This window comes from Onychomys torridus, chromosome 4 (genome assembly GCF_903995425.1).
Source record: "Onychomys torridus chromosome 4, mOncTor1.1, whole genome shotgun sequence".
NCBI lineage: Eukaryota > Metazoa > Chordata > Mammalia > Rodentia > Cricetidae > Onychomys > Onychomys torridus.
In genome coordinates this window covers 85,585,571-85,657,659 of record NC_050446.1, presented here as the reverse complement: position 1 = coordinate 85,657,659, position 72,089 = coordinate 85,585,571, and the positions used below count along the sequence as shown (strand labels likewise).

Genomic DNA, 72,089 nt, shown 5'->3' with positions numbered 1-72,089 from the left:
GCGCCTTTGACAAGTCCCCTGAAGACCTTTTCCAGACTGTGACCAAAATGAAGACATAGGAGAGGAGAAGCAGGAAGAAGGTTCCCATGCTCATGAAGCCACTGTTGGCAGCAACAACAAACTCAAACTTGTCTCCATCAGTGCATGCGAGTTGTATGATCCGAGGGAAGTCACAGTAAAAGCTGTCTACTTTGTTAGGCCCACAAAAAGGCAGGTTTATCACAAAAGAGAACTGGGACAGGGCATGGATCACACCAGTGACCCAGCCCGAGATTACAAAGGAAATGCATATTTTAGGGCTCATGATGCTCAGGTAGTGCAGAGGCTTACAGATGGCTGTGTACCTGTCAAATGCCATGGCTATGAGCAGCACCATCTCCACTCCTCCCATAATGTGAATAAAACAGATCTGAGTCATGCAGCTGTGAAAAGAAATTACTTTGCGTTCTTTCAGAAGATCTGAGATCATCTTGGGAACAGTGGTGGAGGAAACCCACACATCATTCAAAGACAGGTTGGCTAACAGGAAGTACATAGGAGAATGTAAGTGAGAGTCAGCAATTACTAAAATGACAATGAAGAGATTTCCCAGAATGATTCCTAAGTAGAGCATAGAGAATGTAATCATGAGAAAAACTTTAGTTTCCCAAGAACTAGAGAGTCCTAGAAGCACAAATTCAGAAACCATGGAGTTATTTAGTTGATCCATTGGCATGAGCACTTTCAAATCACTTGATGTTAGAAAATGATGAAAAATTGTAGCTAATGCTACAATTGGATATTTTCCACTTATGGAGATCCTTTATTCTCTGAATTTCAAATCAAGAGAAAAAACTCTGAGTTGGATAGCAAAAGAATAAATAAATGTAAAATAATGAAGTTATGAGGATTGGACACCTAAAGAAATAGAAACATAAATATGGTAGAAGGAGACAAATGGGGTTCCTCTTTTTAATTCTAGGACCAGACATTTGTTATAGTAGATTTGCCTTGCAGTATATCTAAATATGTTCTCTGAACTCTTTCCTAGATATTTTCAATGTCTAATTATTTCAAATGTCAGAGAACATTCATATAGTATGCTCTTGGACTATTTTGCAAATTATTCTTTTGTGAATTTGTTTCACTGGTGAAATGGAGATTTAGGCTCAAAATTATTTTTAAACACATTTCATCTGTATTTGTTTTTATAAAATTATTATCATATTTTGGTTGACATGCATTAGTTATATTCATTTGTGGGTACATTGTGTTTTGAATACATGCAGGTGATGTACACATGTATTAGATATACCTTTTCAGCCTTTTCTACCCACCCACATTCCCATTTCCCAAACTACTATTGGTCAATCCCTATTCTACAGTCATGTTGTTTGTTAATATTTTCCATCATGACAAGAACTTGGACATGTCTCTGTCTCTGACATCTCCTTTAACACCATGCCTTGCACTTTATCCACTGTGCTGCAAATGACATGATTCCTTTCTTTGTCTGGCTAATGTTGAATTCTATGTTGGATTTTTCAACACGCAAGCTACTATAAATAGTACAGTCATAAGTATGGAAAGCATGTATCTCTTTGGTATGCTGAATTTATATCCTTAAGATACAACTCATGGTAAAACAGTGGATAAATATGGCAACTCTATTATAGCTTTTTGAGAAACTTCTATGACTCCATATAATTGCTACATGAACATTCTCATCAAAAGTGCATAAAACTGAACTTTTACCCTACTTTTGATAAACATTAGTTTCTTTTTGGTTTTAGTGGTAGCTTTTCTAATATATGATACTGTGGTTTTATTGTAGTTTTGATTTGTCTTTCTCTTGTGGCTTACAATAAGCACAGAATTTTAAATATTTATTTTCTTTTTTATGAGTATGAGATTTTTGCCTGCATATCTATATGGGCACCATGTATTTGCAACTCACATTGTGATCAGAAGAGGGCATTGAATCCTCTGGGACTGGAGTTACTACAGTCTTTGGGCTACTTTGTGAATGCTGGGAATTAAATGTGTGTTCTCTGTAAAAACTTTTTTTACATTGGACCATCTCTCCATCCTCAATAGTGAATATTTTTCTGTAGACCATTTGGGCATCTATATTTATTTTCTTCAGACATGACATTCATTCTCATTGTCCACTGGCTTTTGAATTGGTTTGCTTCTTTTGTTCGGGGAGGATTTAGCATTTCGATTTTCTTAAATCTTACAGATGAATGTTCATATCATTCTATTGTTTGTCTTTCTGTTTGGCTATTTTTGTCCTATATAAGCTTTTCATTTACCTCTCTTTCATCAGTTTTTCTTTCACTGCAGAGAAGTTTTGGAATCTTATCTAAAGGTAAGCCTGTACCAATGGCATAAATTGTATGACTGTTTTCTTGTAGTTTATTTTTATAATTCACGACCTACATGTGTATGTTTTGCTTTTTCTATACAACTTATTGTGGAGGTTACCCACTAACATTGAGATGATTTTTTAAAACATTTAACTCATAACAGTTTTGTCATGGCTCTGCTTAAACATCGACATTCAGTGGCTATAAAAGTAAACAAGTTATTAGTTTAAAAATTATGTCAATACATAGCGTTTATTATGTACTTCCCTAATTGCCATAGGTACCATGTTACTTGAGAGAATCTCTATTCTGGATATTCTATCCTATAGCAATCAGTTTTCACTTATTATTTTACTGTATTTCTCTACAGGATTCAGTCCTGATTTTATTAATTTGTTTTTGTATATTTCTTTCTTTCTTTCTTTCTTTCTTTTTTTTTTTTTTTTTTTGAGACAGGGTTTCTCAGTGTAGCTTTGCGCCATTCCTGGAACTTGCTTTGTAGACCAGGCTGGCCTTGAACTCATAGAGATCCACCTGCCTCTGCCTCCTGAGTGCTGGGATTAAAGGCGTGTGCTACCACCACCCAGCTTGTTTTTGTATATTTCTAAGCCTTTGGCTTTTTGTCTTCATGAAGTTCTTATTACCACTTGATTTTTATCCTGTTATGATCTCCAACTCCAGTTTCCAAAGTATTGCTGCCTTATCTCACATAAGGAACATGAGGTCTGCTTTTTTTTTAACATGTAGTGATATTTCTATTTTTCATTGAAAATTGGGCATGTAATGTCAAGTCAGCATCTTTCCTGAAAGTCATTTCCTCTCAATAGGGAAAAAGACCTTTATATGAACAAAGTGTTACTTTGCTCATAGTCTTATTTGTGTAGTTAGTGCTTTTGCTATTAAGAATGCAGCAGCTATGATGCATAGAGTCCATGTCTTACATGCAGCACAGTGGAAACTTGAACAGTCCCAGCACTCAGTGTGCATGTTGAACAACTTCACCAAAGCCATCAGTTCTTTGTGGAGATTTCTTCTAGTGATGTGTGAAAATGAAACTCTACTCTTTATGATTTGTTACAAACAGAGCTTTCTGTTGATGGCAACTAAATGCATTCTGACATTTTCTTGATCAGTTTTCTCTAAAGTTGCCTACAACATTTCTCCATACTTTTTATTTTGTATAGTGATGGGCTCTCCTATGGTAACCCTTAATATTTGGCATAACTCATGCACATTAAGTCCTGTTTAGTTTTTCAGCACCATGATACTTAGTTTAGTTAGTAGCTGTTAAATTAGAGTTAGTTTTGGATCCCAGAGTAAAATGTCCAAAGTTAAATATGGTATACTCATTAACAAGTCTTTTTTCAGCTTCAAGTTAATCTGAAAACATGAACTTATTTTCATATAGTTCTACCAAATCTGTTAATATATATCTTCACCTTTCCCCAAGACACATAAAACAGTCATACCACAGATTTCTGCTCTTGACATACACTTTCCAGCTTCACAGGTTTTACTACCAAGCAATTTCAACTGTTTGCTTTGTGTACCTACTGTTGCTGCTTTTGGTTTCCTGTCTTCATATTTTCCCACGTTGAAAATGAAAAGTGATTGCTTTATTTCCCCCTATGTTCTGATTATTTGTAATGTGTTTCCAATTAACATCAAATAGCACTGCTTAGCTCTCCTACTGAAAGTCTTGATGAATTAAGTCCTAGAGCATATCACATAGAACCCTGAAAAGACATAAGCACAATGTGATTTAAGATATTACTTCAATAAATTTTATTGACTGTTCAACTCATTCATTTATTGTAATTATTTTTTCAGATCACAAATTGAGCACAAAGCTTTGAACAAGTTATGCAAGGGTTCTAACATTGCTGGACCCCAGCTCAACCACAACTCACTAATGAGTTAGTTTGCTAAACAATTGCTACTATATAAATCCAAATATTGATTATTTATAAAATATTATAACAGGATTACTATACTTTAATCCAATAACTTCAGATTATACATGAAATATTAAAGATTAATAAAAGGAAGGAAACCTGCAAACACTATGGTCCAATAATATCTGGTAAGTAGAGATGACTTAATCCAGCAATAATGTTTGGAAGAAAGTAACAAAGAAAGAATCATTTGAAGATCATAGATGTGTTTGCCTCAAGAAATTTAAGTCAAATAAAGAAAAATATTTAGTCTATCATTATCACTTAAAAACACATACGGTGGCGGCGGCTACAAAGCTAGTTCCAGGACAGGCTCCAAAGCTACAGAGAAACCCTGTCCCGAAAAACAAACAAAACAAAACAAAAAACCAAAAACCAAAAAACACATACAATATAATTAAAATATAATAAAAGGATGACATTTATGAAAACAAATGACAATTCATGCATTTACTTGAAAAATACAAACTTCTGAAATATATTTAAATAATGAACAAAATGTGAGATCCAACCATGCCTATGGGTAAAATGACTGAAAGTCATAGAGTAATAATTACTTCATAAAAAGAATGCAACCACTACACATGTGTATAACATGCTCTGAAAAGGCCCCATGTAGTCTTATCAGAAGATTCAGTTTGCTATTTGAGCCATAGATTTCACAAAGTTATATAAATTATGCTGTGATCAATTAAACTAAAAGTAAAATGACAAGTGGAATGAACACAATAAAAGTTAGATAGTTATGAGTTCATTTAAATATGCTAAGTGATTTATTACAAATATGTTGGAACAAGAATGAGTAATAAAACTCATAGCTTTTGCTGGTTGCTATAAATGCAGGCCAATACAGAGATTGTGGATTTGTGATGATCTTATTAAATGTCTTATCAAAAAGTGTTTGGGTGACTAGAAGTCTCTAAATGATTACATTCTACAGAAGAGACATAGACTAACATTAAGATTTATTTATTTATTGTCCCCACCCCCAATTAAGATTTATATGTGTGTGTGTGTGTGTGTGTGTGTGTGTGTGTGTGTGTCTGTGTGTCTGTGCGTCTGTGTGTTTGAATGTGTGTATGATAAATGTGTGCAGATATGCAGAGAAGCTAGAAAAGGTCATTGAATACATATTCTGATCCTCTTCAAGGGCAGGATGTATTCTTAACCACTGAGTCATCTTTCCAACTCTATAAATTATTTTTAAAATTTAGGTTAAGATTTCTCTTTAAGGTCAAAAGTTTCAGAAACCAGTTCCAGCTTGTCCTATGATACTTCCTGAGACTATGATAACCCTGTGGCTGATGTGGACTGAAATGCTTCTCACCTTCAGTGACGGGAGCATGAGTCACAGTGACTCTACAGGGCAAAGGGATCATTGGAAAATAAACCTTTTTAACTCTGACCCTGCCGTGCTATTTCATGTATCTATATTTAAAGGAAACAAGATGGCAAAAGTTAGAATGGATTTCTTTTACATTATTTTACATTACTATACATTTGTGAAAGTATAAAGTAATTGGAAATAGACTTGTTACCCAAGAAAACGGGAAGGTCAAATGGAATTTATTATATAAAGTAGGTTTGTACATTGTTAAATATATAGTAATTAGAAAGAAGTTTCATTTGTGGAATTACAGAGTGAGCTTAATATTGTATTCTGGGAGGGAAATATAAGCTACCTTTTCCCTTATTATTATTTTATTAAGCAATAAGTTCTATGTTTATTTTAAAGCTCAGGTAAGCTTTAAAAAGCTTAAATATATTATCTATTAATCTCAGTGGGTACTAGATAAAATAGTCTCGATACTTTAACTTGTTCTTTTCAAAATTTCTTTCCCTATTTATTTAAGTAAACATCTTTTTTTTTCCCACCATGGTAGATGTTAAATCTTGCTTTGCTCATTCATATTAGTAGAAAGTGGCAGACCTATAATATACAGTAATGATTGTCTGGCTTCTTGTAGAAACTTTGACTTCAAGAAAATTAAGTCATAAAGATGACAGAAGACTCATCATCCTGGAGGTGAACACATACAGACACAGACACAGACACACACACACACACACACACACACACACACACACACACGCACAATTAACAGAAGTTGAACAGAGGTTCACATTATTATTAAAAACACTTCAACTATTTTTGTCATCAGAGTGGAATGTATGTTACCCTGTTGATGTTAACAGTTGAGCACATCTGAATTCACTACTTTGCTTAAGAGCTAAAAGAGGGAAAAATTGAAATTATTTAGAAAATATCAGGATCAAAGGATCTTGCATTCCATTTGAAAGCTATTGCACTCCAAGTTAATTTCATAGGCCCTTATAAGAATATAGGACTCCTCTCTCTCTCTCTCTCTCTCTCTCTCTCTCTCTCTCTCTCTCTCTCTCTTCCCGTGTGTGTGTGTGTGTGTGTGTGTGTGTGTGTGTGTGTGTGTGTTTGAAACTGCAACAAATTAGTCCCCAAACTACTCACTGGAAAGAAAAATCTATAATGTTTGTGGTTGGGACCCACATGCAGATCCATATTTAGGAGTATAAAAATGCCATAGGGAAAAATTCTGAATTAGCTGATTAGATGGAAATGATATCCCTAAGTCAAAAAGTTTGTCATGCACTTACCTAAAGAAATTACCTATGAAACCAGTTTTGTCTTGGCTAATGACATAATTTTAGCTTGTGCCTTTGCCTCGAGATGATGTTGAGCTCATTTTCTACACTGACCAACTTTAATGGGAATTTTTTCTCAGTGTAGAATGCAGTATAGTAATTCTTCTTTGTGGAAAATCATTGCAGCTCTGTGCTTTAAATAGAACCCCAACTTGGGGAGGCCTTATTTAGCACTTTCCTGGGGGAATCTCTTAGCCACCTCCTTTCTCTGAGTTTAGCCCTCAAGTGACTGATGCTTTATCAAACTTAGATTTGAGTTAGGCTAGTAAAATTCAATAAATAATGTTATTTAAAAGCAAAATAATGAGGATGGTTAAACATGTGTCTGTGAAAAGAGAACAACACTGTTTTCTCTATGTATAGTTTTTCAAATTGAACTAAAATGTGAATTACAATCCTAGGTGGCTGTCACGAGTTAAATAGAGATGGACAGAGACACCCAGGGTGGCACTGGCAGGCTACCACTGTGTGTGTAACTTAAGCACCTCTTTGACTTTCTGTTTCTTGTGATTCAGGTGAACAAGTAGGTATCATTGTTCTCTGTATTTTATTCTTTAGCATTCTGGAAATTTGATTATGCAAATTCTATGCATATCATTAATTGAGGAAAAGATAATGGAAGAATAATTTATCATGTACAATAAAGAAATTGTACATGCAGCATAATTTAGGATAAACACAACTTACTAGAAGGATTTTAGCAGTTATTGAAATGCCTTCTAATTGTGTCTACCCTTTTCCAATATTATTGATTGTAGGAGCAATATGACATAACCTGTTATGTTTCAACCTGATGCTGTTCCCATGCAGAAGTGAACATAGAATGGCCAACACAGTGTCAAAGAGAATATAGTCTGAGAACTAACAATATAAGAATTTAAGTTGTAATTGAGAAAAAGTGATACGACTTTCTCATTTAAACTTTAGAATATGTTTATCCCATGGAGCAGACATTAAATCTAGGCATAATGTAGTTGGTTACTCCCAGACCAGCCATGACACTATTGTACTAATGGGCACATCTTGGCTGTCAAATTAAAAAATATATATATATATATATATATATATATATATATATATTTACTTATATTTTTATGTGTATGTAAGTGTGTCTTTGTGCACATGACAGCACTTACTCAGGCCAAAAGAAGCAATAGGATACTTTGAGCTGTAGTTACATAAAGCTATGACCCACTTGATGCTGGGAATTGAATCCCAGTTATCTATAAGAGTAGCAAGCTCTCTTTACCACTGAACCATCTCTCTAGCCCCCAGACAAGCCAATTTTAAAAATCAGAGTAAAGATAAATTAAATACACCTAGTAAACATTTAAAAAAAGTTAAAACTTTGAAAGGATTTTTGAATTTTAAAAAATGTAGAAGCAGATGTCATGGAGAAGGGAAAATATTCAAGCTCTGGCTTGCCACATAAGATTAATATGGCCATCTGCCTTCATCTTATTGTAGCTTGTGGTGGAGGTATGGGTCAGGGAAAGTTAATACAGAAACCCATAGTTGGCAAATGTGCTATGAAGAAGTGATTGTAGATGCTCAATCCTATATGTAACATACACATATCCCTCTCCAAATATCAGGGAGCAGTGCAGAAGAGGGGGCAGAAAGAATTAAGTCAGAGGATTGGGAGGTGTGCAACAAACAGACATCTTCTGAACATGACACAGCTCTTACACTCATGAACTCACTGCAGTTGTGGTTATTTGCATAAGAACTGCACAGGACTGGGGCCACCAGCATCAAATATTGTGGAAGTGGCCTCACAGAGAGACTATTGGAGGCTAGTGGTTTCTGGAGGAGGGGATGTAATCTTCTTTAGTGTGTGGATTATAAAGCATTAAGGATTAGATCTGAGGTACCAACAATGCATCAGTGTTGTTTTAAGGAAAGAAATAAAAGTATTTCATTTTAGAGTTATTTAAACAAATTCTCTATTGTATGTTCTCTGAGTTTTCAGTCCTCTGTCTGTCATTTGAGTCTGATTCTGTGCCCGCATAAAAGCTTTCTTGTAGCATGTTTGTCCCTGTATCTTTGTGTCTGCCCCGTGTGTGTGTGTGTGTGTATGTGTAGTGTGTAGTGTGTGTGTGTGTGTGTGTGTATGTGTGTGTGTGTGTTTTATGATCTGTGTTTGATGTTATTGTCATATATAACAAAAGACTTTGCTGTCTATTTATGAACAGCATAGAAACCATCACATGGCGAAGGAATGGAATAGTTTACAGTATTTTTTAATAGAGTTTTACAAGGGATTAAATCACTGGCTCCAACTGATCACAACTCACCCAGAAAACAAAAATCATTGATTATCAACCAATAACCATAAATGGTTGCTTTCAGCCTTTATTGTTGATTTTTTGGAAGTTACTTTCCACTTCTGTATTTGTTGCTTTCAGCAAGTGATACACATATCTGGGCCAGGGGCTTAGAAAAACACACAATTTGAGACTGCGGCTTAGGTTGTAAAAGTTGTTTACATGGAAGGCCAAGGTGAATAAGGATGATTATCACAATTTTCTCTTAAATCCAGATTAAACAGTTTGAGTACACAGTAGATTAGAGGTCACACATTAAGTGACTTCAAGGTGCATTATGAACTTAGGCTGTTAAGTCCAGAAAATTCTCCAATTTCTTAGAAAATAAGATGTTTTCAGAATTTATTCAACACTGCATTTCTTTCAAACTGATAGCACAATGTAAGAAAAATGTACTAACCATACTGAATCAGCAGATAAAGTGAACATACTTTGCTGAGCAGAATATAAATGTTATGAGATACAAATTTCTTTTTTCCTCAAGAATGATAGGAAGATATCAACTTATAAAAGCAGCTTTTCAAATATAGATTATGGATGGAAATCTATTAATTTCTTTTTAGCTTCTCTATGGATAATAAAAGAATAGTCAGCACAAAATGAATAATCAACTCCAATTAAGTATGCCTTTATTGTCAGTTAATTTGAAATAAACTGTCCAATAGTTTTAAACTGTTGAATAAAGGAACATAAATTGCCTCAACATAGCAGTCTTCAGCTATGCTTATAGGAGAGTAGTCAAAGATGCATTTCGTGCTTCTGTAGATTAGGACATTTTCCTCAGATTGAGTAGCTGAGTAATCATTCTCCTCATTGCCAGCTTCATGTCTTTATTCCTCAGTGTGTAAATTGCAGGGTTCAGGATGGGTGTAATCAGGAAGTCCAGAATGGCAAGAAATTTATCCACTGGGAAAGTAGGAGATGGCCACATGTACACAATGATGCATGGTCCAAAGAACAAAACCACCACAGAGATGTGAGCAGAAAGTGTAGAGAGGGCCTTGGACAAATCACCTGACGAATGTTTCCTTACCGTGAGAAGAATAGCAATGTAGGAGATAATTAATAAGAAGAAGGTGCCTACGGAAATAAACCCACTATTGGCAGTAACCAGGAACTGCATTTTGTGGGGCTCTGTGCAGGCCAGTTTGATAAACTGAGGAAGATCACAGTAAAAACTATCTATCTTATTAGGACCACAAAATCTCAAATGGACAACAAAAGCTAACTGGGCCACTGAATGCAGGAACCCAATAATCCAAGCACCAGAAAGAAGCAAAAGGCAAGTCCGTGGGCTCATGATGGTCAGGTAGTGGAGGGGCTTGCATATGGCGACATATCTGTCCCATGCCATAGCTATCAGCAACACCATCTCAGATCCCCCTAAAACATGAAGGACAAATATCTGGAAGACACAGCCCTGGAATGAGATGGTATTGTGCCCAGAGTACAGGTCAGAAATCATTTTGGGAACAGTTAAAGTAGAAAGACATAAGTCAATGAATGAGAGGTTTCCCAAAAGAAAGTACATAGGGGAATGTAAATGTGGGTCAAAGGCCACTGTAAGCACAACAAGGGTGTTTCCCAGCAAAATGGCTACATAAAGCACCATAGAGAAGGCAAGGAAGAAATGTTGTATTGGTCTAGATGTTGACAGTCCCAGAAACACAAATCCAGACACCTCTGTGTAATTTGTTTTAAGCATTTACTCTTTTTGCTGTTCCCTAAGGGACAGGAAACCAAGGGGCTTTAAAAAGAATGTGCTATCAATATATAGTTTAAAAAAACAATTCAGAGTACTTTCTGACTGAATTAAATCCAAATACGTTTTTTTTTTTTTTTCGAGACAGGGTTTCTCTGTGTAGCTTTGTGCCTTTCCTGGAACTCACTTGGTAGTCCAGGCTGGCCTCTAACTCACAAGAGATCCGCCTGGCTCTGCCTCCCGAGTGCTGGGATTAAAGGCATGTGCCACCACCGCCCGTACAAATATGTTTTTATTATCACTAGAAAGCATTTTGAAAATTCCTTAAATCATTTTTCTGTCCAAAAAATAGTCGATAGTTATCTGCCAGGAACTAGGTCAAATTCATGTAAGAAATGGACTGTTAGTTCCTCGGGAGCTAGGTAAATCACAACGTCTACTCTTACAATACATGTATGGAAGAGAACATTGTAGTATCCCAGCTATGTGACTCATCACAGTGTTGTTCACTCACTGATAACAGCCTTGTTACTACTCAAGAGAATGTGGGGAACTCTAATCTTCGGAACTGGTTCACATAAAGAGTCCAAGATAGGTAGACAAATAGGTGAGAAGAGTAGTGATGGAGATCAGAACGGAGGGCAGGCTAGACATAATCTTGGCTCTATGATTATAATTTTATTTCTCACTGAAACCCATAATGAGCTTGTGGAGTTTACTAAGCAGTAGCTTGATCATAATTACTACTTTTCAAATGGTCAAAAATAGAAAGGAGGACTCCAAGTAATCTGCTGTAGAACAAGTGGAGAAATATAGTGTTAGGGAGCTGATGAATTATTCACACCAAGCTGTAACAAATGAAACTTGCAAACCTAATTTGCTTCCCATCATGAATTTTAGTTGACCCCAAATAATCATTCAGGTATGAAACAGAAATAGGGCTGCAGCGATGACTCACTGAGCAAGATGCTTGCTGTGCAAGCAGGATGACCTAAGTTTAGATACCCAGCACCTGCTTGAAAGTTGAGTGTGGTGGTACATGCTCGTATCAGTGCAGGGAGAAGCTGATCCTGGGGGTACCAGCCTCCAGTTCAGCTGGAACAGTAAGCTCCAGTTTCAGTGAGTTTGCATGTGTCAGAGTAATAGATAAATGACTATCCTATATCTGCATTCCCCACTTTACAGATACCAGCAAGGTCTCCTCCAGCCTCTGCATTACTGTCATTTTCCTGTCATTGCTCTACTTTATGCCTGGCCCCCTGCATTAAGATGCTCTAAGAATGAATTGAGGCAGTCAGGATGGACACACTGTTCATTATAGACAGCTAGTAAGTACCATAACCAAAGGGAAGCACTGCAGACGTGATGTGAGGAGGCCCTGCCATGTGGACACAGGTGGAAATTTCTATGGTAAACACCAGGTGAAATATAGCAAGACTGAGCAAGGATACAAGGAAAATCACTGAAGCGAATGGGAAGAGATATTTTGTATAGAACCTATAAACAATACTCTAAAGGAATTAAATGCCATTTACAAATTTAAAATACTCATATTCTGGAGTACAAAATATATACATGAGCAATTTGTTTTAATTGTGTGGATGAATCAAATATTCTATTAAACCACAGAGGTTTCAGTTTACAAAAAGAAGCCCTAACAAAGTTTGCAAATAGTTGTGTTTTTCTTTTCTCCTTTGTTTTTATTTTCTAAATATTTAAATTTTTCTTACTGACAATATTGTCTTCATATGTATAAAAATATAGTTATCATTCATTCTGAATATATATATACTCATAAGATTGTCAACATATTACCAAAAAGGTGTCTACTTGGAAAAATAGTGCCATTTGTATAGGGAGCTCATAACAAAATCAACACATATAACAAACAAATCAAACAGCTTTTACATCCATCATTAGTCATTCTCTTCCTGTTTTGCCAATCAATATGGGAAGAATAGGAGAGATTTGGAAGGCCAGAAGAGATATATCAGCAAAAGATCCCCAATATTTTTAAGACTTCAAGATGAAATCTCATTTTGTGCATTGCATATGTATTATAAATTGACATTTAGTAGTTTTTAAAATGTAGGCATTATTACAAGAGTGAATGTTAAACATGTGGCAAATATATTCACACAGAGAATATAGTTTAAAAGTGTAAATAATGAAAGTATTAATCTCAGTATATACATACAAGGAAATAATATGAAACTTTAAAACTCACCTGAACAGTTCTACATATACAAGTCTAGAGGGACTTCTACTTAACTGAAAAACAAGAGAAAGTATAAAAATAATAATATGACTACCTGTAAACATGTTTGAATTTAAATATTCTTCAAGAAGAAACACCAAATAACACCCAAAATGGTGAGGGCTCAAAGGTGGGATTACATGTGGCTTTCACTTCTTAAGTTCTATATTCTTGTATTGTTTAAATGATCTAAAAGTATCTTGCATCAGTGTTAATCAAAAGTGGATTTGTAAATACAAAATACTAGGTTCAAGAAGAACAGACCTGTAAATTCAATGGAGCGATATCAGATTTATCCAAACTAGCATTTAAATTTATAATAAAGATTTAAAATGCAAGAAAATATATGCCACTTTACAAAGCGTATCCTCAATAACAGATTCATGGCAAACATAAAAACTCTCATTTACAAGCAGTCCATTGCTACTTACTTTAAAACAGATCAGCTATTTGACTGATGCTAAAGGAGAAGAGATGAGGGGGAGAGACACAGACAAAGAAAGGAAATGGTAGAAGGTAGAATAAAGCAAGACAACACTATAAAGGCTACAATGAAGGTAACTAAAATAAAACTTAAAGGCTTGGCATGTTGCTGCATTCACACTGACCTACCATTCTAAGACGAAGAACCAGGCTCAGGAACACAACAAGCAAAACAAGAGAATCAAAGATAGCACAAGAAGTGAGTATTTCCTGAGTCTCATACCTGCTCACTATTTGAAAACCCCAGCAGCCACTATGTTCAGAACATCTCTCTGGGAGGTGGTCAAGTCTTTAGAATCTATGTATTGGTACTTTATCTCCTTTAATCTGGACTTTGCAAGATTTTTTTTAAAACCTTTTAATTTGTTTCTAAGAAAATATCATCCAGGTCCTAAAATTGTTTTGAAAATCAAAATGAAACCTAGGGTTATATAGTTCAATGCAACTTCTGTATTTTCTTTGGGAAGCCCACCAGAATGGAAGCTTGTTTAGTGTTTAGTAACTTTAGTGTGCTATCAAAGTCTACTTACCCAGTATTCTCCAATACTAGAAAGTAGTATTTCCACTATTACTTTACCTGTTAAAAGTGTCTTTCTCTTGAACACTGTGTGTTTAATGCTTCTCACCAATGCTCCAGCTACCTATAACCTGACAACAGCAATTGGTGACCACCTGATGACTGGTGACCTAAGTCTCCAGGCCATTTACCATGGGAATTATACTTCAAAATCCCATGGCCCTAAAGAGTGAAATACTAGTTGTTTTAATAAGTATTTGTTGAGAAAGGAAAGGAGACCAAAGTATTTTTAAAGAAAAGCAACACTTGACATTTTATTGCATAGTATAATTTATATATGATTTTGACCAATATTGTTGAAAACCATGTAGCTACTAATTCACTATCATTAAATTATTTATGTTAACATACTAACTGTATAAAACAATGGAGTAAATAATGACATTTTCATATACACATACCTTACAATATTAAATTCCTTTATTAAGCTCTCTCATATATTTCTTCTATCTCCACCTTTCATATTCCTAATTTTCCCCTTTTTATTGTCATGTCATTATACCTAATCTCAAACGTCACAGACTTTGTGAGTCAGCTTTATGTTTACTGACATGATAGCCAATTCCACTAGAAATATATTCAAGGAGTATTCTAGGGAACATCCGACACCAAGTTTTAGGCTTATTTATGCAATTAGGTTTTCCATTTTAAAGTCATCAATATTAATTGATAATTATTTTTCATCTGTAACTATACATTTCATATATAGACAATGATTATCAAGGTAATACTACCTAATATTCAAACACAGTTGTCTCTTGACAGTTCATCTTCCTTTTATATCATTCTTTTAACATAAAAGTAAGAATTCATGCCTATTTTAATTTTAACTTTCTCAGCTGTTATAGATACATTTTTCTGTAATAGAATTATGAGATAAATGTGTAATGTTATTCTTTATTTTGTGAATAAACAAGATTGAAACTCATCTTCAAATGATTAGGGTAGGGCTCTTGTTTCTAGTGAAGAATTCAGTCCAATAGTATTTATTTGTTGGTTAATGCTAGGCTTACTGAATGCCAGAAATTCTGCTCAGCAAAAACATATGTGTAAGCAGAAAAAATGCTGCCTATCTTTAGTCACAAATGTTAATTAATATGTATTATAAACACCATAATGTTTATTGTTCCCACTTTACTACTTTGTAGCCTAAATAACACCTAACCTGGGTGGTTTAAAATTAATATTTAGTTTATTAATCATGACATTGTTTTGAATCAAAATGTATTTTTACCTAGTATTAAGTGAAGCAAAAGGAAATGATGAGCATACTTAAAGGATAATTACACATCTGTTCTTAGACAAAAATGACAGGAATCAGTAGTCAAGAAATCATTTTGAAAAATACTTTTTAAATCCAAACTGATTTGAGTATGATGAGATAATGTACCTAATATAGTCTCATTATCTTTTATAAGTTTTTGGTTGGAGTAAAAATTGAACTCAGTGGCTCATTCAGGCTATATGCTTAGTTCTTTTTTGAATAATATTTGGTTAAAATACTATTTTCAAAATGTATAGATCTTAACTGGACAGTTATTTTAAAGTCTCTTTTTTCTTCTAGAGGGAATAAATTGTATAATCTCTTGGGTGTAAGTAAGTACAACAGATAAATAAGGCAAGAGCTGAGCAGAATTTCTGTCATTCAGTAAGCCTCGCATTAACCAATGAATAAATACTATTGGACTGAATTCTTCAGTAGAAACAAGATCTCTAATCTAATTTTTTAAATTTTAATATATATTATTTTATTTATATATGTCTGTATGAGTTAATGTGCATGATGTGAGTACAAATGGCCACAGAGTCCAGAAGAGAATGACAGATCCTCTAGAGCAGTGGTTCTCAACTTTCCTAGTGCTGAAACCCTTTAACACAGTTCCTCACATTTGGTGACCACCAACCATAAAATTATTTCATTGTTACTTCATAACTATACTTTTGTTACTGTTATAAATTGCAATGTAAATATCTGATATGCATGATATCTGATCTGCAACTTCTGTTGGGGTCATGACCCACAGGTTGAGAATCACTGCTCTATAGGTAGTTGGCAAGCACTATATATGTTCTGGGAGACAAACCTGGGATGTCTGAAGGATCAGTAAGCATTCTTAACTGCTGGGACATCTCTCCTGGCTCACCTAGATGTTTATTAGAAAATTTAATTTTCTTTTCATTTTTATAAAATTAACATAAAACCATTCTTTTTGCTATACAATTCAGTTGTAACTAACACATTTACTATATTGCATTAAACCATTACTTCCCTCAAATACTAATGTATTTCCACCTCCTAAAAAGAAATCTGGTTCCCATCAAGCACCCACTTTTGAGAAACCTCCTCCTAGCACTTGCAAAAATTCTTTTTACTTTCTGCTTTATATATCTATACATAGTAACTATTTCATATCAATGCAATCAAGACAGCATGTACATTTTTGTGTCTGGTATCTTTGACTTAGCAAAATGCCTGCAAGGTTCAGGTACAATAAGGCATATATCAACATAGTCCATTTGCATCATTAAATATTATTTCATTGCATGTACATATATCTATGTCTTTATCCACTCATCATCTCATAAAGATGTTAGTAAGTCATCCAGTTTTGGTTACTATGTATTGTTGCTGTTATGATTCACCTGTCTGTCAGTCTGTCTGTATTGGATGATGGGTATGGTGGCCATGGCTTTAGTCTCAGCACTTGGGAGGTAGAGGGAGGAAGTATTGGTATGAGGGCAGCCTGGTGACATAATGAATTGGAGCCATCCTGTGCTACATGCCAAGTCTGTCTCCTAAACCATAATTCAAACCCATGCCAACCAACCAACCAACCAACCAAACAAACAAACAAAAAAGTCAGTGTTTTTGAATATTTATTTTTAGTAGTTCAATATTTATTTTGAATACTATTTGATTAAAATACTATTTTTAAAATGGATAGATCTTAACTAGATGGTTATTTTAAACCCTCTTTTTTCTTCTACAGAGGGAATAAATTATATAATCTGTTGGGTGTAAGTGAGTACAACAGAAAATAAGGCAAAGCAGAAGAAGGAATGGGACAGGTATGTGGAAGAACAACAGTGGTTTGTTTGTTTGTTTTTGTTTACGGAGGCAGAGTTTTGCTGTGCTTATTCACCCCAGCCTTGCCTTCAATTCCTGGTCCAGCTTCATCCGTGAGTGCTGTGATCAAAGTCCTATGCCTCCATGCCTAAGAAGACTGCAGTTTTGATTGAATCATTACTGACTTTGTGATAGTGAAGATGAAACTGAACTCCTCACATGTGCCACTGAGCTACAACCTAATCACTAAGGCCCCATTTTATTTAGTATTTTATATTTATTTTAATTTTTACATTCTTTGGCAATTTCATACATGTATACAATATTTTTTAATAATATTAACTCTCTTATCACACTTTTGCTCATACTGGAAGCGCAATTTAGTTCCCAGTTTCTTAGTTTCATGCCATTTTTTATGCTACTCTGCATTTAATTAGGGTTGCTTGCATACATATGGGTATGAGTATGAGGTTATTTACTGCATTGTGAGTAACTTATCAATAGTTACACCACTCAAGAAAAATTACTTCTGCTCCAGAGCTTCCACTAAGTACTCAAAGCTCTTCAAATAGGGATGGGGCCTCATGAGTCCCTCCTCTGTTTATAATGGAATATTGACTGGCTTTATAGATCTTGATGCTATCACATAATGCCCAAAAGATGGTGTTTCACTATATTGCTCTCCATATTCCAGCTCTTCCATTTTTATGTCCCCTGTTCTACAACACTCCAAGAACCTTGGTAGAAGTTAGAGATCTGATTTAGAGCAGAACACTCAACAAAACTTGTTCTTAGTACTTTGTGACTGCCTCCCACTGCAAAAAGAAGTTTCCCTAATCAAAATTGAGAGCAGCACTAATCTATGGTAGATTTAAGTACTTAGATACTTATTTTGACAACATGACTATGTAGCAAAACTGCAGCAGTAGGATCCCCACTGGGGTTTATGACCCCTCCAGTCACGTGACCTTTAGAACAGGTTTCTAGTACCTTCTGTGTAGAGCACCTGGAATTAATCAGAAAGCAGTTACACTCTCACAACCACTGGATAAAGTGCTCAGCTTTCCCCTGGCTTTGTTGCCATTCTTTTTTACAGTCGTTCAGACTGGTGTGATACAGAATCTTCAAGTAGTTTCAATTTGCTATTCCCTGGTAGATAATGATGTGCAACACATTTCCAGTGTCTATTAGCCCTTTGTTTTTCTTCTTTTGAGAAATCTGTTTAGTTCCACAGCTAATTATTTTTATTGTATTTTTTGTTTTCTTGGTGTTTAGTTTCTTCAGTGTGTATTCTAGACACTTGAAGATTTCACCCATTCTTCAGTGTGCATCTTCACTCGATGGACAGATTTCATTACTGTACCAAAGGCTTTTATTTACATGAAGTCTCAGATTTTATTGACTTGATTATCCGATTGACCCAAGCCTTGTTGAGATACTCATCTCGACTACTATATCTTGACATGTACTCCTTACTTTTTCCTCTACAAGTCTCAGAGTTGAGATACTTGATTCATTTGGAGTTAATCTCCATGAAAGATGAGAGATAAGATCTAATTTCAGTCTTCAACATGAAGTTAACCCCTTATCATACTATCTCTTCTCCAGTGTGCATTTTTGGCACCTTTGTAGTTGTCTGAAAAGATATGTAAGTCCTCTGTTCTAGTTCCTCAATCTACCTGTCTATTTTTGTGCCAGTATCATGCTTTTTAAAATTACTAGGATCCTTTAGCAAATTGAAATCTGTAATGTGATTCCTATACCAGGGATTTTTTGGTTCCATATGAACTTCAATTTTTTTAAACAAAACTCAGAGACATAAATGTAGAAAAGGTATTAGTAGAGAAGAAAAAGAGGCTCATAGAGAAGAATAATTAAGAGAAGAGTGAGTAACTGGATATTGGATCTAGAGATAATTGTAACTCTAGACACATACAATCACAATACACTGTATGTATGCATAAAGTTGTTACAATGTATATGCAATTGTCAAACTATATATTATAAAGATTGTTTTTTTTATTTCTCTGAAGAATATTGCTAGAGATTAGTTAAGGTTGGATTAGGTATATAACTAGCTCTGGTAGTAAGATCATTGTATTTTTGGTTAATTTAAGTTTTTGAGATTTCATTATTGGTGTACATTTATAATGTTTTACTCCAACTCTTTTGATTTCTCTAAAGATAGCCATTCTGACTGGACTGACATGGAATCTCTGTGTAGTTTTGATATTCGTTTCCCTTACGTATGTTTACAATTTGTTTTGTCTATTTATTGGCCATTTTACTTATTTTAAGAACTGTTGGTTCAGTTAATTAGCCCATTTATTGACTAAATTATGAGTATGTTTAGTGGTTAATTTTTTTAAGTCTTTATGTACCCAGGATATGAATATGATTTAAATGGATAGCTGGCACAGACTGTCTCTCATTCTGTAGGCTCACTCTTTAGTTTAATATTTCTCTCATTGCATGGACTTTGCAATTTCATGCAATATGACTTGTCAAAACTTATATTTTCATGAACCATTAGAGTTATATTGAGAAAGTTTTGGCTGTATTTATGCATTGAAGTCATGGCTTCATGTTTTCCAGCACTAGTTTCAGAAATTCAGGTCTCTTATTGAGATTTTTTTTTAAATAAATTTTGAGGTTTTTTGTTTTTTGTTTTTTTTAGCGAGATGAGACAAAAAGATCAATATATGCATCTCTAACTTTTCCCAGCCCCACACTTGTTAAAGAGACTGTAGCTTTTATTGAAAGTAGATTCTTCTCTCATACAATACATACAAACCACAGTTTCCCCTCCCTTCACTCCTGCTAGCTCCCCCACATTTTGCTTCTCTTCCAGATCCTTTCCCATTCATTTTCTGTTTCAGAGAGAAGGCCTCGAAGATATGACAATCAAACACAACAAAACAAGATACAATAAGACAAGGCAAAAGCCCTCATATGGAGGTTGGACAAGGCAACCCAATAGGAGGAAAGGAGTTTAAAAAGCAGGCAAAAGTGTTAGAGACATACCTGCTCCCACTGTTAGGAGTCCCACAAAAACAACATGCTAACAGCTAAAACATATATGCAGAGGACCTAGTGCAGACCCTCACCCACCCTGTGCTTACTGTTTCAGTCTCTGTAAGGTCATTGAGTTTTCCTTAATTTGTTCAATAGATGATGGTCTCCTGGTGTTCAAATTTATGACCTCTTCTTTCATTATTCTTGTTACACACATACACACAGCATATGTACACACACATACATACAACCTGGTGAGTCCCCTTAATATTTCTCATAAATATACCTGTTTATGTATATGATATATATACACACATATATACATATATATATATATGTATACATACACACAATTTGGATTGGATAACCTATTCTAGTGCCTGTTCCTGTATAAGATTGAGTCACTTGCCTACAGCAGCCATTCATTGCCTATAACTCTTCATCTAGGGATGGAGATTATGAGACTTCTCTAGTCTACACTAGTACATCAACTGGTATCATTATGTATGTATTCTTTGGATGATCATATTGTTGAGATTCAATGGTTACTGATCCCTTGTTATATACAGATAATACTACTCACAGCAGGAGTTCTAGACTTCTCATTCTTAAAATCTTTCTGCTCACTCTTCCTTGATGTTATTTAAACCTTTGGTGCAGTAATTATTTTGGGCACCTCATGGTGTGTTGTTCTCTGTATTTTGAACAATTGCTTTTATCTGCCACAAAAAGAAGTGTATTTGATAAGACATTGGAATTAAACTTAACTCTGGATACAAGCATGAGCATTTAGAATGAAGTTAGAAATTACACTGGTTTTGGAAAGTGCTAGTAGTAGGTACTTCTCTAGTGTCCAGGACCTCACTGGCCATTGGTAGCTGGCTAGGCTCATAGTACCAGTCCTGAATTCCCTCCTAATTCCTGCTTTCTATAGGTACTACAGGTTATATAATCATATATAAAGATTCATAGATATGACCAAGAAATAAGAAAGAACACATAGTGTTACCCAGACTCAGAAATATTTATCATCTAAAAATATTATTTTGCTTGTTTTTAATGAGATGACGCAAGTGGTGGCCCAGCGATAAGAATATGTGTTGTTCTTACATATCAGTATTATTCTTTGCTATTTAGGACAGTATTAATAATTTAGTTGTTCTTTTTACATTTTTTTTGTGGGGCTGGTATTTAAACAACTGCTTTACTGTTGAGCTATATATCCAGCTCACACAGATTTTTAAAGCTGTATTTATTATACACAGAACATTGGTCATATCAGCACAGAAACTTTTGAGATGGGTTTTCTGCTTCCCTCTGGCTCTTTTCATATAAGCATGATTGAAAACACTGATGACCAATTAAACAGATCAGCCTCCAAACGTAGTCATCCACTCCTTTAGACAAAAATCATGTAGCATCTACAGAGAAATAACACTTCAGTCCTTTAATATAGTAACTTTTTAGAAACATTTAGGAAAGATATGTTTTAATCATTTAATAATTGTCAACTAAAGCATTGTATCATATCCCCACTTTACTCTCCTTGACTTTAACAACAGATAGATGCATTGCCTGCTGATACTCTCAATTCTGAAACTTCAAGGTCTCAAAGGAACATAATATAGATAGAAGTAAATTTCCTTCCCAAAAGATTACTCATCACTAAATATATACCTTAAACTTTTCCATGAACACTTAGCACAGTAGAAAATGTGTTGTTTTGCCTCACTTTGATACTATTTTGGAGTCCTATTACAACTATGGACCATGACTTATCTATGGAAATACATTTGATCAGGTATTATGTTTTTCTGATAAAATGTGATCTATATACAGTTGTTTACTACTTCTTAATCTCCATCTCTAGGATTTTTAAGATAATTCTACAATTTTTAATACTATCTTACCACAAATATTAATAGGCAGGATTTGGAACTCCCACAGAGATTCCAGAAATATCAAGATTTTGTCAAGCCTTCTTGAGATGTGTGTTCTCCATAAGCATCAAGAAGATAAGTATCAAAAAGAATATTTTGCCTTAGGTAAGACTATCCTTTGGGTAAACTTGGTTGAAGAAAACCCAGTGATTCTGAACCATTGGGATACATAGTTTTCATGAAGTAAGATATTTCTTGCAGACACTGAGAGGTGACTAAAATAATAAGTTTCCAGAGGAGCAACAACTGATTATTAGTTATATGAGAGAGAGAGAGAGAGAGAGAGAGAGAGAGAGAGAGAGAGAGAGAGAGAGAATATGGAGGAAATTGTGATTTTGGAACTAACTCAAAATATTGAAAGGTGATATCACAGAAGGAAATGGGTTAATGATAAAGAATACATGTTAATGTCAGAGAATACATGCTATACATGTTTGGCACACACCTGCTGTTGTAAAAATGAGTTACACACTATGCTAAAAGTAACTGGTATGTGGAAATTAGAGTGGTTGACAGGTACACAGAATTAATTTTCATATGATTCTGAAATAAGCAATTTTAAAATATGAAAATCATCTGAGAAGACAATGGTCCTTTCATTTGGATGTTTATAGTTTGATTCTTTTTGTCAAGCTCTGTTTCATGCCTTTAGAATTTAGAAGTGTGTTCTTTTGGAATAAATATTTACTTTTGCTACATTGGACATGCTTGAAAGTCAACTATAAAGTCCTTATTGATATTGAGGTCAATATGAATTAGTATAAATTGATGTCTTTTATAATTCTACTAAACACTAACAGCTTTAAAAACAGAGTATTTGCTTATTTTAGCAGAGAGTTTTACTTTTTGTTGAACATAACATTTATAGCCTTAAAAATCTGAAGTAGAAAATCACAGAAGAATTTTGTGCACTCACTAAATATTAAATGGTTTTTATTATTTTGATTATAGAAAAATCTTTGTACAGTTGACACTTTCTAGTTATGTTCTTGCTTTAAACCTGGTTGACAATAGACTACAGAATACAAATACCACATTAATAATTTTGATTATGAATATTATTATGAACATGAGAGTAAGCAGAATGCATAATATTCAGACCCTGGAATAATAATCAGTGCTGTGAGTATGTCAGTACAGATATAGAATATTTTCATACAGTTACCTATACTTTTATATTTCTTATATGTACATTTACATATAATTCTACATATATATGTTCATAAGAAATACATTTTAAGAAAGATTTTCATGATTTTCTCCTTAGTTCATAGAAATCTTATTGCTTTGTAAACAAGGAAGTCTTTCCATAACCAACTTTCCCTTCTAGAAAATAATCCTCCTCATTCTTTTATTAAATATATTATTTTATAGTTTATCTGCTGACTCTTTTCAGCTGTGAAATGAATGTATATCTTACCATTATTATGAAGTTGTGGTTAAAAATGTTTTAGTATGGTCTTAATTTACAAATGGAATTCTAAGATAACTCCTAATTTTGATAGAGGATGATGAACTAACATCAGTTATAAGGAAACAGAAATTGTCATTGGGGAGTTATTTGATGAAGTCTGGCAAATCTGTTGAAATTGGGATCTATCAAAAGGAGGCAGAGAAAGTAAAGGGGAAGAAGAGAGAGAAGCAAAGTGTCAAGAAAGAGAAGAAAGTGGAAGGGGCAAAGTGTTGGGAGGAATGAAAATGTAGAGGAAGAAGGAAAACAAGAAGAAATAAATTTTCTACTTTCTGACTTGATTGAAATATGTTTAAAGCATTTAATTCAAAATGATTTATGATAAAAATTCTCTAGTGTGCTCATAAGGAATCTAATAAACTTGTATATGTCTTTTATCCTCATTAGCCCTAAATATCTTCCATTGGTGAAAACACAGAGAACATACATCTCTTTTAAAAGTTATGGCCTTTCGGTCCAAGGCATGTGAAAGTCAGCAGGCACATTACAAACATGTTAGAAATGGGGGAGTCATCCTATTCTGTGACTACATACCCATATTGTCCCGGTTTCAGATACTTAGGGTCTTCTAACTCAGAAATGACACCAGTCCCATCCATGTTATTAACCACAATCTGTTTTCATTTAACTTCCTATTGACTTCCAGATTTCATTTTCTTGGAGGCTATTTTGTTTTTAATAGAAAGTTAATGTCAAATAGTGTATTCTCTGTTTAAGTCACATTTGGCTGAATGAGCATTTTTGTTGTTGTTGTTCTGTTCTGTTTTGCTTTGTTTTGTTTTTTCAAAACAGGGTTTCTCTGTGTAACAGCTCTGGCTGTCCTGAAACTCACTCTGTAGACCAGGTTGGCCTTAAACTCACAGAGATCCATCCACTTCTGCCTCCCAAGTGTTGAAATTAAAGGCGTGTGTCACCACTGCTCAGTTTTTTGTTTTTTTTTTATGTTCTTGGGTATTTTCCATGTATGTATGTCTGTGCAGCTCTTGTGTGCCTAGAAGGCCAGAAGAGGACATTGGATACTTTGGAATTAGAGTTACAGATGATTATAAACTGTCATATGCGTGCTGAGAATTAAAATCAGGTCCTCTGTTCTGGAAGAGCAGCCAGTGCTTTTAACCATTGAGTCCTCTTTCCAATCCCCAAATGAACTTTAAAAATGGATCTTTTTCTTTCTGAATACTAGGCCTCCTGATTCACTGTAATTGGGTAGGATATTTGTTTCCAACAGTCATAACTTTTTCTTTATCACAGGTGGCTAAATGTCTTACTTTTCACTGGATTTTTATATGCAATTAACTCTTGTTATTGTGAAGCAATGTAGACAGTTTTATTAGAACTAGTATTACTACTTCTACTTTTTACTAAATTATCTATTCATGCATTCATTAATCATATAATTATTAAGATTCACTAAAGAGCTATTATTCTAATATTTTAAATTTATATAGAAGTTTATTTTCCTATCATGTAGCTCCTAAAGATTCTTTTTAAAAAATTCACATTTACTTTAAGTATGTGGTATTGATTTGATTATAGTATATTCCTCATTCATATCACATTATTTTTAATGTTTCTGTCACCATTCATAACTGTTTACTTAATGATAAAATTACACAAATGTGATATGATAAAATTCAATAAAGAAAAAATTAAGAATACTTTAATATGCTTATGTGCTCAGCTTCATACCTATTTTTAGCCTCACCTGACTTTGTTTCTTTTCTCTTTTTTCTTTTCATTTCATATATAGTTTTTATCACATCCTTACAAAGTATGGTTCTTTTCCATTGTGTTTCATCTTCTAAAAACTATGTCAAAAATCTACTTTGAAAATGTTAATTACTACATTTACTAAAATAGTTCTACATTTTACATAGTTATATTTCACTTGCATTTCAGAACAATATTTCATTGTTTTGTCAATGGCCATTTCATTAGCATACATTTCTTCTTATGAACTTGTACAAGAATTAATCTGTGTAAATAAATGAAAGTAAAGTTTCTAGGACACAATATGTATGAATGCTAGAGGGAATGTCATATTCAAAAGCCAAGATCTTTTCCAATATTAGTGAGTTACATCATGTCCATCAGGAGAGTTGAAAAAGTCCTTTTAATTCATATCCTCTGATATTCACACAATCTAATACTGTATATTTTCCTTTAGATTAATTTGGAACTGAACTAAATGGAGGAAGTAAACCAGTCTGAGGTGTCTGAATTCATTATTCTTGGGCTTTGTGACTCTTGGGAGCTCCAGGCCTTCTTCTTAGTGATATTTTCCTCACTTTATTTAATCACCATTTTGGGCAACATATTTATTGTACTCATTATCATCATTGACCTTCATCTTCATTCCCCTATGTACTTTCTGTTGGCCAATCTTTCATTCATTGACTTCTGTCTTTCCTCAGTCACCACACCTAAGATGATCACAGACTTCCTCAAGGAAAAAAAGACTATCTCCTTTGGAGGGTGCATGTGTCAGATTTTCTTTGGACACTTCTTTGGAGGGGGTGAGATGGTACTGCTTGTGTCAATGGCTTATGACCGTTATGTAGCCATCTGTAAGCCACTCCATTACTCCAGCATCATGAACAGACATATGTGCATTGGGTTAGTGATGACATCATGGATCATTGGCTTTGTGCATTCAATCAGCCAACTGGTTATAATTATAAATCTGCCCTTCTGTGGATCCCGGGAATTGGACAGTTTTTTCTGTGATATTCCTTTGGTCCTCAAGTTAGCCTGCATGGACATCTATGTTCTAGAAATTTTGATAAATGGTGACAGTGGGGTACTAGCAGCTCTATGCTTCATTCTGTTGCTGATCTCCTACTCTCATATCCTGATTACTGTCTGCCGTCACTCTAAGGATGGGGCATCCAAAGCTCTCTCTACTTGCACTGCTCACATCACAGTGGTGATATTATTTTTTGGGCCGTGTATCTTCATCTATCTGTGGCCAGTCAACATCACTTGGGTGGACAAGTTTCTTGCTGTGTTTTATGCAGTCATCACACCTCTCCTGAATCCTGCCATCTACACACTGAGAAATAAGGATATTAAAAATGCTATGAAGAGATTACAATGCTAGTATATGGATTTCAGTAGGTATTTTAGAATTTTTACATTATTAGAATGTTAACTTATAGGGTCCTAAACTAATCGCACTGGTCTAATTAATCTTCTTGACTATAAACATTCTCCAATTCATGGATGTTGTATATAATGCTAATTAAAAGATCTATGTCACTTCAGTTTTACAAATTTCATTGATCATTAGGTAGAAAATAACCTGTTTATAGGATGGTACTAATCTTTTAAATTATGATTTTGGTTATTTCTAGTGAAAGTGCATGTTAATGAAAAATTAGCAGTTCCTATTACAGTTGCTGCTGCTACTTCAGTCTTCATTATCCCATCATAAAATCAGTTATCAAAGCATGTGGCACAAATCTCTAACTACCTCCCCTATTAAGCCACCAGATTGAACCTCTGAGTCTTTTCTTGCCTAGAGTATTCCTAAGTCTGGATAGGAGAATATACCCAGTCATGATTGTAATTGTCTCCTTTGGTTCTGAAGTCTCCTTGGAATTATTTATTTATTTATTTACTTATTCATTCATTTATTCATCTATTTCTTTCTTTCTTTCTTCCTCTATCTATCTATCTATCTATCTATCTATCTATCTATCTATCTATCTATCTATCTTGGTTTTTCTAGACAGGGTTTCTCTGTGTAGCTTTGGAGCCTTTCCTGGAACTCTAGAACTCACTCTGTAGTCCAGGCTGGCCTCGAACTCACAGAGATCCACCTGTCTCTGCCTTCTGAGTGCTGGGATTAAAAGCATGTGCCACCACTGCCCAGCTTCTTTGGAATCTGTAAAGCAGCAGAACTTTCATGAAGTCATTCTATCTGCTTTCCAGTAAAGGAATTATTCAGGAAATAATCCCTTGCTTAAGCTGCCTGGCCTAAGGGAAGGGCTTCCCAAAGACCCACTCTTGATAGTTTTAGTTATCTATCCAAAAAATTAAAGAGATATTTATAATAAATATTTAACAAAAGTTCAACACAGAAAATGATATTAGCACTTAATAGTAATCATAATATTTAATAACTATTTATTTATTTTTCATTTGGCATACTAACCTCAGTTCCCCCTCTTTCTCTTCTCCCACCTCCCACCTCCTCCCCATCCCACCCTATCCCTGTCCACTCCTCAGAAGGGGAAAGGCCTCCCTTTGTAGTCAACAACTCTTAACACAGTTCTGGAGATGGCTCAACAATTAAAGAGTGCAACCCAAATTTAGTGTCCAGAACTTACATTGTATGGCTCACAATTACCTATAACTCCAATTCTAGGAGATTTAACACCTCTGAACTACACGAGCACCTATATTTACATATTCATGTATACAAATACACACACACACACACACACACACACACACACACACACACACAAATAAATAAATAAAAATTTAAAAAATGAGGCCGGGCAGTGGTGGCACACACCTTTAATCCCAGCATTCGGGAGGCAGAGCTAGGTGGATCTCTGTGAGTTCCAGGCCAGCCTGGACTATAGAGTGAGTTCTACCAAGTGAGTTCCAGGAAAGGCGCAAAGCTACACAGAGAAACTCTGTCTTGAAAAAGAAAAAAAAAAAAAAAAAGAAAGATGGCTAACAGCATTGAGATACTGCCCCCATGTTCCAAGGAGGGTTGTACATCTCTGATCTGTCCAGTATTGTGCCTTCTGCAGGCCAGAAGTCTCCAGTCCTTTATAACATGATCTGTAGATGAATTTCTAAATGGTCTTATTAAATAAAAAATATGGAGCCAGATATAGGGGTGAAAGGCCTGAGAGAGATTCAGGGAAATAAGGAAAGCCACAGCTAAACTTACCTCACCAACTCTGCAGCTTCCAAATGCAAGGTACTTCTTGTCTACCCAAGGCCTACATGCCTTGCTGTTCTGCCATCTGCTTGCTCTGTCCAGCTACATCATTTCCTCTTCCTGCCTAGGTCTGTCACTTTCTGTCTGTACAGATCTCCAGACCTCCATGGTTAATTAGTGTTGGAATTTAAGGCATGTGCCACCACACCTGGTTCTGTTTCCAGTGTGGCCTTGAACTCACAGAGATCCAGGCAGATTCCTGCCTGCCAAGTGATAGGATTAAAGGTATGTGCTACCGTTGTGTGACTTCTTTGTTTACTTATAATGGCTGTTCCTATTCCTCTGATCTCCAGGCAAATTGTATTTATTAAAATGCAAATAAAATATCACCACATTTCAGCACAAATAAAATACCACCACAATGATCATTGTCCTAATGACTTCTGGTTTTCATTTATGGAGCTTGATAAGAGATGTAATGGAGTTCTCTGTGTAGATTGCTGTGAAGGTGGATTGCTATCCAACCAAATCCATGAACTCATCTCAGATCCTGAGTGGACCATGGAATTTTTCCTATAGACAGGAATATATTCAAGTGCTAATATCAGGGGATCAACTGTGTTCTTATCCAACTGTACTCTTTAATTGTACTCTTTCTTTTAATTTAACTCTCTAACAATTATACTCTTATCTAAGAGTAAGTAAATAAGCTTGCTTTGGACTGAAGATTCAGTTGCCTCAATCAGAAAGCTGACTTCAACTTACAAAATATTTTTCACTATTTACTTTTGTACTTTTCCAATCATATGTGCTGCTTTAAGCTTTTAGTCACTTTTTATTAGTTTCCAGGGTTGGTTGAAGAATTGAAGAAAGTCTACATTTTATTCCTTAAAGTATTTAATTAGAATTTTTGAGATCATACTACAACTATATCCTTTCTCTCCTCTCTTCATTTCCCTCCAACCCTTCAGAGGTACCCAACATTCTTGTTTTCTTTCAAACTGATGGTCTTGTTTTCTTTACTTATTATCACAATACACACACACACACACACACACACACACACACACACACACACTTCTAAATATATAAATACAACCTGCTTAGTTCATTGACTACTTGTTACTACTTGTATGCTTATGTTTTCCAGACTGACGATCTTTGGTTGGATAACCGATGAGTATGCCCTTTCATGGAGAAGACTGTTTCTTCAGTTCTCAGTATTCCTTAGCTGTTCTTTGTCTAGGGTTGACACTTCATGTGCTTCCCCCTTCCATATTAGCATGTCTATTTCTGTTGTTCTTATTTGGGTCCAGTTTGTCAGCATTTTGGTAAGATTTAATTGAGTGCAGATTCTTTGAAATTAAAAAAGCAAGACATGGTACAGAGATGCAATCTCAGAAAACTTCCTGTTCCTCTGCTCTTACAGTCTTCATGTTTCCTCTTCTGCTATTATACCTGAGCACTAGTTGCAGGAGTTATATTGTTGATGTATCAGCTGGGAATGGGTTTCCCAACACTGTGTTTGGCCAGTTGTTTTCTGTAATGGTCTTTATCTGTTGCAAAGAGAAAATTTCTTGATGAAGGTTAAAACTATACTTCTCTATGTTTAGAAGGATAAATATTTAGAGAATATTCAAGGATTATGCTGTTTTAATAAAGTAGTGGTTGTATGTTCCCCCCAAGATCCATGAAATCACAAACCCTGGGTAATTTTCTAGGTTTCCAGTACCAGATGTGATTTCCCTCTTGTTGAAGGGGCCTTAGGTTGATTAAAGAAGAATTGGTTACTCCCCAGGTAAGTGTGCCATTATTGTGCCCTTAGGATTATTATACCATGCTGGTTGTTATAGTTTGTAGTGTGGTACTATTGATTGCTTCCTTCCTATGGATGTTTACACGACTTTTTGCCTTTTGGTATGATGAGTGCTGGTCCTCAGTGTAGCCAGAAGGTTTCTCCAGTCTCTCCCGGCCCCAAGGTCCCACAGCCATTTATAAAATACTCATTAAGAAGCTTAATATTAATTACAAATTCCATGGACTATGGCAAGCTTCTTGCTAGCTAGATCTTAAAACTTGACCCATTTCTATTAATCTATAAGTTGCCACATGGGCAGCCATGGATGACTTACCAATAATTTCACATCTTGATTCTCCTGATGGTGCTGGCATCTCTCTCCCCTCAGCCTTTCTTCTTTCTCTCATTCTTTCTTCAATTTCCTGCCTAGATGCAATCTGACTTGCCATAGTCCAAATGACTTTATTTATCAACCAATCAGAGCAACACATATTCATAGCATACAGAAAGGCATCCCACAGGACTTCTTGTTTGTCTAATCAAAAAGGAAGGTTTTAACTTTAACATAGTAAAATTACATATAATAGAACAGTTACCAAGCAAGAATTATAGTTGCAATATCTAGTCTATTTGTATTTGGCAAAATTGAAGAAAATATTCTATCTATCCTATATTTGTGAGTGTAAAGTTTTATATATAATTTATCTTTTATCATGTCTAAGGAAAACCATAACTATAACTATCTAGTCTTCAACTACATCAAAGACCCCAGAAGGATATAATATTACCCAAGTAAACAGGAAATGTATTGTAAGCAACTTCCAAAATTCTGGAAATAACAGAGACAGCTGCCTGCTGGGACAGTCATCCAAAGTTCCTCTGAAACATTAGGGCATCCATCTTCAGCCAATAGGTCTAGAGTATTTGAGTGGCTTCTCTCTGTGTCCTGTAGAATATTTGGCAGTCTCCTCTGCAAAGCAGGAACCTGAAGAACCATTTTGCCCCACTTTGGCAAATCCAGTGGTCATTTTCCTATGGGTCCTGTATGTCCTGTTTATACAACATATTATCAGCAGTTCAAACAAGAGCAGTCTCTTGTCCAAATAGCTATTTTTGCCAAGAAGAATATAAACTCCATAAAGAGTGTCTTTGATGCCCATCCTCCTCTCAGAAGTAAATCGATGCTGCTGGGAGCAGACATGTCTCATTGTTTAAAAAGTTTTTAAAACATTTTAAATGCCACATTCTGTAGATCTTTGAAGTGTTTGAAGATTACCTATTTATCTGAAATATATCTTTGTATACCTAAAAAAGAACTAATATGATTATAAGGTTGATTATCATAGGTGATTAACTATTAATCTGTATTTCTTAAGTATATATTGCAATTCAAATGAACTGCACAAACATACTTTAAACAAGCATAGAAATATACATACAGTATAACAAAATTAACTTTAAATTCTTATCAATAAACTAAAATCCATGACAATGTAAAACATTTTAAACAAGTTGTTGCTCTTTAAATGTAGACTCAATAAGCTATCATTTCATCCTATTATATCTATATTATACATATCTATATCATATCCTCTTTTCTTCTTTTAGAAAGAGATTCATCTTACACCATTTGAGGAGATTTTCAGGTCAGTTCTAGCTCAGATCCTCTTGAATGTAGCTGGAGGCCTTTTTGTGTTCTGCTCAGTCTTGCAGGCACTCATAAAATAATCATTCAGAGGTTTAATGTCAATAATAATTGTTTGGACAATGACTTGGGCTTATTACTGGCTAACTCTTACATTTAAATTAACCCATTTCCATTAATCTAAGTACTTACACGTGGCCATGACAATATTGGTCTGCTGGTATATTCCTCCTTAGACTCCACCCTTCTCCTGTATCTCTGTTTGGATTTCTTGCCTGCCTCCATCCTACCTAGCCATAAACAAAAGCAGCTTTATTTATTAACCAATGGGAGCAATACATATTCATAGCATACAGAAAGACATCCTAGCTAGTCAGTGCAAGAGCTAGTCAGTAATAAGCCTGAGCTAATGGCCAAGCAGTTATAATTAATGTAAGCTTCTGAGTGATTATTTTATAAGTGTGCTGAGGGACTGCGGGAGCTTGGTAGGACCAAAAAAAACTTCCAACTACATTTGGCACACAATGTTGGGGAGATCAGAGGAAAAAGTCAGCCACTATATAGAAGTCAGACAATAGCAACACATGCCTTCAAGTCTATCACTTGGCAGGCAGAGATCTATCTGGATCTATGTGAGTTCAAGACCAGACTGGCAACAGAGCCAGGTGTGGTGGCACATGCCTTAAATTCCAACACTAGTTACCATGGAAGTCTGCAGGTCTGTACAAACAGACAGGAAGTGACAGAGCTGGGCAGCTACAGGAAGTGATGTAGCTGAACAGAGAGAGAGAGAGTGCCAATCAGATGGCAGAACAGCAGGCCTTATAGGCATGGGTAGACAGAAAGTAGTTCACTTTTTGAAGAAGCGGAGTTGATGAGGTAAGGTTAGCAGTGTTTTCTCCTATTTCCCTGATCTCTCAGGTTTTCACCCCTATATCTGGCTCCATGTTTTTTATTCAATAAAACCATTTAGAAATTTATCTACAATTGGTGCCCAACATGGGGCATTGGTCCACATAGACCTAAAAATGCTTAAAGATTCTGAATGCACAGAAGTGGAGCCACACTAGGCTTCCTAGTTTCACAGTCTCATGCCAGCAGCAGCACAGATACTCATCTCCCAACAGCTGCCTGTGAGATGGAGCTGGCTGCCAGCCGCCTTAGCTAAGCAGCATTGTGAATTCCTGCCACGGGCTTGGTGGGACCAGAGAAACCTTCCTACTACATTTGACTGCCCACATGAACTCAGAAAAAAAATGTTAAAAAGCCTTTGATAAAATCAAACACTACCCTCAGCTAAAACCCCTGAAAATATTAGAAATTGAGGAGACATACATCAATAAAATAAATGCTATATCTATATAACTTGTAACCGACATCAAGTTAAATGGAGAAAAAACACAAAGTATTTCTATAAAGCTCAGGAACAAGAGAAGGATTTCTGCTCTCTCCATGACTTCAAAATTGTTCTTGAAGTCTTACCCAGAGAAATATGTAAAAGAAATGACATGTTTCACAGAAATGGAAAAAAAATTCTAAAATTTATAAAAGCACACAAGACTCCCAATAGCCAAAGCAATCCAGAGCAAAAACAAACAATGCTGGAGGGATTACCCACCAGATTTCAAGTTATATTACAGAGGTATAATAATAAAAACAGCATGGTAGTGGCATAAAAACAGACACACAGATCTATGGAGTAAAAGAGAAGACACAAAAGTGAGTACATATGATTACAGCCACCTGATACTTCACAAAAACAGAAATTTGAGAATATACAACATCTTTAACATGTGATCCTGGGAATACACATAGAGAATAATAGAATTAGACTTATTTATTATCCTGTACAAAACAAACTCTAAATAGGTCAAAGACATCAATGGCAGGCATATTTGCTATCAGAGACATGCAAATTAAAACTACTGTTAGTTTCTATCTCATCATGGTTGGAATGGCTGTCTTCAGTAAAACATATGACAACAAATTCTGCCAAGGATGTGGAGAAAGGGAATCTTTATTGTTGGTGAGAGTGTAAACTGGTACATAAACCACAGAAAATATTGCAAAGAATTCTCAAAATAACTATAAAAGTAGCCTTTAATCCCAGCACTTGGGAGGCAGAGCCAGGCAGATCTCTGTGAGTTCAAGGCCAGCCTGGTCTACAGAGTTGAGATCCAGGACTGGCACCAAAAACTACATGGAGAAACTCTGTCTCTCAACAAACAAACAAACAAACAAACAAACAAAACTCCTAGAACTTTTATCCATACTATTTCTGATCATGTACATAAAGGATTCTTTGGAGTTAACTGCACAGCTATATTTATTTCTACTCTATTTAAAATAGCAGAAAAATAGAGTCAGCAAAGATATTCATCTTCTGGTGAATGAAAACTCTTAAATTGGTACATATACACTATGGAATTTTATTGTCATGAGGAATAAAATTATGAAATTTATAAGATAAATTTTAACACTGGAAATATTATATTAAGTGAGGAAACTCAGGCTCAAAATGAAGCCCTCACATTCTCTCTCATATGTGCACCCTAGCCTCTAAGCTTTAGATGCGTCCTTTTTTTTTTTTTTTTTTTTTTTGAAATAAGTATGTGAAGAGACTAGGAGACAGAAGGAGGCCTGTGAGAAAGACTTTGTAAGGGTGGTAGGACATAGAATGCATATGATATGGAAGTGGGAAGGGGAACACTGAGAGTAGGATGATTTCAACAGTGAGGAAGGGTGGGGATTAGTGGGGAGAAGTGGAGTTGGAGAGAGGGTCGACCAACCTAATGATGTTTGACAAAGCTGATACTTCAAAAGCTAATGAAAAAAATGACATAATTAGATCTTGGTAAGAGGCAACCTGTGCGAGTAAATAAAGGTGTTTACAGAAGTCTTCAGGTATTGGAATGAAAATTCCAGTGCCAGGTGTAGCATATTTCTTTGTGAGTTATTGGTCAGGAAGTCTTCATAAGCCCCCATAATAATATAGTTGTTGGTTGGTCACTATTACTAGACAGAAAAAAATTGCTGAAGATACCACATGCCTTTGTCAGGACATAGAGAAACTAATCTGGGACTGGGCTGGAAGTTTCCTCCCTGCTAGTTACTCCCTTGTAATACCGGAGTATTTTATGTAGTTTCTTGGGAGATTATCATTAGTCATCTTACTCAGCTTTGTACTGTGTGCACAACAATATCATTCTTCAGAGATATAGCTCACTTATACTATAGTGAAAAGTCTGTTCTGGGTGTAATTAACCACTTTATGGTTGTATTTGATGCTTGATAAGTAAGGCAAAATTTATATATGTTTCTTTAATCCTGATAAAAGGCCCATGTGTGGGGAAGTTTATAGGTCCTATGAGGAAAACAGCTGGTTCTAGCAAATGGACATGATATGCCTGTCAGATTGCCTTTTAAATAATTATGTTTATGCATATAGAACAATGTATACTTTCAGCTTATGTTAGAGGAGCTAATTTTTGCAATGAGCAGTGGTGAATGCATAGATGCATAGCTGGTAAAATACTGAGAAGAAAATGAGTGTGATTGACCAGTGGTATAAAGGCATGTACATAACTTCCTCCAAGGCCATTAAAGAATCAGGATCCATGAAAAAATAAGGGGGGAATGAATGTAATAAGTTGATAAAGGGTAGAGGTGTGTGAAATATTGACATCTGGGAATGACAGGGTTGTTACACTCAAACTCACAACAGCTACAATTATCTTTATAAGAACTCTACTTGACTGGACCCATCAAAATCTAGTCATACAAGTTGGTCTTCATAGAGGGGTCACCACTTCCTGAAGATTTATACTATGACAAGTACAGATCAGGAAGGGTCTAACATTTTCTTCAGTGGTGTCGCCACTGACAAAATGGTCTGCTCCTATAAACAACCCTAGTAAAACCCATTGGGTCACAAAAGAAGTCATGAAAGTAGAAGCTAGTTGGGAAGATAAAGGGGGATTAGGAGGTGTGATAGTTTGGCAAGAGACCACAGTAGGGAATGAATGCAATTTATTCACATGTATTAAAATGAAAACTCACTGTTATGTATAATTAATATACACTAATAAAACATTAAAAATAACATTGGCAAGATGATAGAGAAAAGTGAATTATTCGATACTGTTAGCCAGAATTTTCATTAGTACAGCCGTAATAGAAAACATTAAGGATCTTCCTCAGAAAATTAATTCATGAAATAATTTGGCTATACACATCCACAAAGATATTTGGATTCGCATGTTTATTAAAGTTGAAAAAAAACGTACTTTCATTGGTGAATGAAGAAATTCTTCTTTGTGGCTAGAGCAATGACTCAGTGGTTAAGAGCACTGAATGTTGTAGAAGACGTAGGTTTGGTTTCCAGTACCACACACTGGTTCCCATGCATCAGTAACTCCAGTTCCAGAGGATCTGATGCCATCTTCTGGCATCCGCAGGCACTGCATCCATGCAATGACTGGTGTATCCAAGACACTGGAAAAACACTTATATATAAAATAAAAATAAACTAATCTTTAAAAAAAGTTGATTTCTGTAAAAAGGGATTTTAATCTCCCATAAAGATTAGGATTCTATGTCATTTACAGCATCATAGATAAATCTTGAGGTGATTCTATTAACTTAAAGAATCAGAAAGAAAAATATAGTTGTACATGATATTTACTATTTGAACATATTTAACTCACTCTAAGTGACGTGTTCAAAGGTGTTATTCAGGACATTTCCTAAAATGCAGAAACTGATCACTTAGTCTCTTCATTGCCACCTTCATGTCTTTGTTCCTCAGTGTGTAAATTGCTGGGTTCAGGATGGGTGTAATCATGAAGTCCAGAATGGCAAGAAATTTATCCACTGGGAAAGTAGGAAATGGCCACATGTACACGAAGATGCATGGTCCAAAGAACAAAACCACCACAGAGATGTGAGCAGAAAGTGTAGAGAGGGCCTTAGACAAATCACCTGATGAATGTTTCCATACAGTGAACAGGATAAGAATGTAGGAAACAATCAATAAAAAGAAGGTGCCAATAGAAATGATGCCACTGTTGGCAGCAACCATGAATTCCATTCTGTAGGTGTCTATGCAGGCCAGTTTGATGAACCTAGGAAGATCACAGTAAAAACTATCGATCTTATTAGGACCACAAAATCTCAAATGGACAACAAAAGCTAACTGGGCCACTGAATGCAAGAACCCAATAATCCAAGCACTAGAAAGAAGCAAAAGGCAAGTCCGTGGGCTCATGATGGTCAGGTAGTGGAGGGGCTTGCATATGGCCACATATCTGTCCCATGCCATGGCTATCAGCAACACCATCTCAGATCCCCCTAAGACATGAAGGACAAATATCTGGAAGACACAGGCCTGGAATGAGATGGTATTGTGCCCAGAGTACAGGTCAGAAATCATTTTGGGGACAGTTAAAGTAGAAAGACATAAGTCAATGAACGAGAGGTTTCCCAAAAGAAAGTACATAGGGGAATGTAAATGTGGGTCAAAGGCCACTGTAAGCACAACAAGGGTGTTTCCCAGCAAAATGGCTACATAAAGCACCATAGAGAAGGCAAGGAAGAAATGTTGTATTGGTCTAGATGTTGAAAGTCCCAGAAACACAAATTCAGACACCTCTGTGTAATTTGTTTCATTCATTAATCTTTGTTTTATTTCCTGAAATAAACAGGAAAAATAAAAAAATTATAAAGGAATGTACTATAATTTTAAAAGAAGCAAGTGCTGATATTAGTTAAAAATCTTCAATCTCATGTATAAATGTCCTTGGAAAACATATTTGCTCATTCATTTAACAAGTGTTCAACAACTGGGCTGATAAGTATGTAGAAGTGCATTATGCAGTTACTATATTATATGCAATAAACACAGACTCTGTCTTCATACAGCGTTCTGTCTAGATGTGAAATGAGAAATGAAATGAGTAATAACCTTATGTGTGCTATTATGAGTAAGTTGTATCGACATGAATAAGAAGCTGAGTGATATATTAGCTCACACACCACTCTGGAAAGTGTCTATTTTTTTTTTTTTTTTGAGCTGAGCATCGAACCCAGGGCCTTGCGCTTGCTAGGCAAGTGCTCTACCACTGAGTTAAATCCCCAACCCTGGAAATAAAGAATCAATAATGTTAGATGAGTGAGTGAGTGAGAGCTATTTACAGGTTGAAAATTATTTAGAAATACCAGGAGTATAACATAACCAAAAACTCAGCAACAAGTAAGTAATCAGTAAGTTTCTGATTCAGATATTTCACGTTTGTGTTAATAAATAGGTCTACAAACATTCATGAGGATTTAAGGGAGTTGTGTTAACACTTTAAGAATAATTAGTAGCCATAGTATGAAGAAAGTAGTGGAAGGATGTATGAGAAGGAAATCACAGATCAACTGTAAGTTTATCAAGGAATGATGTGAAACAGATCTAAAAGGAAGAAATTTCTCATAAAATGGTGCCAGATTAACAAACTTAGGAGGAAAAAAGAATGACTTTTGGGAGTACAATGTGTTTAATTTCTAGGTTAATACATTTAAAAAATATAATACACATATTTTTAATTGTGTGGAAAGACCATAGTAAGAATGGACCTACAGGACAATGTTTACTGAAGAATGGGTGCTCTTTCATTCTAAAATTTAAATATTCTATCCAAGCCTTTATATTAAGATGAATTTAAGAGGATAAATATTAAAATATAGATAAAATGAAATTTATAGCAAATAGATAAAGGCTATGGATGAATTAGGAAGTCCATATAATCAGTATTGAACTAGACTCATACCACATGTAATGAAAGATGTGTAAATTTAAAATCTTAAGATTACTATTTTGTATGCAGAAAACTGTGAACATAAGTGAAAATATCACAAGTGGAACTCTGAGGACAGACATTTTTTTTCACTGAAACTCAAAATATGAAATCATGCATCAGCTAAAGCAAGATAGTCTTAGACTAATATTCCACTATATGAAACTTTAAGGAGATGTCATACCATGTGCTGTTGGGTAAATATTATATCATCAACTACTTTTAAAAATAATGTAACTTGAATAAAAAATAGACTAGTCATAATATATTCAGGTGAGTAAAGCTTTAATTTCTTCACAGAAAATAATATAAAAGCAAACATGCTTGTAACATATTCTGATTTGTAAGAAAATAAAAATAACTTAGAAAACATTTTTAAAATTAACACTAGAATGCCAAAAGAAAACAGAAGTAAATGTTATTGGTTTTAAGCTAGTATTTACTTATTTCTTGTATATAGTAAATTATAATTTCAGTATATTTAAATATAGTCAAAGATCAATTTCAATGTGCCCCATTTAAAATTTTAATTTATTCTTCCTTGTAATATTTTGTTAAACTCTTGTATTTTTAAAACTATTTCCTCCTTTATAAAACAATACTTTATGAAGACTGAACTGAACACCATGCATTCAAGCTCCTTCTTGGTCCTGTACCACTGGCTTTCCATGTTGCCACTCAGCAGCATGCCAGGCTCCCAAGCTTATCACTCCAACAACATAGTACAAGTTTCTTGTCTACATAATCTAAACAATGATATGGGACTTTGTAGGTTGCACAAGACTAGGTAGGCATCCTATGTTTTACAGATGTGATGTGATATTATATTATAGCTGAAAGGAAACATTGTAGTGTCAATGCTAGCAGGTCCAAACACAAGGTCACTGTATGGTAAGAATTATATTAGTAACATCTAGGATGAAACAGAGCGGGACTTAGGTTGAGCAAATTATACAAGGGTTACTTGATTTATTGTAATCCTTCTTTAATAAGTTCAATGACTTTTGCTAAGTTCACAATCCTCAAGCCACACAGACTATCTCCCATTCAAACATGTAAATTTCTCTTATAATTCAAAAGTGCTTCCCAATTTTCTTCAATCACTTGAATAATCCTGTTTGTTTTCTTGCTTGCTATTTTTGAATTACTACAGGCCTGTATTTGTGCAGACTTTTTCTTATCCACATGCCAACTTCATGCCTCATCTTTGTCAGGACAGTTTCTTCTCCCTTTGCAGCCTGTGATAGACCTAGACCTTTGAGTTCTTGTATTATTTTATACAGCCATCCATCATAAGACTGTTGACAATCGTGGGTGACATTTGACTATCTTACTGGTTGTTCTTTGCATGTCCATAAAGACAGTACCTTAGTCACAAATTGCAGCCCACACATTTATCCAATAATCATTCAAAATTATTCAGACACATGGATGATTAGATAGCTCATCTAGTTTCTTGGCTCACAATATTTTATTCTATTTTGTTCATGCCTATGCAACTGCAAACATACATTGCCAATTAGAGTATGTTGGGCACTTCATGGGATGAATCAGTTCCTAGTCACCTGCTTGTCACCAAGTATAGAAATTGAGTTTAACAAATTAGAGGGAAAATTATCCAAGGAATAGTCTGACTCTATTGATATTTGAAGAGTGCATGAATAGATTATTATTTTTTAAACAAAATAATTTATAGAGAAGACTTCCAATGGTAGCAAATCCTACAGAATAATCAACATGAAAAGAAGATTTGACATGAGTGTGTATTTGTTGAAATCTACTCTGCAGTTACTGGGGACTGTATTCAGGGTCCCCTGTCTAATCCAAATCTTTGTGAGCTTGGGGTGTGTAGCCAGTTTAGGGGCACTTTTGAACAGAAATGCTGACATGCCCTTATGATTTCTGCTATGTTCTTTGTTGGCTAAATATTCTTTCTTAGATATTTATATCCTCACTTCTTCCTTGGTAAATGTACTCCATTCATTTGTGATTCAACTCTGTCCAGAAAAGTTTGCAAAACTCACATTGCAATGTAGCTCAGGTGTGCTTCTCCTGGTATCTTTAATTCTTCTTAAAGAATGGCAGCAGTGAGAACTGAGGATATTATTTGTGGCAATTATCTTATGCTATTTCTCATTTATTATGGATGAAGTAATTTGGCTCAAGCTTTAAATTTCACTGTATTTGCTATGGTTTCATCTATATGTCCTTCTCTGGGTACCTACAGTTGTTATCTCAGTGGGTATTTCTTTTAGAGTTTGTTTATATCACTGAGTATTTCTACATAAGAAATTATTTTTCCAACAAAGATTAAATAGTTTTAAAACTAAATATAAAATGTACTACTAACCAATTGTTTGGAATCATCAATCATGGCTGTTTCACTAATCATGTTAATTCAAATATAATTGAAATGTAAATGAAGGAACACAAATTTTGTCTTTCCTAGGTTCTATAGTGAGTCTTTGATATTGCCCATTTCTGTTTTGAGTAATGATTAGAATTATAGAACTTATGATATTTTCAACTCTGTACTATCACAAATTTGTTAAAATAACTTTAAATACTTACTTAATAAGTGTTTATAACATCTTTCCAATAGAGAAAGTCACTACAAATTGATGTTATTATTAAAGTGACCCATTTGAAACTATCACCTCTTATCCCTGATGAAATTTATGAAGTTATTGTGTAATGTGTTTTTAGATATTATTGTCCAATAATTGTGTTTATATATTTTTTAGAAGCATTAGTCAAAAGGTTTATTTTCAATGTTTTATTATCAGAAAAATGTGATTTACCCACTAATAGGTAATAGACTACTCATATCCTTAAGGTTTTTATAAGTATAAGATAAAATAGAAGGAAAAAAAGTATAAATATCAATATCTTCAATTGTGTTAAAAAACAATACTTAATCATATGTAAGAAATTTATATGATGCATTTGGTTTTAATTTAAAACATAATCTTATCCAACTTGCCTCTGTGACCTACCAGAAAAACTTTAATGCCATATGAAAACCAATCCATCTGTGAAAAATAGGCAATTTCTAATAATCTTATAGTCACTGTTCTATGAACTACAAATTACTTTTCTGTAACTAAGTGTAGAGGCTTTAAAGGCACTGAAGTATAATTGACACTCTAAATGTGTATTGCTAGAAAGTAAGGCACATTTGTGTTGCAAAGGCATCCTTGGTAAAGTTAAAAATGATGGCTCTCATTCTCTACTCCTGCATAGTCTCATCCAGGAACTGTAAGACTTGGGATTCCTAAAGTGTAACACTTTGGTTACTATCCTATTATGTGAGACACATAAGACAAAACCTGTAATAGAAACTGAAGTATTTTGTAAGATTCCCTTGAATAAATATGAGAAACTGAATAGATTAATCTAACCCAACAGTGTAGGCAGTAAAAGAAAAAAAATTCACTAGTGAATTTAACACATTTATTAATATCCTTCAGACACAGTTTAAAAAAAATCACTTAATAGAGTAATGTATGTCTCATAATGTATGAAAACTCAGCATTTAAAAGACATTTAATAAATGATGGTGAATGGGCCAAGAGAGAGAATGGTTATCCTTCTGATACCTCAAAAGCCCACCCACTTCTCTTTTTTCTTACTTACCTGATCAGAAAAATGAAGAAGAAAATGTATGTTAGTAAGCAATATTTTCAGCTGTTTTTAACTTTTTTTTGCTAGTTCCTGTGAGTACTTCTGTTACATAACTAGGAAGTTAGATCACCACAGCACAAAAACCAGCTCTCAGTGACCACTTGATACTGGTGTCCTAATAGTCCTCAGTCCATTCATCCTGGGAATTCTGCATTGGAATCCCCATGGTAGAAAGAGCAAGCTAATACTAAATCTTTAATTAAAGAATAAGTTTAAAGGTCAAGGAACCAGCCATGTATTAAATCACAAACAATAATTTCTTTAAGGAAAATCACTATTCCCAGGCAGTAGACTGTCTTTAAGTTACTTCCTTCCTCAGCTAATATCAGTGGAAGGGTTGTAGATATGAGCATATCAAGTAGACAGTTTATGCCATTGCTATAACACACAGATAGGATAAAAAAAAAGTTGGCTTAGAACTTGTAGGCAAATAATCAGGAATGGCATAGTTGACTTATATGATGGATCTCTTACTAATTTGATTTATTAATTTAGAAATTTCCATGGGGGTGTAGTTGACATTTCCATTAACAGTGTGTAAGGGTTCCCTTTTAGTCATCCTACATCCTAGCAATGTTTATTCTTTTCTTAATGACTACCATTATGGCTGGGGTGAAATGGAATCTCAATGTATTTTTAATTTTTCTTACTCTGATGGATAGTGAAGTCAAACACACCTTCATGTTGAAAAGACATTGTACTTCATATTTTGAGAACTTTATTCTTTACATTAGACCATGTATTCATTGTATTGTTAATCTCATCCTAGATACATGGCTAGTAAATGTATATGCCTATCCTGTGGGCGCTTTCTTTACTTGTTTATTTGTTTTCTTTCATATGTGCAAGCCTTTAAAATTTATAAGATCTATTTTCTCAATTATTGGTATTATTTCCTGAGCAAGTAGGTAGAGGATATATTCATAAATTCCATGCCTGTGCTTATATAGTGGTTTTCCTACATTTTCTCCAAAAGTTTTAGCTGTGAAACTAAGGTATGCTATGAGTTTACTGTTGACTTAAGAATCTAGTTTATTATTCTATATGTGGAAATATTGTTTTCCTAGCAATATTTGCTAAAGAGGCTACTTCTTGTGCAAAGTGTAATTTTGGTAAAAATAAGCTAACTATAATAGCATTTGTAGGGAGTCTTTATTTGTGCTGCCCACTAGCTCCCAAACTACCCCACAGAGACTTATTATTAATTATGAAAGCTCAGCCAATTGCTTAGGCTTGTTTCTACTAGTTCTTATAATATAAAATATAAATTATATTATATATTAGAATATATATAACAAATATAACCCATTTCTACTAATTTATGTGCTTCCATGTGGTTCGTGGCTGTTACCTCTCGTCCTGTATGTCTTGCTTGTTCTTCATCCCTTGTCATCTCACCCTTCTTCTTCCCAGTATTCTCTCTGCCCCTAAAATCTTGCCTAGCTATTGGATTTTAGCTTTTTTATTAAACCAATCCAAGTGATGCTTCTTCACTGTGTACAAAAAGATTATTTCACAACAGGCATTCCTGACCATGTTTAACACACATATTTCAATACGAGGTTTACACACCACAGGTTGAATGAATGGATAAAGAAACAAAAATCAATCTATCTGTTGTCTATAAGAAACTTATCTTAACATTAAAGATAGGCACTTCCTTAGAATAAAAGGATGGACAAAAATACTCTAGTGAAATGAAATGAGGACACAATCAGGCATTGTCATCCTAGTATTTGCTACAATAAACTTAAAAGAAAAACTAATAAGGAGAGTTACAAAGGATGCTCAAGTCTAACCATTGGTACAGTTAACCAAAAAGACATTACTATCCTAAATATATGTGTACCAAATTCTGAGGTATGTAATTTTGTTAAAAATATACTACTGCCTTTAAAGACACAGATTAACATAAATCTACTAAATGTAAATAATTTCAGTACTCTGCTTTCTCCCAAAAACAAGTCATCTGAACAAAAAGCAACCAAACAAACAAAAAACTAAATCAACAACAAAAGCATCTAGAGAAACATCAAAATTAATTTAAATCATACATCAGAGACTCTTAGCAGATATCTACAGAATATTTCAACCAAACACCAAAGAATACACATTCTATTCAGTAACACCTGGTTTCTTTTCTAAAATAGATCATATTATGGGACGTGAGATAAATCTTTACAAATTCAAAAAGATTGAAATCACTTCTTGCATCCTATCTGACCACAAGAGAATAAAACTTAAAATTGATAGCATAATTTCTAAAGTTTGTTCAAATGACTCTGACATTACTATATTGAATTTGTAGAGCTGTTTATCTTGATTCTCTTCTGTTGTAAAATATTCCACTTTTAACTTGACGGCATATAACTTTGTTTCAGCCATCTGAATAATGAGGTAAAAGCCACATGGGAGCTTACTTACATTTCCAGATTCTTGAACAATGGTACTTAATGTGCATTCTTGAATATTATTTCTCTTTCAAATAAAAATTTTCCTATTACTAATTTTACTTAATACTCTCCAATCTTCATATTGGAAATACTTCCAGATTTACATATGTAAAATGACTTAATCTAATAACTTCAAGCTTTTCCATTGCATATATGCAACAGTTATGTAGCTAATAGGTTTCTACTATACAACATTAATAATATTCATGATATAGGATATATAATAAATGTTACTTATGCACAAAACTTAAGTTGGCATTAGTTTTCTAGAAATCAACTTGGGATAATCAATCTACAAACCAATACAATGTTTCCTCTTTGCATTTTCTACAATATCATATGCAACAATTTTTCTAGTAAATTTCTCAGTTGTGCTTACAGTTGTCTTTGACCCTCACTTACATTCACCATGTACTTCCTTTTAGCTAATCTTTCATTTGTTGACTAATGTACCTCTACCTCAACTGTTCCTAAATTGATTTCTGATCTGTACTCCAGTCATAATACCATTTCATTCCAGGGCTGTATCCTTCAGAAGTTTGTCCTTCATATCCTGGGGGTATGTGAGATGGTGTTGCTGGTAGCCATGGCCTGGGACAGATATGTGGTTATATGCAAGCCCCCCCCACTACCTGATCATCATGAGCCCACAGATGTGCCTTTTGCTTCTAATTGGTTCATGGATTATTGGTCTAATTCACTCTGTGGCTCAATTAGCTTTTGTTGTCCATTTGCCTTTTGTGGTTCTAATGAGATAGATAGATTTTACTGTGACCTTCCTAGGTTCATCAAATTGGCCTGCATAGACACCTACAGAATGGAGTTCTTGGCTACTGATGACAGTGAATAAATTTCTGTCACTACCTTTTTCTTATTGATTGTCTCCCACATCTTCATACTGTTCACCATATAGAAACAGTCCTTGGGCAGTTTGTCTAAGGCCCTCTCTACATTTTCTGCTCACATCTCTGTGGTGGTTTTGTTCTTTGGACCATGCATCTTCGTGTACATGTGGCCATTTCCTACTTTCCCAGTGGATAAATTTCTTGCCATTCTGGACTTCATGATTACACCCATCCTGAACCCTGCCATTTACACACTGAGGAACAAAGACATGAAGGTGTCAATGAGGAGACTGAGTAAACAACTCCTGAGTAGGAAAAGTGTCTGCTAAGCTCCTCACAAGAATATACAACCTGAATACTGAATTATAAACACAAATATTAATCTATTGGTTATTAGCTATATAATATTACATATTTATTGGTTGTCTATTATTTATATATCACATTTTTATTATTCAGTGGTTACATACTTACTATTATGAGATACATATTTTAGACTATTTAAAAACAATAGTGAAAATGAATGTAAGAAATTATCCATTGTTTTCACAGCTGAACAATTAATCACTGCCTTCCAGATGTTTTTGGTACTTTTTCTTATTTGGGGCTAAATTTCATCAAAGCTGGCAGCAAACTCAAAATTCTCCTGCATTATCCTCCTGAGCACTTGTATTAAAATGTGCACCATCACATCTTGCTTGCTTGCTTTTCATTTTGTGTGTGTGGTGAATGAGTGAATGGTGATATTATATGGTGTGGGTGAAGGTCAGCAGGAAGAGGAGATAGGTATAATCTGGAATCTTGTGGGAAACATGGAGTCAAAGGGGTGCGGAGAGAAGGAAGTTAGGTAGAAAGAAAGGCCGGCACTAGGATGGACTTTCCAGGGGAACACTTGAAGAGATGAGCTTATGTAGGAGCTGGAAGAGGGGACCTGCTGCTTCAAAATCTGGCAGCTCCTGGGGAAGAAGAATGGTGTTCAAAAGGAGCAGGGAGTGAGAGACAGAAGCTAAGGAGTATTGTCTACAATGAGAGTGATGTGGATATTTAAGAGAATACAGGCTTGTTTTCCTCCAGAGAGATGACCAGAAATGGCCTGTATATTCACAAGGAACACCCTTAAACTCTAGGGATGTTAGCAGTGCAGGAGGCCCACTATTGCGCATGTGCAAAGTACACCAATGATCACCAGTGTTGCTTGGCAACCTGGAGTCGGTCAACTGTATCTGAGGACGTCAGAAGCAATTTCCCCCACCCTGCAAACTTGGTGGGGGGCATTGTGGGCGTGTATGGATTTTCCATAAGCCAATCCTGAGTTGGGGAATTAGTGGGTCTAAGGACAAGTCCTTGGGTAAATCCTAAGGGTCAGAGCCAGGCGGTCAGACCACTATCTTCAGTCATGAAGAACTTGGTTCATGGAATTAAGGAAAAGACACCTATGGGTTTCTGTGATGTCCCAAGAAAAACCTTGCTGGACTTTTTACGTGATATGAAAAGCATTTCTGTCCCAAACGAACCCAGATACAAACCTCTCAAAAAGATCCACCAAGCTGCAAGTGAAGGAGATACCAAGAAACTGCAGAGAATGATAAAACTTGGGAAACACAGCGTGCATGACAGAGACTTTAAGGAAAGGTAACAGTGCTTATGAGCTGGAGGGAGGGGCCTGCGTGGAGAATGTGGCATGGTCTCTGATATATTCAAAGACCAGCCTGGGGAGCCAGAAGGAGGGAAGGGCCTCTCTTTGTTCTGTCTTCTCTGGATCCACAGTACTGTCTCAAGACTTGCAATCATTCTAGAGGTCTCTAGTCCAGATTGTCCAATCCTGCCTACAAATTTATCCTGATAAATCACGAATTTACAAAGTAATTTATTCACAATAGATAACATGAACATCGATTATGTAGCATTTTTGTTGTACTATTCTTAAAACATTGCTGCCTTGCTCCTCTAAGCAAATTTAGAGACATTAAATACAATTTAGAATCCTTGAAATTAGCAATACATAAACACATCAGAAGAATTATTATCATGTAATTTTATGTACATGAAATCTTGTTTGCTGAGCAGAAGTGACAGTGATAATATTATATTGGGATGTGGAATGCAGCAAGCTATTCTAAACATTTTGCATAATTCCCACTGAAGCATCACAGTGGTATTCTTTGAGATAACTACTATTTTTGATCTTTGCTTTACTGATGAGAAAACTGATTCATAGAAAGTCTAAGTTTTAGCAAAGCTTAACTTATAATTAAACCTATGGTGATTTGACCCCAATGTCATGCATTTTCTCTAAACCTACTCCTGGTTGGGGGTTATTGCTCACTGGCAGATTAATTTCTAAGCATCAAAGGGGCCATGTGTTCAGTTCACAACACCACACAAAAGACGCCATTGGAAAATGATGTCTTTTTACCAGGATAGTGAGTAATACAAGCTAATAAATATTTCCATTTTTCATAAGGAATTAAGTATTTGTTCATATGGTGGAAGAAATACATATCATTCAATGTTTAAGAATTATGTGACATTTAGTATTTTATAATTACATGAGTAATTGTAAATTTTAGGATAGTGTTCTAGAATGTCATTAAAACTTTCTCATTTCCATAGGACTGCTCTGCATTTCGCTTGTGTCTATGGCCAGGAAGAAGTAGTAAGTGTTCTACTGAGACATAATTGTGACATTGATGCTTTTGACAGGAATTCCATCACACCTCTGATGAAGGTATGTATAGCCATCCAAATCTGGCATAACATTAACTCAGTTTAAATGATTATAAATCAAACTTATCCCATGAACACATTACTACTTGGTGAACTCTATGTGATGTTTATATTGAATTCATTGAACAAGCAATCTGTTTCTTGGTATAATCCCTAGGCTATACAAAACTGGTCATATGGATGCATGTGTACATTGTTGAAGCATGGCGCTAATCCAAATCATATAGACAAAAATGGCAATTCTTCTCTTCACTATGCTGTGTCTGAAGATAATCAGAAGCTGGCTGAATATTTGCTTAAATGCAATGCAGACATGGAACAAAAGAACAAGGTATAGTTCACGGCACTGTAGTCCCCAAATAATCTGAAATATGTGTGTGTTTTAATAGCAATACACATAGAATTAACTTCCTTGAATGAAAATACTTTGAAATAGCTTAATTGTTTAAGAATATGACTTCAAATAGGGAATGTGGCTTGCTTGGGAAGAAGTGTTAGAGTCTAGAACTTTCTTGCACAGAAGACTAGTATTTGTGAAACACCATGTAAAAGGGTAAATAAAAAGGAAGGCAATAGTGGGCATATTTTTGGGGGCCTTCCAAGGTATGCCATGCATACAGATTTAGTGCAAGGTTTACTGGTGTAGGGAGAGAGTAGATGAGTGAAAGGCCATGTCAGCATGGGGATTTGAGAGGAGCAGACAGACAGGAGAAAGAAAAAAGAAAGGGAGAAAAGAAGATAAACTATTTTAAACCTCAAGTGAAACAAAAGAATTTGTGGCAAGTTTTAAATCTTACTGCTGTTGATAACAAAAATTTATCAAATGATATATTTTTCTGTGTGAAGACTAAATCAAAGAATACAGAACCAGAACCTGATCAGAAATATGAAGGCTCACCTGGAACTTAGGCAACTGAAGGAATATATGAAGAATTATTACTATTTTCATTTATTTTAATCACATTCTTTACCATCACCCAACTCCTCCCTTTACAATCTCCCTTCTTAACTGTTCACCCTCATGACCCCTTTCACAAAAAAGCAAGACCACCACCAACAATAACCAAAAAACAAAAATCAAAACTAACAGAATTATTTAGGAATGAGTTTACATGTATTGCCACTATGCTTTCTGTTTGAGGAGTATTCACTCTTCATTTGCTGAAGTTACTGAGCTACAAACATGCCTGAAGTTCAATCTGAGGAGTAGGTAGTGAGTAGGTGGTGGATATGTGAAGGAAAGATCACAGAATTTACTGGCATATATCCATCCCCCTTTTTTTAAAGAAATGTGAAGTGGGATGTTCTATATGCTGTGAATGTGTTGCTCTGATTGGTTAATAAATAAAGTGCTGATTGGCCAGTAGCCAGGCAGGAAGTACAGGCAGTACAAAGAGAGAGAAGAATTATGGGAACAGGAAGGCTGAGTGGGGGGACACTGCCAGCTGCCACCATGAGAAGCAACATGTAAAGATACTGGTAAGCCACAAGCCATGCAGCAAGGTATAGATTTGTAGAAATGGGTTAATTTAAGATGTATAGTCTAGATAGCAAGAAGCATGCTACGGCCATACAGTTTATAAGTAATATAAGTCTATGTGTGTTTACTTGGGTCTGAGTGACTGCTGGCCTGAGCAGGACTGGAGAAAATCCAACTACAGATATAAACACCACTTAGTTCAAAATCTAACCTCTGTTTTCAAATCTGGGATACCTGGATTGGGAGGAGGAGGAGGAGATGGAACTGACGTTTTTCCATATTAAAATAAAATGTGATCCTAGCTGTTTGTTCCTTGTCTGTTCCCATCAAGGGAAACTAAGAAGTTTTCAGTGAATGAGTCCACTCTCTTTTCAGTGATAAGAACAAATGGTGAAGGGAATTAGACATATGGGTTAGAAATGAGACTGAAATTACAGGCAGCACCTAGTTCTGGATTGTGTGTCTCGATGACCTCAGAAGTTTGGACGTTTGTATTACAAATAGAATTTTCTATGCAGAGTTTGAATCTTTAAATCTAATTAGTCACAGACAAAAGTATTTTCAAAAATTATGTCCCTGAAATTCTGAAAGAGTTCCTGGATAAACATTGAATGTGTGGATGCTAGATCTCAAAATCCTAAGGAACTCTGGAAGAGCCAAGGTTTGACTACAATAATCTTAGTCCTACTTCCTTTTTTACTATTTTTATGTTTGGGAAGAAAACAGTAACAATGGTGATGATTATAACCCCCCCCTTGCTTTAAGACAAAAATATTTCACTACTTTTAAAAGATCATGAAAATAATGAGAAGCTAGACTTTTAAGAATTCTATGTATTATTAGTATTCAGGTCAACTGATCCCATACTAGAAATTGCAAGGTTTTCTTTTCTACATCAAAAGAGTAGCAAATCACAGCCTTGACAGTTGAACTGTTACTGTGTGACTTTTTAAACTCACAAAGCCTGGGTGTTATATCCTAGCAGTTGTAAACACTGCAAAAACAGTGCATTAAGGACAGTGCTGAAAATCAATTGAATGATTTGCTTTAACAGTAATGCTTCATTTCATTAGCATTAGGGGAAAACAGAATGCATGTGAAGTGTAAATTAACAAAAGTTTGAAAATTTCTGGGTCAATGTTGAGTTATGTTTCCTTCAGTGTAAATATCATTTTTTATAAAATGTGTTAGATGATTTCACAAGTAAAAATTGGTTCATACAAACTCATTGGAGGAAACACTCACTGGAAAGATAAAAACTCAGAAGCTATGTACTCAGTATGGTCCATAGATACCAGTAGTTTCCTTTAAGAACTGAGCACACTCATGCAGAAACTTGCTTATCAAATTGCTCTTAAAGTGGAGAGGGGATTGGGGATTTAGCTCAGTGGTAGAGTGCTTGCTTAGCAAGCACAAGGCCCAGGGTTTGATCCTCAGCTCCAAAAAAAAGGGGGGGGGGAAGAGAGCAATTACATGATTCCATATATTATATGCTAAGGCAGAAGGAAATATTTGTAGAACAAACACAGTTTTAAAGTCATCTTTGGAAGGGAGTAAGCAGGTTTCATATGTCACATGTACGCAGTTGGAGGGCATTTCTAGGAGAAGGAACGTGTGATGGCCGGCAAGGGAAAAAGCTGCTTATTCACTCTAGCAATGTTTTGTATTCATAGGACTGTTTAAGGCTCGATTAAGTTGAAGATTACAATGATTTTGGATTGCAGATTCTTTTGTTTTGTTTTGTAGGATGGCTTTACACCACTTTTACTGGCTCTCAAGGAAAACAAAATAGAGATGGCAAAATTTTTAGTAAAGAAGGGGGCAAATATACACGTATTTGATAAGATGAAAAGGTACAGTTGTTTGACTATTTTTAAATACATACTGAAATAACAATCTCACACCCAAGAAATATCGAATTTATGGGAAAAAGACTAAACTAACATATAGGGATTAAGTGATCAGGTATCAACTAGTCATCAGTCTAATGCAAAGTCTATGCAAAGCAATAATTTGAGGTGAGCAACACAAATCGTTTATAAGTTTCATATCCCCTTATTATATTGATTGATGTTTCTTATTTGGTATTTTGTTTGATTGGACAACTGATCCTATGGTAGATTAATGGGTTTCCAGTTTGGTTTTACTAATTTTTTAAGAAGTTTAAACTTTTTGATTAACTTTGATTCATAACAAAACTCAATCATTTTGTACTGTTTTCCCTTGCTCTTACATGATTATCCTATAAAATGCAATATTATTCATAAAAGGAGTTGACAATCACAGTCTATTAGATGACTCCTACCTTTCAATTCCCTTTGTGTGAGGAATAATGAGGTTAGAATATCCTATGACGACTAAGAATTATTATTGCAGAATGCTGCTCAATCCTACACCCTTTTGTCCTATAAAACTGGTATTGGTGTGTTTATGTTTACATAAAGTTGGGAAAGGAAAGCAAATTCACTTTATTAGGAGAAAGATTAATGGAGCTAAACAATAGGTGGGTAGATGCAGATTCACAGATGATTTGTTTAAAATGTCTGCTACCTAGTCGCTATGTGTCTGAACTGCTAGTGTTACATATAACCAAATATGAAAAGGAGGTTAATGCCTTATAAAGGTTTTCATGAGATCATGTATATAACATTTAGGACAGTTCATAGCACATGTTATACCCATTATTAACTGTAACTATAATGGATTTTATTATTAACAGAGTATTTTATAATGTTTTTATGGCTTAAATAATGAAAATAGCTTTCAATTATCTGATGGTTATCTGATTAGTAATTCTATGTTACAGTAAGCTAAAGAAAATGGAAACATCTTCATTTAAGTCCTTACCTATTTAAAAAGAATAACTCTTATACACTTATATTCTATCAAATTTGATGAATTCAAGAATTCTATTAAGAATATGAAATACACTGCCAGAGGCTTCCCATCCATTTTCTTATTTTATCTTTGCCCACCATATATAAAGATGAATCTTTGTAACCAATGATTTTTATGTGTATAAAAAGCACAATTCCAAACAGACAAGCAAGATATAAAAATTTATAAAATATACCCAAGTATTAACAGTTTTAATTAAGTTATCTAATAATGAAGCTATTCTGTGTTATTTCAGAAACACACTCTTATATGCCATAAGATGGGATTCAACAGATATGGTCAGTCTACTTCTGGATGAAGGCATTGACTTTTTCTTTAAAGATGTATTCGGATGGACTGCATTACGTTATGCTATTGAAGGCACAAGTAAAGGGTAGGTGATTGCATTTTAATGCTAGCAAACACTAACTGCAGTTCAAATTAATCACAAAGTCTTCCTCTTCCCTCACATAATGTATCATTCTTGACTCTAGGTTGTTTTGGAATAGCAGTGACTATCCAGTATGCAAAATGCATACCATTAAAAGTAGAAATGAAGAAGGGTTTCTTTATCTCATGATTTTATTTGGTATTGCTGAAGACTGAACGAAGTGCCTCCTTTGTCAGCAATTCTGTCAATGAGTTACATCTCTGTTTAGAACTTTCCAGAACTTAGAAATTATGGACCCTAACATTTCCCATTTCATTCAATTATAAACCCTATACTTTATATGTACATATATATGTTCAGATGTTTGATATTTTATAGCTGTTTTAGTCTTCAGTTACAGTGCTGTTGAAAATAGTTTCTTCCTTTGGTGGGATATTTTCTATATATTACTTTTAATCTTGAAAAAGATAAAGGTTTCTGGGTTCCCTAAGTCCCAGGAGGAGTGCCCTCTTTCGAAAGACAAGTGGAGCAAGAAGAGGGCATGTAGTCCTTCTTTCGTTTTTTGATTCTGATGCTGCAATGTTGCTAGTCACACTTGTCCTGGAGATCAGTAGAGACTGGCATCCATGACCAGACTGCCTTTGGTGAATCAGATCTCTAATGATTTATGGCAGTTCACACTGACATTGAAAAGTCACAATATTCTAATTGAGCTCTTAGTGCCAAAGTGACAGTGCTTTCCTTTGGCTGTCGGGCTTTTCAGCTTGTGCCACACTCATTGTTACCTATTTGACCATTCTCATTTATTCAGAACCTTCCATGGAGCCACATGTCATCTTAACCCTAGAACTTTATGGTTTATTAACTGTGAGGAGTTTGTTCATCTATTTTGGTAGAAAATATGAGTTGGGATCATTGTAAGCTGTCATGAATGTTCAAAGTTGCAGGGAATAACACAAGTCTTTATTCAATACTGCTAGAACCAGACACCTTTGTATTCTGTACATCATCCTTTCCTAGGTGCTATAAGAACCAATAACATCATTCTCTGAGTAGTTGTCAGCCTTAGTATGTATTTAAGAGACCTCATTCACATTATGTTCCATTGGAAACCATGAATAGGATAGGATTTAATCTAAGTAACTAAGTGACATTTTGTAAAGTGTTAGTTTGAAGCTTTTGGTCATTGAGAGTTTGGTAATAGCACACAATCATTTTATTTAGTGGAAAGAAATCACATTATAAAAAGCTTGTATTTTCAAGTTGTTAAACAGCACTTTTTTTTTCTAAATGATAAGACATAAAATTAGAGCAGCTATCAATGAAATTTAGAGGGCTTATGATGGTTAATTCTAATTATCATGTTACATAGCTTAAAGTCACCTGGAGAAGGAGTGTTCAGTGAGTGATCATTTAGATCAGATTGACCTGTAAGATGGTCGGTGGGGAATTGTCTTTATTGTTGATAGGTGTGGGGAGACCCCGCCTACTGCAAGTTTCATTTCCTAGTCTGTTGTGGAATATTAATTTAAGGTGTGTTACATTTGTTTATGCTGTGGAATATTTGTTTTAAGGATGCAAAATGTGTTGCATTCTTTTATGTTGCATTTGCTTAACTCTGTAAAGCTGTGTTACTTTGCTTGTCTAAAGACCCTGATAATCTAATAAAGAGCTGATCGTCCAATAGGTAGGCAGGAGAAAGGATAGTCGGGGCTGGTAGGCAGAAAGAACAAATGGCAGGAGAAATCTGGGAAAGAAAAGATAAAGGAACCAGCAAGGAAGGAGGAAGATGCTAGGGACCAGCCACCCAGCCACATAGCTCGCCATGGAATAAGAGTGAAAATAAGCTAAATAGAAGTTAGAAAGGGAAAAAAGCCAGAGGCAAAAGGAAAATGGGATAATTTAATTTACGAAAGGCTGGCTAGAAACAAGTCAAGCCAAGGCTAGGCATTTATAAGAAAGAAGAAGCAACTGTGTGTGATTTATTTGGGAGCTTGGTGGAAGGCCCGCTAAAGAGCTAAGAGCAAAAGATACAGAAAACAACCAACAATAGGATTCCTGAATTGTATAAGAATAGTGTATGTGAGGAAAATGCATTGCATTCCTTTCTTTTTGATCTTGATTGTGGCTGTGATGCAACTACCTACTTCAAGTTCTGGCTGCCTCGACCTTCCTGCAATGATTATATACCATTGTCAGTCAAAGTTAGTTACCTAATTCTCTTTTGCCAGGCTGTGTTGTCACAGTAACAGGACTGAAATTAGAAAAGGATTTCATGTTTTCTGGATAGCTATAATAGCTGACCATAAGCTGTGAAAGGAAATAATACATTGGGTTTTATTCAAGTATGGCTATGCCTTTGATATTGTCTGCAATATTCTGGAAAATTCAACATAGTATAAAGATGTTTTTCATATCAATACTGATATAGGAATTTTATATTTTTTTCACTTGGCAGTAGTCGAAAGATTCTTATGGACTATGAAGTAAAGTTACATATCAAAAATAAAGATGGCAGCCCAGGTAAGTCTTATGACAATGAGAAGTGAATATTAAAACTATGATTATCATGCAACCAATATAAATCCACACTTTTATTACATGTTTTCTAAGCATATACAATTGAAACCGTTTCCAATATTTTTAATATTTTAATTTAGGTAAAAGCACTCACATTCTGTTGCTCTAATTTTTAGTTATCTCCCATTGAAGGTTGTCTCTTTGATGTGTAGTAACCTCACTGGATACATTTATTTTTTCATCTTTGTTGAGACATTATTTCTGTTATCCTGTCATGGCTTCTGTCTTACTGTGTAGCTGATGTTGGCTTTAAACTTCTGATCTAAGCTGTCTTAACTTCTCAGTTGAGGTTAGAGGCATGCAATGCACACTCAGCAGCTTTCTTTAATTAAGTGATGAATTTTTGTGTAACTAGGGATTGAACATAGAACTTCATACCTTTTAAAGCAACCTCTATAGCCTTTGGTCCCTCATCTCCTTTCTACCTATTATTTTTAATCATAAGCATAGCATACACTGGTAAATACATTGTAAAAAGCTTTATTTTTATAGCAATTTAATGAAAAAGGTTGAAAGAAGTTACACTCTGTACTAGCATCACTGTTTAGCCTGTTTTCTTCAGTTCAGGTATCACGTCTAACAATCTCAGGAGTTTATTCATTTTAAAAGTACATATCAAATACATTTCCCTAGAAGCTTGCTGCTACCTCTGTGTTCTTTTAAGCTTAAATGTCTCTTTATTTAGCACAGTTCAGGACCGGTAAATCCTTCAGGTCTGATCTTGCAGTAGTTCTGTCTATTGCAGGAACTGTATCAGACTAGTCTGAGTCCCATTTGCACCAGATATAAGAACATGGAAATAGCTGTCATTGGAAGAATTTTGTAGCATTGTTCCTGGAAGAGGATGACTTGTATCCAGCTTGATTTGGTTTTGGTCTAGCTCCATGTTTGCCATGCTGCAAAGTTCAGTGTTAATAGGTTGAGCTTATTTTTTTTTTAATCACACAAAGAATTATGTCAAGTATTTGGTCCAAATTTCAGTTTGTGATAAGAAATATTATATTAAGGAAACTCAATGTCATACTGCACATATATTCTGCTGTTTATTTGGCACTGTCTGCTTATGATTCTGTTTAAGTCAGTCTCCTTGAACTGAGTTACTGTGAATATCATTGGACATTGCATTTTACTTTTAGGTGTCAAATTCTTGTAAGTTATAGTCTTCTTCCTTTGGGCTTAGGTAAATAGGAAACAGGAAGTAGATTTACTTTTTTAGAGCATTCATTACTCAATAGCATATAATTAGCACCCACCATAGGCTATTCTTTAGACATGGTCTGAAAGAAATGCTTCCTATTAAACCTTTAGAGTCATTATGTTTTTAATATCTTAAAATTTTTTAATTGTTCTACTTAAAATACATTTCTTTTTCTTAAATAGAATACAGGAATTCTGAAGACAATTCATTAGCCAAGTAAGATTCATATAGTTATAAAAATCCTGTTTCCAAATTTTTTAATGTGTGGATAAATAAGTATTTGTTCAGTAGTCTACTCTGTTGTAGCCCCAATATTTTATGGTTAACACTAGTTATTCCTTATAACTACTGTAATAAGTGTTCAATGTTTTTCCTATTATAACACATGATTTTCTAATTACACAACTGTCATTCACAATAGTGCTCCCATGACTTAACTATCAGTCTGCCTTGGTCTCCCATGTATTCTTGTGCTCATTAGCATAGATTGAAAGAATCCCATGTAGCGCTGGAACCTAGATACACATCTGATCAGTTTCAAGAGTCAAATTTATATGTTCAGATAAAAATAGTTTACATTTTTCTCTGTTCTACTCTCTTTGGTAAAGGCATTGCCATTGACTACATAGATAATTGGACTCATCTGTCTATCTGTCTATCTATCTATCTATCTATCTATCTATCTATCTATCTATCTATCTAATTCTCAAATTACTTTTAAGACATTTAAGATGTTTCAGCGAACTTCTTTTACTATTTTAGTGCAAAGGAAAACTAATGACTGCTTTTCCATAGTAGTTCTCATGGCAGAACAGCATGACTTCCATGTTTTGGTTGAACAACTTAGGTTCTGAAGCAGACTTTCTTCTAGGTTAGAGTAGTATGAGTTCTGTGAGGCACTGAATGGTTTGTGAATCCTTCATTAAGTTTAGGCAGTTTATGAAGTTAAGTTCACCCAAGGCCCTGCCAACATACCTGTTGTCACTATTCACATGGAGTAAAGAATCTGAATGTATTTACTCTTATAAATTGGAAGAGGCAGAGGCAAAGAGAAAACTGGAAATGGGAAGTTGTTGTTTTTAATAATATGAGATGTCAAACTCTATTCACATCAATTATGACTATGAAATATCATTTAATACGGAGACTTTTGACCTGTTATTACACTCATCCATTTTTATTGCGTATTTCCTTTGTAGGCATCACAGTGATCCTGCTTCTGGATCCACCTGGCCTAAGTCAAGTGAGGATGATGATGATTTTGATGACAAGGTAAAATTTTGCTCTTTGAACTTAATATACTTGTACAGAAATGTATTTCTATGGGGTTTATTCTTGAACTTCTGTAGTCATCTACCTATTGTGAGTCTGTTGACAACAGTAGACAGTTGGTTAGAAGAGATGTTTTCATGAGACTGTGGCAGGTGACTAATTGAATACTTCTTTAGTTTGATAAACAATAAATATCAGGTAACTATTCTGAGGTAAATAGGTAAAGGGGTGAAATATACAGTTTAAGAGAATTGTATTAAGAATAGAAATTCCATAGAAGGGGAGATTTCAAATATGGTAAATAATATTTGGATAAATGTCACTTACTGTGACTTATAAACCATACTAATATGATACTATCACAGAATCACAATGAAGAAGAGATTCCTACCAGAGGACACAGAACTATTTGTGGAAGATCAATATCTGCTTTTATGAATATCTCCAGCAAGAAGACTATCTCATGTCATTTTTAGCAAAGTCCTTCACCTTAGCATTCATGTCCTTTTGTGATAGCTGTAGGCTTTGATTTTGTTCCTCCATGTCTGTTTGTGGAGTAGACCTTGAACCCAGGCTGTAATGTACATGTAGGAAGCGTTCTACTACACAGCTGCAAGGACAACTCCAACAGTCAGAGGTGCTTCCTTTACACTCTAATTCCCAATCATCTCTTAGCGGTTTGAAACTTGTAAAAACACTAATCAAGAATTTAGCTAAATTTTTCCTTCCTGATGTGAATACTGGATACAGATTTACACACATTTGAACCTTATTTTAAAAAGATTAGTTCAAATAACATTTGATAGGGTAATGATAGCTTCATATTTTCATAAAGAATTTTTCTTCCGTCATGAAGTACCATTTTATATGACATATTTAAAAAATATTATTATGCTGTTTATAGGTTGATAGAAAATCCTACATTTTCTCTTGAATAATATTCATGGTTATAAAGACTTAATTATATAGTCACATAAACTTTCTCTTCTAGAATTGAAAACTTTTATTTGAGAATGCAAACATTCTACATTGCCAAAGTCATCCTTCAATTGCAGGAATGAAGTGGTCCTCTTTATCTGGCATGCTTCAAACTGAACTTAAAACTAACTTTTTTTTGAGATAGGGTTTCTCTGTGTAATTTTGGCTATCCTTGAACTTGCTCTGTAGACCAGACTGGCTTTGAATTTGTAGTAATCCACCTGAATCAGCCTCTGTAGTACTGGGATCAAAGGTGTGCAAAACCACCACCAGACAAATTTAAATATTTTTAATTTAATTTTTAAAATGTTTGTATATGAATATTGTATTTATATCATTTTCGCCCTGCCTTCTCTCCACTCCAGCTTCTTCTGTATATGACCCTATCTGTTCAAAATGTTTACTGATATTTTCATTATGCAAGTCCTGTTAGGCAAACATATTCTTCAAATTTCATTGGTACAGCTTTCAATTCATGTCTAGAAGACAGTATCTGCGGTAGATATACTGGCTCTCTGACACTTCAGTCTTTCTGTCTCCTATTCCGTGATGTTCCCTGAGCATTAGAAGTAGGGACTGAAGTTCCTGTTTGTTTACTCAGATTTTCTATTTCCAGCATTCCTTCTGCTAGTGTCTTCTTCATTTTTTCTATTTCCTTCTTCAGGTCTTGGACTGTCTCCCTTGCTTTTTCATGATTTTCTTTCAAGGACTTATTGTTTTCTTCTGCTTTAATTGTCCTTTCCTCTAGTTTTTTATAGCATTCTCCACAATGATGTATCCTCTGTAGACTGCTGACAATGGTCTAGAGAAAGCCTGATCTGACCTAGTCTGGTGATCAGATGACTAAACACCCTAACAGTCGTCTTGGAACTCTCATCCAATAACTGATGGATTTGGATGCAGAGATCCTCAGCCAGGCCCCAGGTGGAGCTCCAGGTGTCCAACTGTCAAAAAAGAGGAGAGACTGTAAAAGCGCGAATTGTTGAATCCAAGATTGCAAAAAGCACAGGGACAAATAGCCAAATGAATGAAAGCACATGAATTATGAACCAACGGCTGTGGAGCCCCCAGCTAGATCAGGCCCTCTGGATAAGTGAGACAATTGAATAGCTTGATCTGTTTGGGAGGCACCCAGGCTGTGGGACCAGGACCTGTCCTTAGTGCATGAGCTGGCTGTTTGGAACCTTGGGCTTACACAGGGACACATGCTCAGCCTGGAAGGAGGCAACAGAACCTGCCTGTACTGAATCCACCAGGTTTAAATGAATCCACAGGGGTGTCTTGGTCCTGGAGGACAAGGGAATGGGCAGGAGTGGGAGGACAGGGGAACCCATGGCTGATGTATAAAATTAAAACACATAATGATAATAATAAAAAAAAAGGAAAAAAAAAAGAAGTAGGGACTGAAACTGTAACTGAACCAGGTAGTGTCAAGCACCTAAAAGTGACCAATTATTTTCATTTTTACCAGTTATGACTCTCAGATAGTCTCTTACCTTGTGAAGGTTGAGAACTATACTCATTGGTGGGTATTGAAAAAGAGAAATTACAATTATTGTGGAAAATGGCATTAGTAGGTTCTTCTCTAGATTCAGTGACCTCCACTGCCAAGGACGCTGCTCAGATTTGCCATACCAGGTATAAGTTTCCTTCTACTTGGTAGGCCTTAAGTCAAGCTAACAGCTATTGGATACCACTAAGAAGAAAGTACTACTATTGCACTATTGGGGATATTTTGTTCAACAAGTCATTGCTGTGGTTCTCAGGCTCTGCACCTAGGTAAAGCTATTGATTGTTTTTCTCTTCTGGTAGCCTACAGAGTACCTTTGGGATGCTATGAAAGTAAGCCCTCATGAAAAAGCATTTCAGGCCAGTTCCTGCTGGATTTCTATGAGTCCCAAGTCTGAGGTGGGTGATGTCTCCAGTCATAGAGTCTTAGCTTCAACCTGAAGAACCTGTACTTCTTTGGGAGTCTCTTAGAATCCACTGACCAACAACTCAAAGGGACATTTTCCTTGCCTGAAGTTGAAGATTTTGTTAGACAGTCTATGGCTCTTGGGGAAGCAGCATCTTCCAAACTGGTATAACTTCATTTAAATTATTTATATATGCACACATACATCTATCCTATGTATTTTTGTGTAAACATACAATAGTATGCTCTGTGTGGATTTTCAAACATCCTTAGTGTTAGTTAGCTTCCCTTCCTCTCTATGTATTAGTGTTCTCGTTCTCCTGTAGTTAAAATCTGCTTGTCCCATTTTTCCCCTTCTAGGCATCTGTATCCTACTATCCCCCTCTCTAGAGCCCCTCCCTGGGCTTCCTCTATGTTTTCCTATCTTCTTTTTTTTCTCCTTTAGTCCATACATCTTTGTTTGCTAGTGTGCACTGCAATGAATCATTGGTTTAGTTCGAGGTCTCTGGTTTCTGCTACACTATCAATTCTGGACCCTCACTGGGACTCCTCTTGGATATCTTGTTGTTGCCCTGTGTCATGGAGATCCTGCAGCTTTGGATATGAAGGACTGGTCCCTTCACAATGCTTCAGCATGTCACATATTGGGTGGATGTTGGGATGGGCCAACTCTTAGCCCTATATCTGGACCAGGGTGTTAGTTGAGTTGGTCAGCCTGCCAGCTCTCTGCCACATTCTTACCAGCAGGGAACGCTTTCCAATACTGCCCAGGCTATCTCATCCACTGCCTTAGGCAGCAAAGGGTGGAGCCAGTTTCTCAGCTCACACCTCTGCATGGCAGATAAGGATCAAGGCCAGCTCTCTAGCTTTCATGCCCTCAGGGCCAGCTCACCCACACCCCTTCCATTAGGGCCAGCCCTACTGTGCTACCCAAGTGAGATGCAGGGCCCAGTCTCCTGAGTGCTGCATCCAGTGATGGATAAGGCCAACACTGTGCAGCCCTTGTATATGAATGTGGTTCCAAGCCACAGTTCATACCAAGGACAACCACATGGCCTTTGGTGGTAACATGGGCCACAGACATCAACACAGACCCCTACATCTGTAGGACCACAAACCCATAAATATCCCCCAGCACCAATTTCTGCTGCTGCATGGCCACAGACCCAGAAATGATCCTCCAAGCACCAGTGCAGGCCAGGATTTTACCACAGTCTCAGATGACTGCAGGAAACTCACATCAGGTTGTTCTCTATCATTGAGTCTCCAGATCTATCTCTCTTCATAGTGCTCAAGCTGCTCTGCTTCTCTCTCTTATCTCTCCACTCCATACTTGCACAATCAGTGGCTCATGCTGTGGTTGGGCCATGTGTTGGGTGGGGTCTCTGGGTGTCTTATTCTTCTCATTCTGCAGATCTGTGGCTGTCTTCAAGTGTTTCCCCAACCCAAAGCTTCCAAAGCAAATAAATCTCTGGCCAAAGTTAGACATAGCATAGTAAAACTGTAATTCAACACAGAGTCATCCAGTCTCATGGTTGAACTGCTACTACAACCAACTAGAGAGATTGGCAGCTAGGCTAATGATGAGAAGTAAACACAGCAGGACATGTCCAGTCAGTTGTGGGTCTCTGCTCTGCTGGTATACTCTTTTTCCTGGGCTAGGATGTGGCTCTGGGAATCACAGTGACTTAGATTGTGGTCAGTTTTATCAAAGGAAGAAGGCACAGGCCCACTAGCACTTGTGTTTGTTACTGGCTCTGTTGATGAACACTGTAATTCAGCTTTTCCCAGGATCAAGAACAGCCACCGCCTCATTTCCTAGCGCCTGTTCTGCCTCACTTTATAGCAGGCAAACCCATCTCTCCACCGCCTATGCTCGCTTCCTCCTCTCCTCTCCTTTCCTGTCTTCTAGGGTTAGAAGCTGTCTACTTGTAAAATCTAGAGTTATTGTTTTAAAATTGAGATATTTTATTTTATCATAAATGTGAATTTGGGTAGTCTTCCAGATAGAGAAAAAGCACATTTCTTGTGAAAGCATTGTTACATTTTGATTGCCAAGGAGAGATTGCCATGGAAGATTCTGTGGCTAAAAATACTTTTTTACTGGGATGTTTAAGAAGAAGTAATTTTAAAAAGTACTCATTTTCTCTGTGGAATGTAAGAATTAGGCATATAAGGTTAGCTTCTTTATTAAATGTGTACAAGTAATCTATGAACATGTCTCCTGTAAACTTCCATTTTTGTTTTATACAGTGATGAGAGACGGCCTTAATGCAGACAGCATGTGTAAGCTTGGGTATTGAAATAATTGTGTTTTTAGACATATTCTTTTTTTTTGTTCTATGTGTAGTTTCTTTTAAATTGGGAAATTCACATATCCTAAAGTGAATAAAATTAATTGCCTTATTTTGGGTATTAATTTTAGCCAAGTTCTTCTAAGCATGCTGCTGCTAAATGTCCTAGTCACTTAGGTGGGGCTGGAGATCAAAGAGACAAAAATGAAGCAAAAGGAGCAATGGAAGGTAAGAACTATATTCTGTAAAAGTGTTATTTGACAGAATATCTGTTTCTAACATGAGTACGGATGAATCCAGTAGTCAACAAACTTCCCTTTCAATGGATACCAGTGAAAAGTGGAGATGAAATGATGCCAGTGGTACATATTATCAATCTTTAACAACAGGGGAGACTGAGACTGTTACTAACGGAGTTTGCTTATGGTTTCCAGTTCATGGCATTCTTATATGCAGTGTCTCTGGGGAAGTAAGTAAGAAATGAGTATGAGGAATTAGTAATAATGACTTTGAAAATAATAATAAAGGGAATAAATAAAGAAAAAAAGGATGAATGTTTTATTGTACTGAGTATGAAATCAAGGATGCATGAGTTAAGAATATGAAAAAAAGTTGTCTTCATGTAAACAATACTGTCTTGAGAAATAAAGAAAACTTGTTCCAATTTTCATCACCATCTCACTGTTACAAAAGGTCATTAATATCTGACAAACTGTATCATGAAGAAGTAGATTTACTTTACTATAGATAAATATTATTTCATGAATCATTTGGTAAATTTTACTCTGATTGTTTGCTTATCCATGGTTACCTGCCAAAGTTGTAAAGAGTCAAGAGTAAGTAGGTCAGGGGAAAGATGAGAAATTTTATTATACAAGTTATTTGAAGAAATGTATAATTGAAACAGGACAGAGTAACACTAAACAGACTGATCAGGCTTTATTTATGTATTAAACACACACACACACACACACACACACACACGCACGTGTGCACGTGTGTGTGTGTGTGTGTGTGTGTGTGTGTGTGTGACAATAACAATTAAAATAGGCCATGGAATCCAGAAAGAGGAAGGCTGGAGTACATGGGATCAGCTTGAGGAATGAAAGGACAGGGGAAAAGGAGGTAATATTTTAAATATAAATAAGGATTAAAAAATAACAAAAACTGAACAGAGGGCTGGGGAGTTGAGTCTTTGGTAGGAAAAGAGTTTTCTATGAAGGAATGAAGATTTGAGTTATATCTATACTTACATAAAATGTTGGGCATGGGTAGTGTGCTCCTATAACCAGCACTTTGGGGACAGTGTCAGGAGGATAACTGAAATATTCTGACTACTTGCCTAGCTTCAAACTCAGTGCTATATCTTGTCTCATGGGATAAGGTGGATGGTGTTAGTCAAGGTCACCTCTTGTCCTCTTCTGCCTCTGTTTGAGTATACACAGGTATGCACCTGCATAGACATGTACATGTACCATGTGCACACAACAATTCACTAATACGCATAACAAAGACTGAAGTAAATCAAACAACAGAATAGAAATTATTTTCCTGCCATTAAAAATTACCCATGTGATATTTATTAAATAATAAAATATCTTAAATGGCTGTATATGTTTTTTACTTAGGAAGTCTGAAGAAAACAATTTTAATGGTTAGAGTTAGACATATGAGTGGCATGTGAGGTCTTTCAGAGTTGAGGAGTGTTACGAACTAGGGATAGTGGAGAAAAGGATGAAGATTAGGACCTGCAGAGAGAACAGAAAGTAAATGAAGGAAGTTGAGAAGCTGGATCCAGTCCACAGGTAGCAGCTGGTGCTGCACATCTGTATACCACTGACCACCAGCCAGCCTGAGAGATTGCAGGACTAGTAAGCCACATCTGGCTCCTAGTGAGAACTTTTCTTAGTTTTCTCTGGCATTATGTGGATATACATGGCTGCATGTTGAGACCATATGCAGAGGGATGAGTTTTTCTTTGGACCACTGCTGTGAATAATTCATTGGTAAATAAAACACTGATTGGTCAGTAGCCAGGCAGGAAGTATAGGCAGGTCTAAGAGAGAGGAAGGCAAGAGGGGACACTGTGAGCAGCCACCAGGATAAGGAAGATATAAAGTACCAGTAAGCCATGAGCCATGTGGCAAAGTATAGTTTAATAGAAATGGGCTGAATATAAGAGTAAGAGCTGGACAGTAGTAGACCTGAGCTAATGGCCAAACAGTTTAAACAGTATAAGCGTCTGTGTGTTTATTTTATAAGTGGGCCCTTGGACTAACAGGCCTTGGCAGGGCCTGGAGAGAAGGTCTCCAGCTACACAGGCCACCAGCTCACAAACAAACAAACAAACAAAATGACCCAGAGACTTATTATTAATTATAAAAGGTCAGCCTATAGCTTAGGCTTGTCCCACTAGCTCTTACAACTTAAATTAACCCATTTCTATCCATCCATGTGTTGCCATGCGATTCATAGCTTTTACCTCTCCTCCTTCATGTCTTGCTCCCTCTGTGACCAGCTGGACTCTGCCATTCTTCTTCACAGAGTTCTTTCTGTCCAGAAGTCCAGCTGTACCTCCTGCCTAGCTATTGGCCATTTAGCCTTTTATTAAACCAATCACAGTGACATATTTTTATACAGTGTAATCAAATATCTCATAAGACCTTACATTAATTTTGAGATAATACATTTTAGATGACATAGTGGTTTAGTAGACATTCTTTGAGAACTCACATAATATATACAAATAATATACTCTTAGAGAAAAAAAAGAGTACATTATTTTATTTTCCCTTTGTCTTTTTAGCTGGGGAACAAAACCATAGCCTTGTGCTTGTGAGGCAAACATTGTAACAGGCACAATGTTCCTAATGTATGCATCTGAAAATTCAGTTCATTTTTTAATAATCACATATCACTACAGAAAATTTATTATATACTTTGTTCAACATATAATTCATATTACATTTTTATTTTTAATTATTCTTATTTTTTGAAATTATAACAATTTAATCATTATCCTATTCCCTTTCTTCCTTTAAAACCCTCTCATGTCCACTTCATTGTTCTCTTTCCTGGTCTCTTTTTAAAAATTGTTGTGTTATATGTGTGTGTGTGTGTGTGTGTGTGTGTGTGTGTATACATGTATGCTAAAAATACAACCTTATCTGTCTGTATAACATTAGCAGTAATGGAATTATGGACCTTGGAGAAGAGGCTACAACCAGAGTCCTTAAAATGTCTAAACTAACGGGAGAAATACTATGGGAAATAGCCATGAGAGTAGCACACATGTAAATGGGAAGTAGAGTATCTTATCAATCCTTCCATTAACATTACACTGTTTTTAAAATGTCTGGTGAATTAATATCCAATAGTCCTCTGAAAACACATCACTTATTTTAATATTGAAAATCTATCATGTGTTTTGGGTAATATGAAATCAATTTATTTTCTCAGGTCAATCTATGAAAAATACATTCAAATTTAATTAAATCTGTATTTTAATTTGTGTTCAGTATATTTTCTTACATTGTTCCTCAATCAATAACAAACAAAAATCCAAATCAGCCAGAAAAAGTAAAATTTTCCAAAATTATGGTTAACAAAGGTAAAGGTAATCACTGTAGTTTAATTCCATATTTATTCTTGTTGGTGATGCTCATTTTGTATAAATGATTGTTTGTCTTTTCAGAATCTGCAAAGAAATATCCAAACTTGAAGGTAATAATTTCTACACACTTGCTTTGGGTTATAAATTATATTTTGTTATCTATGTAACAATTTTTAAATTTCTTGTTTTAAAATCTGTCCAGACACCTAATGAAATGAATTACCTCACTCCAAATAAATGCTTAGAAGTGAAAGATGAAGGAACATTAAACTCAGGTAAATCTTCAACACCAATTGTTCTGGAAAGGTCTTGACACTATTTGAAATGTTCACAGAATTCTAAATTGTAATTTCACTGAAATCAGATCTATAAATTTGGACTGAATAATTCAAATGCTGTTGTTGACAGAGGAAATACAGGAGGGCTCACCCTCTTAGGAAAAAAAAAACCATCTTTATATGTTTGTTTCCTTTTGATTAGGAAGTAAAGAGTTTATTGGAAGAGTTTTAATGCCACCAGCAGACAGAGGAGAAAAAGCACATTTGGAACTGAGGAAAATTCATGTCCCAGCAACAGAGACAGACTCTATGGTGGGGTCTGTGAAGAAAATCAGGAAGCATTTTTCACTTTTTGAAATTAGAGGAGTTCCAGCAGTTAATTTAGTAGTTAAAGCCCATACTGAACTATAGATTATGTGTTTCAGGGAGCATCCTTTCAATGCTTTCATTCTTCTGGGTCTGTTGGCTATCTACATCTATTCTGTATGTTAATCTATGTGCCAGTAAACATTATCACCAGTTGTCAGTCGTAGATTCAAGTCTGTAGCTACAAATCACAAATGATGCCATGTGATCTGACACATACTTTCCTTTATCTCACCTTACAAATTCAGTACTATGTCTTATAATTGATTCTAAATTTTCTGCTAGTGCAGGCACAGGAATCCCTGTATGCTCAGTTAGATGCACATGTTATTCTAATTGTTATTTCTTCTCTTCACTCTTAACCTTTTTAAGATTTCTTTTAATTTGGGGATAATCCCAGATTTTTACAAATGTTAATTGTGGGTCTTACCTATAAGCAAATGCACTAGCTATATTACTTTTTTAATAAAACATTTTTTTTTCTTGAACATTTAATACATGAGCACTGTGTTTGCCTCAATTCCACTCTTGCCTCTACTCCTTCTAGTTCCTTCTTTTTCTCTCTCTGGCCCCATCCAGATACTCCACCTAGAACCACCCCCCCCAATGCCTCTAGCACTCTCAAGTTGATAGCCTCTTTTCCTTTTATTTAATTAAGAAATTTTCTATTCACTTTACATACCAACCATAAATCCCACCTCTTCCCTCTTCCCAGCCCCCAGCCTTCCCTTGCAAGCCACCTCCCATCCCCACATTTTCCAAATCAAGGTCTCCCATAGGGAGTCAGTAGAGCCTGGCACACTCATCTCAGGTAGGTCCAAGCCCCTCCCCACTGCACCAAGGCTGGGCAAGGTGTCACACCCTAGGCACTGGGCTCAAAAAAGCCTGCCAATGCACCAGGGATGGATCCTGATCTCCCTGCCTGGGTGTCCCCTAAACACTTAGAGCTAAACAACTGTCTCCCATATCCAGGGGACCTAGTCTAGTCCAATGGGGGCTCCCTAGCTACTAGTCCACAGTTCATGGGTTTTTACTAGTGTGGCTGCATGTTTTCCCGTCATGATCTCAATGTCCCCTGCCCACAGAATCCCTTCTCTTTTTCACAGATTGGATTCCCAGAGCTCAGAAATAGATGTGATCTACATGAGCAAATTGGGAGTTGGGGTAGAGGTAAAGGAAGGCAAGGAATGGGGCATGAGAACCTAAGGAAATGGGAGGGTTGAGCTGGAACAGGGACAATGTGGGAAAGCAAGGGAAGAGATACCGTGTAACTTTCTTATTCTGTTTTTTGTTTGTATATGGTTTCAGGTATGCTTTGGGAGAGGTTAATTCTCCTTCCACAACCAGTCTTTAGTTGTCTGTAGTTCTTTGTCTAGAGTTAGGACTCTGTGAAATTTTCTCCCATCCACATTAACATGTCCAAAGATACTGCCACCATTCCAGTCTGGTTTATGCAAGATATTTCTAGAAGTGACTTTGACAGCAGAATCCTTGGTATTCTGGTTCTTAAAGCTGATTCTGTCTCTTCTGAGGTGTTCCATAAGTCACAGATGCAGGAGCTGTAACATAGATGTGTCCATTTGGGCTGGAAGCCCCACAACCTATTGATACCTCTGTTGTATCCAGTTGGTTTTCTATGATGGTCTCCATATTCTGTAAAGAGAAGTTTCTTTGATTGAGGGGTGGTAGCCAAATATTTAATTATACTCAGCTAATACATGAGGTGAACATAAGGGAAAGCAAATCTTTTCAAATGTTTTCAAAAGGTGATATTTGTAAAATCTACTAACTGGTTTACAAATATCATGTGACCTCTTTCTTGGAAGGCATGAAGATTGCAATGAAGACACACAGATGACAATTCTACTCATCCCAGCTTTGGGGGGCAGAGGGTGGAATTGTGGTAACTTACAGGAGCTTGGGTGAACTCTTACTCACAGTAACATAGGGAATTTACAGGGAACTAAAGCAACCACAAGAGAGATTATTTCACTTTTTGCAATGATTAATTGTCTATACATTCTCATGGAGAAGTAAGGACTCATGAGGCCCCAACTCCATATGAAAATAAGGGCCTGGTGTGTCAACAATTCTGGTACAGATAATTACATCTGCTAAGAGTTTAAGAGTGCAAAAGCCATATCTGTCCAAAGGACAGAGTGGTACATTAATGAAATCCACATATTCCTAGATGTTTCATTTTAGCTTGTCAAGTTAATATGTTTAAGCATAACATTATGCTGTTATAACAAATTTTCATGTAATAAATCCCTCTAATCAAGAATGTGAACATCCAGGATCTTACGTTATTCTTTACATATTTTATTACATATTCCAATAACATAATGAAGAACATTATAAACATATTTAGTCTAGATAGAAGGAGTCTTATTGGTCAAGATGCGCATCATTGATAGCTGTACCCATCCCTCCTTCTTTAAAAATCTAGTTTTATATTTGGAATACTTCTAGAATCATATGAACTATCTTTGGAAAAATTTCATACCCACAAATGCATACACTTGTTACACTCGGCAGCACCTTCGCTGTTAGCATGCCATTTCCATAGAAATTTCATTTAGTCTCATGGCAGTATTGTTAAAATGCAAGTAACTTAATAGACCTTCAGTTGGAAGTGGCAGCTTTAGATTTTACCCTTTACAATCTTTGCAGGAGTAACGAGAATTTAGAGAAGAACAGGATAAAGCTTCACTTGGAAATGCAGCACAGCAGATCCACAGGAAATGCACAAAGCTTGAGGCTGTTCACTGAGCACCTTCTGCTGGCAATTTTGATAGCATCCCAGGACCCAGAATAAGTCTTCTCCGGAAAGAAAACCTGACAGCATCTTCCTCAAACTCTCAAATATCAACCAGGGGCCTGGGACACTGCCTAGGAATGGTTAGCTCTCCTTTCCATTTTACAGTTCTGATGCGGTTCTTCTTTTAATCTTGGTTAACTATTAGTCTTTGTAGTTGACACCTCCTAAGATAAGACAAGAGTGAATCATAATAAAGAAGAAAAGTAGAGGGATTAGAGAGAGGGCTCTACTGGGAAAGTGTGCTACTATGCCAATGCAAGTGCATGAGTTCAGATCCCCAACAACCATGTAAAATTTTAGCATAGTGACTCTCACTGTAGTGATGGAGAGTGGGTGGAGACAGGGGGATCCTGTGGTTCTCAGTCAGGCTAGTCTTGAATAAACTGTGATCTCTAGGATCTGTGTGAAACCTTGCATTAAAAAAAAAAGTAGAAAAGAGAGAGAAAGATAGTGGAAGTAAGCTTTCCCCTACAGAAGTACATGCACTGATGAGTGCCACCCCATACATTATTAGTACACACACACACACACACACACACACACACACACACACACACACACACGTGCACACACACATACCACATAGAACAAGAGAGAGAGAAAGAGAGAAAATAAAATTAGAAATTTTATAAACTTGGAGATTTCCTAGTGTTCTTATTTTTATGGGACATCATTTACAAACTTTATATACATGTGAGTAAATTTAAATATTTTAAATGCATTTAAAATTTGAATGTATATTACTGTTTAGGAAATGATTATTCCTGAACAGACAAGGTGGCTCAGTATTTAGATCCACTGTGTTGTGAAGTCTGATGACTCTGCAATTTTCAAAGCCCATATGTGAAAAGAAAGAACAAGTTGTCCCACCAGTTGTCAACTGACCTAGACAAATGATCTATGACATGTGTATGTGTACACTCAGATACAGACACACACAAAATGAACACATGGACACATAGATGCATAAATGAACAGACATAAATGAAATGGATGATTTCTGTACATAAGTCTAGGTACGCTTTGACATGCTGTGGCTTACCTTCTAAGCAACTTTTAGCTTGGCCATGCAGCATTTTGCTGAATCTTACCTTTATGTTTCATGTTGCAGCTTAATTCCACGATGATGTGTCCTATGCACTAGGAGCCATTGTATACTTTTGTTTTGTCCCCATTAGATGTTATGACTTTGCAATGACAAGTTATGTACCTCACATGAGGAGATATATCTTTTAGGTTCTGTGTATAAAGAATCCTTGTCTGATCACTGAAAGAACATGGTTGGTGCTGAGAATTAGATACATAATCTGTGGT

At 35.6% G+C, this 72,089-nt stretch overlaps 5 protein-coding genes and 1 pseudogene across 5 annotated transcripts in view; 3 read left to right on the top strand and 3 right to left on the bottom strand.

The window, feature by feature from the left end:
- The window catches only part of LOC118581150 (olfactory receptor 4F21-like), a 935-nt gene extending 220 nt beyond the window's left edge, over positions 1-715 (bottom strand). Inside the window, exon 1 of the mRNA XM_036183110.1 lies at positions 1-715. This exon is cut by the window's left edge and continues 220 nt beyond it. Within this exon, the coding sequence (XP_036039003.1) occupies positions 1-715 (715 nt within the window).
- Positions 716-10,075: 9,360 nt separating this feature from the next.
- Positions 10,076-11,014, bottom strand: LOC118582750 (olfactory receptor 4F15-like). Its single transcript, XM_036185828.1, has one exon. The coding sequence runs from the start codon at positions 11,012-11,014 to the stop codon at positions 10,076-10,078; it is 939 nt and encodes a 312-aa protein (XP_036041721.1).
- A 14,992-nt stretch (positions 11,015-26,006) lies between these two features.
- On the top strand, positions 26,007-30,462 carry LOC118582757 (olfactory receptor 4K3-like). The gene is made up of 2 exons (XM_036185840.1): positions 26,007-26,911; positions 30,426-30,462. The coding sequence occupies exons 1-2, from the start codon at positions 26,010-26,012 to the stop codon at positions 30,460-30,462; spliced, it is 939 nt and encodes a 312-aa protein (XP_036041733.1). The 5' UTR covers positions 26,007-26,009.
- A 6,431-nt stretch (positions 30,463-36,893) lies between these two features.
- LOC118581851 (olfactory receptor 4F15-like) lies at positions 36,894-37,835 on the bottom strand. Its single transcript, XM_036184268.1, has one exon. It carries the CDS (start codon positions 37,833-37,835, stop codon positions 36,894-36,896), a length of 942 nt encoding a protein of 313 aa, XP_036040161.1.
- Positions 37,836-38,160: 325 nt separating this feature from the next.
- On the top strand, positions 38,161-46,314 carry LOC118581850 (annotated as a pseudogene).
- Positions 46,315-47,381: 1,067 nt separating this feature from the next.
- Positions 47,382-70,772, top strand: LOC118581849 (ankyrin repeat domain-containing protein 26-like). Its single transcript, XM_036184267.1, has 13 exons — positions 47,382-47,617; positions 48,599-48,713; positions 48,870-49,043; positions 51,939-52,045; positions 53,326-53,463; positions 55,919-55,983; positions 57,421-57,454; positions 58,438-58,510; positions 63,829-63,925; positions 67,392-67,420; positions 67,513-67,585; positions 67,791-67,905; positions 70,628-70,772. Exons 1-13 carry the CDS (start codon positions 47,382-47,384, stop codon positions 70,770-70,772), a joined length of 1,401 nt encoding a protein of 466 aa, XP_036040160.1.
- The last annotated feature ends 1,317 nt before the right edge of the window (positions 70,773-72,089 follow it).

What these genes read in the sequence shown, in the direction of transcription:
- LOC118581849 (XM_036184267.1), top strand. Translation starts at nt 47,382, where the DNA reads ATGAAGAACTTGGTTCATGGAATTAAGGAAAAGACACCTATGGGTTTC. An exon ending in ACATGGAACAAAAGAACAAG is followed by an intron (nt 49,044 to 51,938) that starts GTATAGTTCACG and finishes TTTGTTTTGTAG; the next exon opens with GATGGCTTTACACCACTTTT. An exon ending in TGAAGGAACATTAAACTCAG is followed by an intron (nt 67,586 to 67,790) that starts GTAAATCTTCAA and finishes CCTTTTGATTAG; the next exon opens with GAAGTAAAGAGTTTATTGGA.
- LOC118582750 (XM_036185828.1), bottom strand. Translation starts at nt 11,014, where the DNA reads ATGCTTAAAACAAATTACACAGAGGTGTCTGGATTTGTGTTTCTGGGA.
- LOC118582757 (XM_036185840.1), top strand. Translation starts at nt 26,010, where the DNA reads ATGGAGGAAGTAAACCAGTCTGAGGTGTCTGAATTCATTATTCTTGGG. An exon ending in AAAAATGCTATGAAGAGATT is followed by an intron (nt 26,912 to 30,425) that starts ACAATGCTAGTA and finishes GAAATCACAAAC; the next exon opens with CCTGGGTAATTTTCTAGGTT.
- LOC118581851 (XM_036184268.1), bottom strand. Translation starts at nt 37,835, where the DNA reads ATGAATGAAACAAATTACACAGAGGTGTCTGAATTTGTGTTTCTGGGA.